The sequence below is a fragment of the Primulina eburnea genome, chromosome 7, assembly GCF_022965805.1.
Source record: "Primulina eburnea isolate SZY01 chromosome 7, ASM2296580v1, whole genome shotgun sequence".
Classification (NCBI taxonomy): domain Eukaryota; kingdom Viridiplantae; phylum Streptophyta; class Magnoliopsida; order Lamiales; family Gesneriaceae; genus Primulina; species Primulina eburnea.
The window spans coordinates 36,099,253-36,171,341 of record NC_133107.1 but is presented as its reverse complement, the minus strand read 5'-3'; the positions used below and the strand labels follow the sequence as shown (position 1 = coordinate 36,171,341).

The 72,089-nt window shown below is 33.5% G+C and overlaps 1 long non-coding RNA gene across 1 annotated transcript; it reads right to left on the bottom strand.

Moving 5' to 3' along the window:
* Nucleotides 1-11,579: 11,579 nt before the first annotated feature.
* On the bottom strand, nt 11,580-61,237 carry LOC140836222 (uncharacterized). Its single transcript, XR_012119035.1, has 3 exons — nt 60,678-61,237; nt 55,440-55,638; nt 11,580-11,594 (listed from the first exon to the last, which is right to left on the bottom strand). It is a non-coding gene; the product is annotated as an uncharacterized lncRNA (long non-coding RNA).
* Between the last annotated feature and the right edge of the window lie 10,852 nt (nt 61,238-72,089).

Below are 72,089 nucleotides of genomic sequence, written 5' to 3'. Positions count from 1 at the left end.
AATGGATAAAATAATACGATCTTTTAACAAGAATAAATCTTCAAGTAGTAATACTAAAAATAAAGAATTAATTATTTCTGAAAATTTCGAGAAAAATATTCAAAACTGGAAATTACCAGTATCTTCTAATACGAAGATATATAGATCTAAAGGATTTAATTTTAAATTTGACTATATTATAAAAACTATAGAAGAAGCTAGTCCCCTAAAAGGAGGATATGATTCTTTCAGTTTATTATCTCAAAATCTTATAAATATTCATATGAAATCTTATAAATTTATGCATCTGGGTATGATTCAAGTAGGTTTAAAACCTCTTACCAGATTAGGTTTAAATACTTCTGCCTTAATTTTAGTACGAGATCAAAGGCATAATAAATTTGAAGATTCCCTATTAGGAATAATAGAGTCCTCATTATGTGAAGGACCAATACATTTTAGTTGTTTTCCTAATTTCTCAATTTCTCTTTCTGATCCAAATATCATGAAAGCCCTCACATTAAATATAAAAACTGAAGGCTTTGATATGATAGATGGTACAGAAAATGTTGTTCTATTATATAGAATCTGTTATAAAGTTATGAATTCTACAATTTCTAATTTCAGAATTAATACTAATCAAATTAGTTCAAAAAGAGGTGAAACCACACTCTTTATAACTGATATTAATAAAAATAATATTATGATTCCAAAAACATTAAATTGGAATCAAGATAATTTACCAGAAATCTGGAAAATGGAGAATATTGCTCCTACTATCAAAGAAGAATCTAGAAAACTAGAAAGTATAGTTCAATATGTAGATGGTGATGTTGAATAAAATTCTCATCCCAAAGACATTTAAGAATTAAACTCCCAGAAGAAAGTAGAAATTCTACTTCTTCTATATCTGATTTTGAAAAAATCAGTATATCTGGTCTTCAAAAGACTAAAGATAATATATCTCAACCGGAATATAAGGTTGATCTTCCTGAATCTAGCACTTCTCGTTTTCAAAGAAGTTATTCTGTTAATAATAGAAAATCAGATTCTCCCACTTTTTCTGATATGGGTTATAATGTTATTGTTATTAATTATAATAATCATATTCAAAAAATTTTAGAAAAGGTTAAAAATTTAAATAAGAAAAAATGGTTTTTAAGTTGCTTAAACTCAAAACAACAAGATTTATATTCTTTAAGATATAAAGAATGGGTGGAAGAAACTAAATTAAATTTAGATTTTTTCAAATGGTTAGAAAATTTATATTTTCCAGAAAGAAATAAAATATTTCCCAATTTTACTAATGAGTCTTTTATAAATACTCTTGAATCAACATATAAATTATATGTTCATGAAACTGGAGAAGAATCTTGTGAGATTCATCCCCCTTTTACTACTTTACAAATTAAAAAGGGAAATAAAGAAATTTATGCTGCTCCCATAAAATCTGAAATAGACATGGTAATTTTGACCATATAATTCAGCAAAATAATTTTACTAATCTCTCTTTACATTCTTTAAGAAATCAAACCACCAGGATAGAAGAAATTCTTTCTAAACCTAAACAAGAAATGTCTAGAGGAGAAAGTTCTAAAGCCTTGATGATAAAACCTCCTCCTAATCTTAAGCAAGAAAAATTTCTTTTAAGCTCTAAAAAAGATGAAGATTTTATGGAAGGTCTAATAGACCGATTACAAAAAATTAATATTAAAGAAAAATGTTCTATTTCGGTAATTACCAAAGATGAACAACTTGAAAATTCTTCAAGTTCTTCTGAAGATGAAATGCAGATTAATAAAATGCATAAAGTATCAATTGTAAAACCTTTTTATAAAAAGGCAACACCTATAGATCTTCAAATTGAAGAAAATAAAGATTATGTTCAGTTTAATGGCGAGGCCATTACTGAATGGAATATAGATGGAAAGTCTGAATATCAGATTAAAACTCTTATTAAACAAATGTTAATATAATCTTCTGCCGCAAAAATAAAAGGTAATAATGATAGGCAGATTGCTCAAGCAATTATTACTGGTTTTACTGGCCAACTTCAAGGTTGGTGGGATTTCTATCTTTCAAAGGATGCAAAGAATAAAATTCTTAACTCTTCTATAATTGATTTAAATGGAAGAGAAGAGTTTGATGCGGTTAATACACTTATTTATACAATTCTATCTAATTTTATTGGAGCAAATGAACTTCAGTTAGATAGATCTCAAGAACAATTAATGAATTTAAGATGTCCAACACTATCTGAATTCAGATGGTATAAAGATGTATTTATGACCAAAGTTTTAACTAGAAAGATTGCAATGCAAATTTCTGTAAAGAAAAATTTATTTCTGGACTTCCAGTTCTTTTTGCTGAAAGAGTTAAAAATAGATTAAAATCTAAATCTTCAACAAACTCTATAGATTGGAGTATTCTTAATTATGGAGATTTATCTGCAGAAATAACTGCAGAAGGTATAACTCTTTGTAACGATATCAAGTTAAAAAGGCAGCTTGATATGCAAAAAGAAGAAAACCGAAATATTATTGGTGATTTTTGTGAGCAAATAGGCTTTCAACCAATTCAATATCCTAAAAGAGATAAGAAAAGAAAAAGATTTTCTTTTAAAAGGAAGAAACATTATCTAAAAGATAAAGAAAAATCTAAAAAATATTCTAAGAAAAGATTTAAAAAACCTATAAAAAATGATTATACTAAAGATTCAGTATGCTGGAAATGTGAAAAATTGGACATAAGGCTAATAAGTGTTATGTCAAGAAAAAGATTAATAATCTTAATATAAACAATGATTTAAAAGAATCTTTGATAAACATTTTTCTTAATAAAGAAGAAAATTTAAAACAAAAAGATTTTTATATCAATGTTATTGATAATAAATTCTCTGAATATTCTAATAGTAGTTCAGATAATGATTCTGAAATATCAGAAAACAAAATCTGTGATCCAGATTGTGATTGTGATACTTGTCTCATAAATTTTATGGGTTTAGAAATAAATGTTATATCAAATGAAGAAACTTTTATTTTAGATCTCATAGATCAAATAAAATACCATATAGAAAAAAGAAAAGCTATAGAACATTATTTAAATATGGCAAATCACAAGCCTACTAAACTTGTACAAAATACTGTACAAGAACATGAATTATATTCTTATAATAAAATATTAGAAAAGGCAAAACAAAAAGAAAGAGAGCCTACTATCTCTGAATTAAAAGGAGAGATAGATCAGATAAAATCTGAAATAAAATATTTAAAAGAAAGAGTAAATACTCTTAGTATTAATGATCATATTTGGGAAAAAGATTCTACTTCAGATGAAGAAGAAGAAGAAATTATTTTACCCAAAGATGATAATGAAATAAATCAAATGATATGGGTTAATAAAATTGATCAAATCATTTCTCAAAAATGGTACTCAAAAGTAACATTAATTATTAATAAAAAATTTAAAATTACTATTGAAGCACTTCTAGATACAGGAGCTGATGTAAATTGCATCGGTGAAGGAATTGTTCCTTCTAAATATTATAAAAAGACTACTCAATTTATAACAGCTGCTAATAAACAATCTCTTATAGTTAATTACAAATTGTCTGATGTAGCAATATGTAATTCTGGAGTTTGTTTAAATACTACTTTTATTCTCATTAAAAATATCTCTACTCCTGTGATTCTAGGAACCCCATTTTTTCAAATGTTGTTTCCTATTAATAAAATTAATGAAAAGGGTTTATATACCAATATTAAAGAAATAATTTATTTTTCCCATTTACCACTATACCTGTTTCAAAATCTATAAATATTTTACAAAAAATAGTACATAATAAAGAAAATTTTGTTACTTCATTAAAAGATGAAGTTCTTTTTAAACAATATTCAAGAGAAAATAAATTCTGAGAAAATTCAAGAAAAAATAAAAATTATTTCAGGAAATATATCTATAGAAATTTGTGCTGATGTTCCTAATGCCTTTTGGAATAGGAAGAAACATCAAGTTAGTCTACCTTATACGGATGATTTTATTGAGGATAAAATTCCTACTAAAGCTAGGCCTATAGCAATGGGACCTAGACTTTTAAATTATTGCAAAGAAGAAATTGATAGTCTTCTTAAAAAAGAATTGATAAGACCAAGTAATAGTCCTTGGAGTTGTCCAGCATTTTATGTAGAAAATGCAGCAGAAATAGAGAGAGGAGCTCCAAGACTTGTTATCAATTATAAACCGCTTAATAAAGCATTAAAATGGATAAAGCATCCATTACCGAATAAAAGAGATTTATTAAATAGATTATTTAAGGGAAAAATATTCTCTTCTTTTGATTTAAAATCAGGATTCTACCAGATTCTTCTAAAAGAGGAAGATAAATATAAAACAGCTTTTACTGTACCATTTGGCCATTACGAATGGAATGTAATGCCATTTGGATTAAAAAATGCTCCAATGGAATTCCAAAATATAATGAATGAAATTTATAATTCATATATAGATTATATTATCGTTTATATAGATGATGTTCTTATATATTCTGATAATATTGATCAGCATTTTAAACATCTGAATATATTTATTCAAGTTACTAAAAAAGCTGGATTGGCAGTAAATCAGAAAAAAGTAAAACTTTTTCAAACTAAGATAAAATTCTTAGGACATTATATTGAAAATGGAATAATAATTCCTATTGAAAGAGCAATTGTTTTTGTTGATAAATTTCCTGATAAAATTACTGATGTAAATCAATTACAAAGATTTCTTGGAAGTCTTAATTATATTGGAGATTTTTATAAAGATCTCGCTCAAGATTGTAAATTATTATTTCAAAGGTTGAAGAAAAATCCTCAATCATGGACTGATAGTCATACTTTAGCAATACAGAAAATAAAAGAAAGAGTTAAAGAACTCCCTTGTTTATCTATTGCTAATCCTGAAGCATTCAAAATAGTTGAAACAGACGCCTCTGATATTGGATATGGAGGAATACTTAAACAAAAATTAGATAATACATCTAAAGAAATTCTTGTGAGATATACTTCTGGAACTTGGAATAATACTCAAAAGAATTATTCTACAATAAAGAAAGAAATTCTCTCAATTGTTAAATGTATTACAAAATTTGAAAGTGATCTTTTAAATAAGAAATTTTTATTAAGGGTTGATTGCAAATCTGCTAAAGATATTCTTTTAAAAGATGTTAAAGTAATAGCATCTAAACAAATATTTGCTAGATGGCAAGCTATATTAGCATGTTTTGATTTTGATATTGAACATATCTCTGGAAAATCTAATTCATTGCCAGATTTTCTAACCAGAGAATTTTTGCAGGGATCAACCTTGGAAGACGGTTCTAAAGAGACCAGCAACCGGAAAAAAGCCGATGAATAAACCACCCTTTAAAAGAGGGAATGCTGTTCCTCAGCCTAATATGGCTTCCACAGAAGAAGAAAAATTTGATCCAATTAAAGAATTTGCAGATGATGATACTGCTTATGAAATTCATTACTATTATAATGCAATATTTGCTTTAAAGGGTTCAAAAGAAGATTTAAAATATCCCTATTTAATATCAGGATGTCTTCATTGTTGTCCTGTTGATAAAGACCTTAAAGGTCTATCACCTATTCATATAGCTCAAAGCTATTTGATTAAAGATCTACAACCTATATTGGGTAGAAAAACCAGAGACTATTTTGAAACAATTTTAGTAGAAACTGGATCAGTTGAAATTCAACATATGGATCGCAATCGCGATTATGCATTTTCTAAAATGATAATAAAAAAGATTATCCCAGCCGCTAATTGGGGTTTACCTCTTAGCCAAGCCAGACAATTAAACACTTTTCAGGCAATGCCTAATATGTTTAATTATCATGATTATATCATGGCTTGGGATACCATTGTATTATATGAGAATTCTCAAAGAAAACACTCTTGGTGAATAAAATTCCAATTAGACGATATTCATCAATTCATACACACATGGTTCAAAACTTTTTTCTTTTCATGGGGGGTAATGCCCTCAATCCTTCCCAGAAATGTTAAGAACATATTGGTCAAATTCCAAAATGCCAATACCCAGTTTGATGGTTTAACAGCCATGATTCAATTTGCCATTAATTATAATGTTCCTTGGATTATTCGATGGGAATATGGACTGCAAGACCTGGCTAAAGAAAAATTTGATATTAAGTTTGCCCCTACTATATTAATTAGGAAAATTCTTATAAAATGGTGGGGAAAAGAAGACTTCTTTGCAGAAGGACAAAGTTTATGATCGACAGGGAGTAATAGCTCTTGGAGTTGCTAGAGAAACTATGAAGAATTTGAATCATGAAACTCCAACACAAACCACTTTGTTAAAAGAACTTTTTCAACATCTGGACAAGGACACCATTACTTCTATGTTTACAGAAGTTTTTGGTGAAAAATCAAATTTACCCACTCAAGAATCAACCTCCTCAAAAGGAAAGGAAAAAATAGAAGACGATACACAGATGACCGATCAAGATGCTCTACAAGATGCTCAGGACCCATATGATGGGGACGACATATTTGCATTATTGAATGCATGAAATAATGGATGTGTGAGCTGGAAGGCACGAGATGAGCTTTGGGAACTGATGTCTAGACTAAAAGTCATGCATTATTGTTGTGCATTATTAAAGTTTGTAATATGTGGCAAGTTTTTATTCGTAAGAGTACTGTAGATAGTAGTTGTATTGTTCTATTTAAGGAGTCGACTCCCTTTGTGATCGGGACAACAAAAAATTCTCTACTACTTTCTCAGAATAAAAGTTTCGAAGTTTTCTCCAGTTCTTGAGTTCCGAGTTTCGAGTTTCATCAAAAATTATGTAAGTTTATGTCATACGATTATATTTATGATCCTCCGTTTGATTATATTATGTCGTCTGAAAATTATTTGAAAATCTTAAAAAAGAAAATTAAATTAATCAATAATCAAATTAAAGAGCTTGAAGATCGTTTAAAAGATCCAGAGAAAATCCTGTTTATAAACATTGGTTTGTTTATCCACATTTGGAAAGATCCAAAATTACCTGAAAGGCATTTGAGAAGCAGAGCTCACAGCTTGCTGCTTAAAGCTGAAGATTTGAAGATTAAATCTTTACTTTGGTTTATTTGAGATGAAATCTCGTGTAATCTCTGTGTAAGTTAAATCTCGTGTAATCTCTTTGTAAGTGGTATCAGAGCCATTGTTCTTAAAGAACTTTTCAATAAAGTTTTATTCTTGTAATATATCATATTCTTTCATCTTATTAGAGAAGGTAGTAGCTCTACAAGTCAGGTACCATAAATCCTGTAAAGCCGAAGGGTAAGGTAGGGATAAATCCTTGACCGTATCTACTAATTTCTTAATGGATAAAATAATACGATCTTTTAACAAGAATAAATCTTCAAGTAGTAATACTAAAAATAAAGAATTAATTATTTCTGAAAATTTCGAGAAAAATATTCAAAACTGGAAATTACCAGTATCTTCTAATACGAAGATATATAGATCTAAAGGATTTAATTTTAAATCTGACTATATTATAAAAACTATAGAAGAAGCTATTCCCCTAAAAGGAGGATATGATTCTTTCAGTTTATTATCTCAAAATCTTATAAATATTCATATGAAATCTTATAAATTTATGCATCTGGGTATGATTCAAGTAGGTTTAAAACCTCTTACCAGATTAGGTTTAAATACTTCTGCCTTAATTTTAGTACCAGATCAAAGGCATAATAAATTTGAAGATTCCCTATTAGGAATAATAGAGTCCTCATTATGTGAAGAACCAATACATTTTAGTTGTTTTCCTAATTTCCCAATTTCTCTTTTTGATCCAAATATCATGAAAGCCCTCACATTAAATATAAAAACTGAAGGCTTTGATATGATAGATGGTACAGAAAATGTTGTTCTATTATATAGAATATGTTATAAAGTTATGAATTCTACAATTTCTAATTTCAGAATTAATACTAATCAAATTAGTTCAAAAAGAGGTGAAACCACACTCTTTATAACTGATATTAATAAAAGTAATATTATGATTCCAAAAACAATAAATTGGAATCAAGATAATTTACCAGAAATCTGGAAAATGGAGAATATTGCTCCTACTATCAAAGAAGAATCTAGAAAACTAGAAAGTATAGTTCAATATGTAGATGGTGATGTTGAAATAAAATTCTCATCCCAAAGACATTTAAGAATTAAACTCCCAGAAGAAAGTAGAAATTCTACTTCTTCTATATCTGATTTTGAAAAAATCAGTATATCTGGTCTTCAAAAGACTAAAGATAATATATCTCAACCGGAATATAAGGTTGATCTTCCTGAATCTAGCACTTCTCGTTTTCAAAGAAGTTATTCTGTTAATAATAGAAAATCAGATTCTCCCACTTTTTCTGATATGGGTTATAATGTTATGGTTATTAATTATAATAATCCTATTCAAAAAAGTTTAGAAAAGGCTAAAAATTTAAATAAGAAAAAATGGTTTTTAAGTTGCTTAAACTCAAAACAACAAGATTTATATTCTTTAAGATATAAAGAATGGGTGGAAGAAACTAAATTAAATTTAGATTTTTTCAAATGGTTAGAAAATTTATATTTTCCAGAAAGAAATAAAATATTTCCCAATTTTACTAATGAGTCTTTTATAAATACTCTTGAATCAACATATAAATTATATGTTCATGAAACTGGAGAAGAATCTTGTGAGATTCATCCCCCTTTTACTACTTTACAAATTAAAAAGGGAAATAAAGAAATTTATGCTACTCCCATAAAATCTGAAATAGGACATGGTAATTTTGACCATATAATTCAGCAAAATAATTTTACTAATCTCTCTTTACATTCTTTAAGAAATCAAACCATCAGGATAGAAGAAATTCTTTCTAAACCTAAACAAAAAATGTCTAGAGGAGAAAGTTCTAAAGCCTTGATGATAAAACTTCCTCCTAATCTTAAGCAAGAAAAATTTCTTTTAAGCTCTAAAAAAGATGAAGATTTTATGGAAGGTCTAATAGACCGATTACAAAAAATTAATATTAAAGAAAAAGGTTCTATTTCGGTAATTACCAAAGATGAACAACTTGAAAATTCTTCAAGTTCTTCTGAAGATGAAATGCAGATTAATAAAATGCATAAAGTATCAATTGTAAAACCTTTTTATAAAAAGGCAACACCTATAGATCTTCAAATTGAAGAAAAGAAAGATTATGTTCAGTTTAATGGCGAGGCCATTACTGAATGGAATATAGATGGAAAGTCTGAATATCAGATTAAAACTGTTATTAAACAAATGTTAATATACTCTTCTGCCGCAAAAATAAAAGGTAATAATGATAGGCAGATTACTCAAGCAATTATTACTGGTTTTACTGGCCAATTTCAAGGTTGGTGGGATTTCTATCTTTCAAAAGATGCAAAGAATAAAATTCTTAACTCTTCTATAATTGATTTAAATGGAAGAGAAGAGTTTGATGCGGTTAATACACTTATTTATACAATTCTATCTAATTTTATTGGAGCAAATGAACTTCAATTAGATAGATCTCAAGAACAATTAATGAATTTAAGATGTCCAACACTATCTGAATTCAGATGGTATAAAGATGTATTTATGACCAAAGTTTTAACTAGAAATGATTGCAATGCAAATTTCTGTAAAGAAAAATTTATTTCTGGACTTCCAGTTCTTTTTGCTGAAAGAGTTAAAAATAGATTAAAATCTAAATCTTCAACAAACTCTATAGATTGGAGTATTCTTACTTATGAAGATTTATCTGCAGAAATAACTGCAGAAGGTATAATTCTTTGTAACGATATCAAGTTAAAAAGGCAGCTTGATATGCAAAAAGAAGAAAACCGAAATATTATTGGTGATTTTTGTGAGCAAATATGCTTTCAACCAATTCAATATCCTAAAAGAGATAAGAAAAGAAAAAGATTTTCTTTTAAAAGGAAGAAACATTATCTAAAAGATAAAGAAAAATCTAAAAAATATTCTAAGAAAAGATTTAAAAAACCTATAAAAAATTATTCTATTAAAGTTCCAGTATGCTGGAAATGTGGAAAAATTGGACATAAGGCTAATAAGTGTTATGTCAAGAAAAAGATTAATAATCTTAATATAAACAATGATTTAAAAGAATCTTTGATAAACATTCTTCTTAACAAAGAAGAAAATTTAAAACAAAAAGATTTTTATATCAATGTTATTGATTATAAATTCTCTGAATATTCTAATAGTAATTCAGATAATGATTCTGAAATATCAGAAAACAAAATCTGTGATCCAGATTGTGATTGTGATACTTGTCTCATAAATTTTATGGGTTTAGAAATAAATGTTATATCAAATGAAGAAACTTTTATTTTAGATCTCATAGATCAAATAAAATACCCTATAGAAAAAAGAAAAGCTATAGAACATTATTTAAATATGGCAAATCACAAGCCTACTAAACTTGTACAAAATACTGTACAAGAACATGAATTATATTCTTATAATAAAATATTAGAAAAGGCAAAACAAAAAGAAAGAGAGCCTACTATCTCTGAATTAAAAGGAGAGATAGATCAGATAAAATCTGAAATAAAATATTTAAAAGAAAGAGTAAATACTCTTAGTATTAATGATCATATTTGGGAAAAAGATTCTACTTCAGATGAAGAAGAAGAAGAAGAAAATATTTTACCCAAAGATGATAATGAAATAAATCAAATGATATGGGTTAATAAAATTGATCAAATCATTTCTCAAAAATGGTACTCAAAAGTAACATTAATTATTAATAAAAAATTTAAAATTACTATTGAAGCACTTCTAGATACAGGAGCTGATGTAAATTGCATCAGTGAAGGAATTGTTTATTCTAAATATTATAAAAAGACTACTCAATTTATAACAGCTGCTAATAAACAACCTCTTATAGTTAATTAAAAATTGTCTGATGTAGCAATATGTAATTCTGGAGTTTGTTTAAATACTACTTTTATTCTCATTAAAAATATCTCTACTCCTGTGATTCTAGGAACCCCATTTTTTCAAATGTTGTTTCCTATTAATAAAATTAATGAAAAGGGTTTATATACCAATATTAAAGGAAATAATTTATTTTTCTCATTTACCACTATACCTGTTTCAAAATCTATAAATATTTTACAAAAAATAGTACATAATAAAGAAAATTTTGTTACTTCATTAAAAGATGAAGTTCTTTTTAAAAAATATTCAAGAGAAAATTAATTCTGAGAAAATTCAAGAAAAAATAAAAATTATTTCAGGAAATATATCTAAAGAAATTTGTGCTGATGTTCCTAATGCCTTTTGGAATAGGAAGAAACATAATATAATCAAACGGAGGATCATAAATATAATCGTATGACATAAACTTACATAATTTTTGATGAAACTCGAAACTCGGAACTCAAGAACTGGAGAAAACTTCGAAACTTTTATTCTGAGAAAATAGTAGAGAATTTTTTGGTGTCCCGATCACAAAGGGAGTCGACTCCTTAAATAGAACAATACAACTACTATCTACAGTACTCTTACGAATAAAAACTTGCCACATATTACAAACTTTAATAATGCACAAACTTTAATAATACACAACAATAATGCATGACTTTTAGTCTAGACACAGTTCCCAAAGCTCATCTCGTGCCTTCCAGCTCACACATCCATTATTTCATGCATTCAATAATGCAAATATGTCGTCCCCATCATATGGGTCCTGAGCATCTTGTAGATCATCTTGATCGGTCATCTGTGTATCGTCTTCTATTTTTTCCTTTCCTTTTGAGGAGGTTGATTCTTGAGTGGGTAAATTTGATTTTTCACCAAAAACTTCTGTAAACATAGAAGTAATGGTGTCCTTGTCCAGATGTTGAAAAAGTTCTTTTAACAAAGTGGTTTGTGTTGGAGTGTCATGATTCAAATTCTTCATAGTTTCTCTAGCAACTCCAAGAGCTATTACTCCCTGTCGATCATAAACTTTGCCTTCTGCAAAGAAGTCTTCTTTTCCCCACCATTTTATAAGAATTTTCCTAATTAATATAGTAGGGGCAAACTTAATATCAAATTTTTCTTTAGCCAGGTCTTGCAGTCCATATTCCCATCGAATAATCCAAGGAACATTATAATTAATGGCAAATTGAATCATGGCTGTTAAACCATCAAACTGGGTATTGGCATTTTGGAATTTGATCAATATGTTCTTAACATTTTTGGGAAGGATTGAGGGCATTACCCCCCATGAAAAGAAAAAAGTTTTGAACCATGTGGGTATGAATTGATGAATATCGTCTAATTGAAATTTTATCCACCAAGAGTGTTTTCTTTGAGAATTCTCATATAATACAATGGTATCCCAAGCCATGATATAATCATGATAATTAAACATATTAGGCATTGCCTGAAAAGTGTTTAATTGTCTGGCTTGGCTAAGAGGTAAACCCCAATTAGCGGCTGGGATAATCTTTTTTATTATCATTTTAGAAAATGCATAATCGCGATTGCGATCCATATGTTGAATTTCAACTGATCCAGTTTCTACTAAAATTGTTTCAAAATAGTCTCTGGTTTTTCTACCCAATATGGGTTGTAGATCTTTAATCAAATAGCTTTGAGCTATATGAATAGGTGATAGAACTTTAAGGTCTTTATCAACAGGACATCAATGAAGACATCCTGATATTAAATAGGGATATTTTAAATCTTCTTTTGAACCCTTTAAAGCAAATATTGCATTATGATAGTAATGAATTTCATAAGCAGTATCATCATCTGCAAATTCTTTAATTGGATCAAATTTTTCTTCTTCTGTGGAAGCCATATTAGGCTGAGGAACATCATTCCCTCTTTTAAAGGGTGGTTTATTAATCGGCTTTTTTCCGGTTGCTGGTCTCTTTAGAACCGTCTTCCAAGGTTGATCCTTGCAAAAATTCTCTGGTTAGAAAATCTGGTAATGAATTAGATTTTCCAGAGATATGTTCAATATCAAAATCAAAACATGCTAATATAGCTTGCCATCTAGCAAATATTTGTTTAGATGCTATTACTTTAACATCTTTTAAAAGAATATCTTTAGCAGATTTGCAATCAACCCTTAATAAAAATTTTCTTATTTAAAAGATCACTTTCAAATTTTGTAATACATTTAACAATTGAAAGAATTTCTTTCTTTATTGTAGAATAATTCTTTTGAGTATTATTCCAAGTTCCAGAAGTATATCTCACAAAAATTTCTTTAGATGTATTATCTAATTTTTGTTTAAGTATTCCTCCATATCCAACATCAGAGGCATCTGTTTCAACTATTTTGAATGCTTCAGGATTAGCAATAGATAAACAAGGGAGTTCTTTAACTCTTTCTTTTATTTTTTGTATTGCTAAAGTATGACTATCAGTCCATGGTTGAGGATTTTTCTTCAACCTTTGAAATAATAGTTTACAATCTTGAGCGAGATCTTTATAAAAATCTCCAATATAATTAAGACTTCCTAGAAATCTTTGTAATTTATTTACATCAGTAATTTTATCAGGAAATTTATCAGCAAAAACAATTGCTCTTTCAATAGGAATTATTATTCCATTTTCAATATAAGGTCCTAAGAATTTTATCTTAGTTTGAAAAAGTTTTACTTTTTTCTGATTTACTGCCAATCCAGCTTTTTTAGTAACTTGAATAAATATATTCAGATGTTTAAAATGCTGATCAATATTATCAGAATATATAAGAACATCATCTATATAAACGATAATATAATCTATATATGAATTATAAATTTCATTCATTATATTTTGGAATTCCATTGAAGCATTTTTTAATCCAAATGGCATTACATTCCATTCGTAATGGCCAAATGGTACAGTAAAAGCTGTTTTATATTTATCTTCCTCTTTTAGAAGAATCTGGTAGAATCCTGATTTTAAATCAAAAGAAGAGAATATTTTTCCCTTAAATAATCTATTTAATAAATCTCTTTTATTCGGTAATGGATGCTTAATCCATTTTAATGCTTTATTAAGCGGTTTATAATTGATAACAAGTCTTGGAGCTCCTCTCTCTATTTCTGCTGCATTTTCTACATAAAATGCTGGACAACTCCAAGGACTATTACTTGATCTTATCAATTCTTTTTTAAGAAGACTATCAATTTCTTCTTTGCAATAATTTAAAAGTCTAGGTCCCATTGCTATAGGCCTAGCTTTAGTAGGAATTTTATCCTCAATAAAATCATCCGTATAAGGTAGACTAACTTGATGTTTCTTCCTATTCCAAAAGGCATTAGGAACATCAGCACAAATTTCTTTAGATATATTTCCTGAAATAATTTTTATTTTTTCTTGAATTTTCTCAGAATTTATTTTCTCTTTAATATTTTTAAAAAGAACTTCATCTTTTAATGAAGTAACAAAATTTTCTTTATCATGTACTATTTTTTTTGTAAAATATTTATAGATTTTGAAACAGGTATAGTGGTAAATGGGAAAAATAAATTATTTCCTTTAATATTGGTATATAAACCCTTTTCATTAATTTTATTAATAGGAAACAGCATTTGAAAAAATAGGGTTCCTAGAATCACAGGAGTAGAGATATTTTTAATGAGAATAAAAGTAGTATTTAAACAAACTCCAGAATTACATATTGCTACATCAGACAATTTGTAATTAACTATAAGAGGTTGTTTATTAGCAGCTGTTATAAATTGAGTAGTCTTTTTATAATATTTAGAAGGAACAATTCCTTCACTGATGCAATTTACATCAGCTCCTGTATCTAGAAGTGTTTCAATAGTAATTTTAAATTTTTTATTAATAATTAATGTTACTTTTGAGTACCATTTTTGAGAAATGATTTGATCAATTTTATTAACTCATATCATTTGATTTATTTCATTATCATCTTTGGGTAAAATATTTTCTTCTTCTTCTTCTTCATCTGAAGTAGAATCTTTTTCCCAAATATGATCATTAATACTAAGAGTATTTACTCTTTATTTTAAATATTTTATTTCAGATTTTATCTGATCTATCTCTCCTTTTAATTCAGAGATAGTAGGCTCTCTTTCTTTTTGTTTTGCCTTTTCTAATATTTTATTATAAGAATATAATTCATGTTCTTGTACAGTATTTTGTACAAGTTTAGTAGGCTTGTGATTTGCCATATTTAAATAATGTTCTATAGCTTTTCTTTTTTCTATAGGATATTTTATTTGATCTATGAGATCTAAAATAAAAGTTTCTTCATTTGATATAACATTTATTTCTAAACCCATAAAATTTATGAGACAAGTATCACAATCACAATCTGGATCACAGATTTTGTTTTCTGATATTTCAGAATCATTATCTGAACTACTATTAGAATATTCAGAGAATTTATTATCAATAACATTGATATAAAAATCTTTTTGTTTTAAATTTTCTTCTTTATTAAGAAGAATGTTTATCAAAGATTCTTTTAAATCATTGTTTATATTAAGATTATTAATCTTTTTCTTGACATAACACTTATTAGCCTTATGTCCAATTTTTCCACATTTCCAGCATACTGGAACTTTAGTAGAATCATTTTTTATAGGTTTTTTAAATCTTTTCTTAGAATATTTTTTAGATTTTTCTTTATCTTTTAGATAATAGTTTCTTCCTTTTAAAAGGAAATCTTTTTCTTTTCTTTTCTCTTTTAGGATATTGAATTGGTTGAAAGCCTATTTGCTCACAAAAATCACCAATAATATTTTGGTTTTCTTCTTTTTGCATATCAAGCTGCCTTTTTAACTTGATATCGTTACAAAGAGTTATACCTTCTGCAGTTATTTCTGCAGATAAATCTCCATAAGTAAGAATACTCCAATCTATAGAGTTTGTTGAAGATTTAGATTTTAATCTATTTTTAACTCTTTCAGCAAAAAGAACTGGAAGTCCAGAAATAAATTTTTCTTTCCAGAAATTTGCATTGCAATCATTTCTAGTTAAAACTTTGGTCATAAATACATCTTTATACCATCTGAATTCAGATAGTGTTGGACATCTTAAATTCATTAATTGTTCTTGAGATCTATCTAATTGAAGTTAATTTGCTCCAATAAAATTAGATAGAATTGTATAAATAAGTGTATTAACCGCATCAAACTCTTCTCTTCCATTTAAATCAATTATAGAAGAGTTAAGAATTTTATTCTTTGCATATTTTGAAAGATAGAAATCCCACCAACCTTGAAGTTGGCCAGTAAAACCAGTAATAATTGCTTGAGCAATCTGCCTATCATTATTACCTTTTATTTTTGCGGCAGAAGAGTATATTAACATTTGTTTAATAACAGTTTTAATCTGATATTCAGACTTTCCATCTATATTCCATTCAGTAATGGCCTCGCCATTAAACTGAACATAATCTTTCTTTTCTTCAATCTGAAGATCTATAGTTGTTGCCTTTTTATAAAAAGGTTTTACAATTGATACTTTATGCATTTTATTAATCTGCATTTCATCTTCAGAAGAACTTGAAGAATTTTCAAGTTGTTCATCTTTGCTAATTACCGAAATATAACCTTTTTCTTTAATATTAATTTTTTGTAATCGGTCTATTAGACCTTCCATAAAATCTTCATCTTTTTTAGAGCTTAAAAGAAATTTTTCTTGCTTAAGATTAGGAGGAGGTTTTATCATCAAGGCTTTAGAACTTTCTCCTCTAGACATTTCTTGTTTAGGTTTAGAAAGAATTTCTTCTATCCTGGTGGTTTGATTTTTTAAAGAATGTAAAGAGAGATTAGTAAAATTATTTTACTGAATTATATGGTCAAAATTACCATGTACTATTTCAGATTTTATGGGAGTAGCATAAATTTTTTTATTTCCTTTTTAATTTGTAAAGTAGTAAAAGGGGATGAATCTCACAAGATTCTTCTCCAGTTTCATGAACATATAATTTATATGTTGATTCAAGAGTATTTATAAAAGACTCATTAGTAAAATTGGGAAATATTTTATTTCTTGCTGGAAAATATAAATTTTCTAACCATTTGAAAAAATCTAAATTTAATTTAGTTTCTTCCACCCATTCTTTATATCTTAAAGAATATAAATCTTGTTGTTTTGAGTTTAAGCAACTTAAAAACCATTTTTTCTTATTTAAATTTTTCACCTTTTATAAACTTTTTTGAATAGGATTATTATAATTAATAACCATAACATTATAACCCATATCAGAAAAAGTGGGAGAATATGATTTTCTATTATTAACAGAATAACTTCTTTGAAAACGAGAAGTGCTAGATTTAGGAAGATCAACCTTATATTCCGGTTGAGATATATTATCTTTAGTCTTTTGAAGACCAGATATACTGATTTTTTCAAAATCAGATATAGAAGAAGTAGAATTTCTACTTTCTTCTGGGAGTTTAATTCTTAAATGTCTTTGGGATGAGAATTTTATTTATAAGTTTTTTTAATTTGAGAATTTTATGCTAAGGTTTGGTTTAATTCGAGATTAAAACGCATTAATATGTTATATGTAAGGATTAATTTAAAAGTCATGGATTTATGCCAAATAAAAATATGAGAAAATTCATGTAATCTTAAATAATTATTTGAGACATGTTAGAGTAAATGGAATTAAGAAAAGATCAAAAACGTGAAATTTTACGTTTAGAGGTGAAACGATAATTTTTGGGTTTCTAAGGGCAAAAATGGACATTTGCACCCGATGTGAGTTTTTGGTCTTAGCAGCGCCCTGAGCACAAATCATGATATTTTTAAATGTTCATGCATCACGTTTATGATTTTTACGCTATTATAATAATTATGGTGCATGCTTGGTTTAAAGGAATTAAGAGAGAAAAAGTAAGAAAGTGAAGAGCACTCCGTCTCCGCCGCGCCGAGTCGTATTTCGTTTGTTTTCTGTCAAAACAAACCAAGACATATTTATATCTTCTTTCACTCTTCAATCAAGCCATATAGATATTTTTAATATCGCAAGTACATGATTTTAATGCAAGAAGATCGAAATTGTTCATATTTAATTATGTTGGTTAATTATATTACGTGCAAAATATTCATTTTGATATTATGCGATATTGCTTGTGGTCACTTTACTATCATGATTAAATCCGGTCGCCAGTTACCGGTCCGATCGTCAGTTACCGGTTATGGGAGCATTATTAAATCCGGTCGCCAGTTACCGGTCAGTTCGGTTGTTTCACTCAGTATACTGTGGCAGTAGTCTGATCAGACGTACATTAGTAAACCCGGTCGCCAGTTACCGGTCCGGTCGCCAGTTACCGGTCAGTTCAATTCAGTTCAGTTCAGGGGACACTTGCGTAGACCATAATCTCAACAGAAAATTTATGACATGCTATTTTATTACAGGGCTCCAAGAAGCAAACATTTTCACTATGATTTTCAGTTCAGTTATGCATGTATTATAATTGCTCATGACAAGTTATTTTCACTTCATGCCTCCTGACATGATATTTTTATCCCATGCAAATTTTACTATATTATTTACTCGTTATTTACGATATATGCATGCTGAGTCTTTAGGCTCACTAGACTTTATTGTTGTAGGTACTGATGATGTCGGGGCCGAGGGCGGGGACCAGTGAGCTAGCTTGGGTCGGCAGTAGTGGCACCCGAGGACCTCATTTACAGCACTTGCCATTTTTTTATGCTCAAACATTTTATCAGTGTTGGATTACTTTAAATAATTTCTTCCGCTGCAAATTTTGAACATTAAACTTGATTTATCCATTTAGTTCGTGAATGAGGCAATTTTAATTATTTTAAAAAAGAAAAATTTTTAATTTTTCCTCAAATTTTCAACCTTGAATTTTCGGGTCGTTATACTTATATTCATTATTATTCTGGAATTTAAATTCTTCCTTTTCTTAGCTCAGTATGAGTTGAAAATAGTATATAGACTGGAAACCAATAATCTCCATGTGTGCGAAAGCCACTAAGGAAAAATTTGGTAAAACAATGCCACGTATCAGATTCCTCTTTGATTCCAAGCCTCAGATGGTATCAGAGCCATGATAATAGTCTGGTTAATAATTTAGCAATTTTTATTCAAATGAATATTTTCAGTATGAAAGAAACTGTTCAAAACAGTTTAAATGAAGAATATGATTTACCTGAAAATTTGGATTTATTGAATAAATGGACTATTTCTAAGATAGAATCTAAAATGATCTATAAGTTAGGAACTTTTGAAAGAATTGATTTTAAACAAGTAGTTAAAACTACAGAATCATCAATACCTCTTCATAATAATGAGATGGATATTAGATTGTTAAACAATAAAGATATTATGCCTTATAGGAAAAATTACAAATTTATTCATATAGGTTTTATTCAAATTGCTTTTAGACCTTTAACTTTAGAAGGATTACCAGAAAGCTTCATAGCAGCTTTAGGAGATGGTAGAAATTTGAATTGGAAACAATCCCTTATGGGACTAACTCAATCTAGTCTAGCACATGGTCCAGTATATTTTGATGTTTATCCTAATTTATCTTTATCTTTGTCTGATATTAATATTTTAGACTCTTTAACATTAAATGTTAAAACTCATGGTTATAATTATACTCATGGAACAGAAGTAATATGTATATGTTATCGTATTTATTATAAACCATTATTTACACTGAATCCTATGTGTAAAAGAATAGATAAAAAATTAAATGAAACTATTCTCATAGAAAATAATTTTAATAGATCTAATTTTACAACTCGTAGAACTATAAAATGGGAAGAAATTGAATTTCCAGAAAACTGGATAACTGAACAAGCTGTTCCTAGAAATCCTATTATAAATAGGGATTTACAACAAGTTATACAAACTAATGAAGGATCTGTTCAAATACAGTTTAATAATGAACAAAGAAGATTATTACCATCTTCTATCTATGCTAGATCAAGATCTAGTCATTCTTTTATTTCACCTCTAGATTATATGGTAGATATACCACAAACTTCTTGTTGAGGATCGAAGTTGAGTTTAGAGGGGGGGTGAATAAACTCTACTCGTTTTTCCTTTCTTTTGATGAGGTACTAAAATCCTGTTAGAGATAGTAGTTTATCTTGTTGCGTATACCTTCACCTAGATTACAATTATAGGCGCGGAAACAATCTGATGAGGTAAGTGAAAGACAATAATAACAGTAGGCAGTAGTTGTTTATGGAAGTTCGAAGATGAAATCTTCTACGTCTCTCCTTCTCCTGTTTCCAGAAGGTATAACTAAAAGACTTGTGATATTACAGTACAACTCTTGTACACACCCACTTCAGAAGGACTTACACCTTTGCCTACTGAAACTCTTAGTTACTCGACTCAAAAAGAACGTGATACAAAAAGTTCTGAAAAGACTCTTTTCAGATTACAAGCTCTTCCTGGTAAAGTATAAGTGTTGTAAAAGATTGTGAAGAGTGTAAGAATCAGTAGCACAAGATGATCTTCAAAAGATCAGATATTTGCTATGAAGCGTGTGATACTTTTCTTTGTGTTGAACTCAAAGTTATCAAGGAATTTTGAGGTTGTCTCGTTGAGTGAAAATGGCGTTGATCCTTGAAAAGATATTATGCGTAGAGTTCTCTTTGTGTAAAGGTTTGTTCCATGTATATATAAGCGACTGAGTTCAACGTTTATGATCAGAAGATGTCTTCAGATTTCTGATAGAGTCAGCTTTATTACCAAAAAAGTTCCTGCAGAAAAACTATAAAACAATCAGTCCTGTTTTATACTAAACTCGGTAAAGTGAATTAAATGACTCCGTATAGTATTTAATGCTGCAATTAATATTAGTACTTGGTAACTTTAACGGTAACATTTAAAGTAGTCACGTTAGGCAACATCTTCTACTAATTCTGTTTTTCTATCCTTTCTACTGCTTTTGTTTTACTAGACCAGTAGCTTCTGATTTTCTTGTTGTCTACTGTTTTCTTAAAGAGTGCTGCTGGTCTGCTGGTTTTTATTTTCATCGCCACAATTAATTCATGTCTATCAATTTCCCTCTTTGTGGTGATGCCAAAACCTAAACAGTAGGAAAGCGTTAAATAACAGATAATCAGTTAGCAAAAGGATAATATCAATGAAATTAACACAGTAAATTGTCAATCAGTTCCAATGTCCCTGTAAATGACTTCTTCATCTTGAGGATCCCGAAATCTTCTATCTGAAGGTTCAGCTTCTGATTGCCTTATTTCTGCTTCAGATAGATCTCTTCGTTTTTCTTCCCCCTTTTTGGCATCAGCGGCAATCACATGGGCCATAAGATCATTCATTCTTCCAGACAAGTTTTGAATGACATTGGTTAACATCTCCAGATACGGAGCTTGAGTAGAGATACGATCATTGAGAGTCGTGAGAGATTGAGTTTGAGAATCAATCTTGGCATCCATTACTTCCATGGAGGTGGAAAATGATCGAATGAGATCATCATGCTCTGTGAGTCGATTTAGTATATCAGTTTGAGCAAGCACGATATGACTATAATTTCTCGATACAGCTTGTCTGAAAACAATGGTTTCAGCATACATTATCTCCATGGATTCCGCCGTTTTATATATTTCTTTGCTCATTCGTTCTCTGAAGAACTGAGCACCACTAAATTCTGATATGCTCTCACAGGACATCCGCTTGACTAAATCAGACAGGTTATTGAGTTCCCTTTGCAGAACGTCAATCTGAAACTCCAAATTGAATGTTTCTGATTCAGGTGAAGGGGTTCGCTCAAGCAAGCGTTGCCTCATTTCAGCAACGCGAGTGTTCGTGTGAGTTTGAATAGGATCAGTGACAATCAGCGCAGTAGAGACTTGATTGGTGTTGAGGGAAATGGTATCCATCAAAGCAGTAGAAGGACCAGGGTCAACAGAGCTTTCATCTGGAATAACAGAGATAGTTGGTTCGGCAGCAATTATTGTAGGAACAATCTCTTCATCAGGAGCAACCAAGTTGGAGACCAAGTTCTCTTCTGTTGGAACAATGGCAGTAGGTGAAGCTGATTGTTCTGCAGTTAAGGGTTCAGATTGCTGATCCAAAAGAACTTTCATTTCTGCTTGATGAGCAGCAAAAAAGTTCTCTAGATTTGACAAAAGAGATATAGCATCTGATTCTGCCATATGTTGTTCTGCGGTTGGAAAGGGTGATGGTGGCAATGAAGTAGCTGGAACTGCTTCCTGAGTAGTAGGGGACGTGGGAATAATTGACTCAATGACTTCTTCAACTGAAGCCAGTTCATGCACAGACAAAAGAGATGATGACTGAATAGGCCTTGTTGGTGATGCAGGAGTACTGAGAACAGAAGCTTTTGGTGAAGCTGTAGTCCGTTCCTCAACTGTCTGGATCTGTGGAAATTCTGGAACAAGGGCGACTTGATATTCAATTGGCTCGCTAAAGCCCTTTTCTTGATCAAGAAGTTGCTCACTCATCTGTTTCAATTTGTCAGTTAGAATCAAAATGACGTTTTGATCCTGAACAACAGTAGGAATTGTAGGATCAAAATTTGATTCAAGAATTTTCAGAACCGATTCCAACTTCTGACATTTCAGCTGTTCAAGAATGTAGCTTCTTCTACGCAAGGCCTCGATTACATTTTCTGTTTTGGCAAGCTGAAAGACCCTCTTCTCAGCGTTCATTATTTTCCCATAGGATCCTTTCTTCTTGAAGTAAGCAGAAGAATGAAATATTCGGACCTTGTGCCACTCGTCAAAGAAATTCATATCATCATTGGCAGAGCTTTCTATTTCTGCCAAATGAAGATCAACACCTGTGGTCACAGTTGTTCTGAGTCCAAAAAGTTGTGGTTCTTCGATCATCTTTCCTTTGCCTTTATCGGTTGAAGAAATAGGCAAAATGGGTCGAAATGCATAAGACCCCCTTGTTGGTTCTCGAATCAATATTCCAGACATTGGTCTGAGAGTAGAAGCAGTAGATGTTGCTGGAACAGATGAAGCAGCTTGCACTGTAGTAGGAGCAGTAGGTCGTACAGATGGAACCACTTCTGGAAACACCTGTCTGATTGGCACCTTCTCAATTTCAGAAACTGCTGCTGTCTTCTTGATTTTAAGAACAGTCCGTGCTTTCTTTTTTATTGGAGTTGGTAGGGATGGTTGAACATCAGCAGCAGACTCTTCTGATACTGTTTTATCAGAATCAGTAGAAACGATCACTCTTTTCCTTTTAATCTTTCGTTGAGGTTTCTGAGCCTCAGAAAGAGTCTCTCCAATCTCCTTTTTCAAGGCAACAAATTCAGCCACGGTTGGCTTGGGCCTTAAAGCGAGTACATTCTCAGCATCAATCATTGTGACCAAAACAGATCCTGTTCACTTGTAAAAGCGAAACCAGCATCCTTTAGCATTGTGCTGATCTGAACAGCAAATCCAGAACTTTTCTTGTTGACCATGTCTTTCATGATTCTGAATATGAAATGACTCCAATCCACTTTAGTTCCCTTAGTGATGGCAGTCATCACTTGAATTTTCTCCTTTGTTAACTTGTCGAACGTGTCAGCTTTGACTAATATAGCTTTCGCCACAATATCAGCCAGAATTTGATATTCCATTTTGAGTAACTTTTTGTGGCAAAAAGGAGACAATTCTTCTCCAGTGGCTGAGAAAGTGCTGAGAGCAATAAACATTTCTAGCTTGGAAATATCAGATAGTTCAGAAATACCTTAAAGTGGGAGGAGGAAGGTTGCTCCCAATAATGCGGCATCAATGGAGATGGATGCATCTCCTTGAGAGTGAACGATCTCTCCTTCATGCACAGTTGCCTTAGCGTAGAAATCCAGAAGAGCATTTTTGTATATCACAGCTGGTGCTTCCAAGAATTTTCGAAGTCCTGATTTCTCAAGGACTTGAAACATTTTAACAAGGTTCTTATCTTTGACATTGAGAACTCAAGCAAAGTTGACTTGATATGCATTAAGAGTGTATGCTCCGACCATTTCTGTACGATGAAAGGATCAGATAAAATTTGCAGTAGATAGAAAATGATTAAGAGAAAGCAGTAGCTGAGTAACAACAGTTTTGAAATGGTAAAAGTGAAAAGTGCGAAGGTGATATTTAAAATGAATGTACAGCCGTCAAGTAAACATAAGGACACGTGCCAGTATGTTTATGGCTGAATGTTTGAAAAGACTTGCAAAGTTTGTCAGAGACGCGAATGATTTTAAAAATTTGAAATAGGCGGGCTGTCCAGACGGTTACTAAGAATAATCAGAAGAAGATTTGTCGTTTTATGATAACGTCTGCTGGAAGTTTCAGAGTGCTGAAGTATTTGAGCACTTTGACAAAACCAGCAGACTTGTTGTTTTATCGAAAAGACAAATACTCTCTCTGTTTTCTGAAAAAGGTATAAAAATCTTAGTCTGACTAAGATACTGTTCCCCCTCGGTAAATGCAACTAATAAGTGGATATTAAACACCAAGCGACTCTTGGCAATCTCTCAATCTGAACCGTTGAAAATGAACAGTCGCAAGAGTCTTTGTTTCTTCCGAGGATTACTAGAAATGCCTGCACAACTTAAACGAAGTTAAACATTCATAATCTAAAATGAAAGCTCAAGTTAAAGAAGAGTTAGAGTCTGATCCAGGAGCCGAAGCAAAAATGTTCAGAAGGAAGTTTGAAGATGTCATTCTTTACGTAATGATCCTTGGATCAAACTCCTGGAGTTGTAATGTCAACAATCAAAAAGATTTGTTGCTTCCATTTAGTCTGAGATGTAGCATCGATCTTTTCCAGAGGCTTTCTAATGCAATAAGAGAGGGCTGGTTGATCGATGATACTGATGCCCTTTTGCTTCTGACACAAAATCACAGAAGATCAGAATAAAGTTCTCCCTAAGTTAGTGCAATATTTGGTAACCAAACCGATGAGAGCTTGATATGGGATGTTTCATATATCTACTGTAGTCAAGACTTTCTCGAGCTTTGGTCCCTGGTTTTCATCTATAAATATGATCATGGGGTAAACCAGATAATCATTTAAGAGAAATGGCAAGAGATAATAGTCCTGATTTGGCTGATGAGTTCATGAGGGAGGTGACCGCTGCAAAAAAGAAGACAATAGAGGACAAGGTGGTGAAGAAGACACTTGCTACTTGGACTAAAATCCAGGAGCTTAAGTCTTCCTTCGAGAGTGGGCGAACATCTTCCACCAAGGAGTTGATAATGATGTCGAAGTATTATCGACGTCTCCATAGTGCTGATAGTGCAGACGTTGTCTCTGATGATGGCGTTTACCTTCTCATGCTCTTAAAAGAGCTAAAGACTCTGAAAAAGATTGCTTTTTTAGATGAGTTTTTACGTACCTCTACTGGAGAGCTGGCCACTTGGTTGGCATCCTGGATAGTTTACGTTAAAACAGAAGTGAGAAATGTACTGCCCCGCTTCTATTATCTTTAATGAAATATTATTTCTACTGATTGTCTCTATCGTTCAGCTTTTAGTTTCTGCAAAATTAAAAAAACTGAATAATCACAGAGGAAAAGTTAAGCCAAAATATCAGATGATGATAAATAATCAAGTTATATCGATCAATCCAAGTGTATTTCGAAAGTAAGAAAACTTATCCTCAGGCAGAGGTTTTGAGAAAATTTCTGCTGCTTGCTGATCAGTAGGAATGTATTCCAGACGAATATTCTTCTTTTGCACATGATCTCTGATAAAATGATGTCTGATATCAGTTTGCTTTGTTCTGGAATGAAGTACTGGATTATGTGATATAGCAATTGCACTGGTATTTTCACAAAATATAGGTGATTCCGAGGCTTGAACTCCATAGTCTTTGAGTTGTTGTATCCAAAGTATTTGAGAACAGCAGCTTCCAGCAGCAAGATATTCAGCTTCTGCAGTAGACGTGGCTATGGAAGTCTGCTTTTTGCTAAACCATGAGATCAACCTATCACCAAGAAATTGACAAAAACCACTTGTGCTTTTCCTATCCAGTTTACATCCTGCATAATCAGCATCTGAGTATCCAATAAGATTAAACGACGAGTCATTGGGATACCAGAGGCCTACATTTTGAGTACCCTTAAGATATTTTAAAATCCTTTTACCAGCAATGTAATGTGATTGTTTAGGGTTTGATTGAAATCTAGCACAAATGCAAACAGCAAACATGATATCTGGTCTACTGGCAGGAATGTATAACAGTAAACCAATCAAACCACGATACTGAGTTACCTCTACTGGAATTCCCCCTTCATCTTTATCAAGTTTAGTAGATGAGCTCATAGGAGTGGAAGCAGCAGAGCATGTTTCCATCCCAAACTTTTTCAGTAGTTCCTTTGTATACTTAGTTTGGTTTATGAAGATTCCAGTATCAAGTTGCTTGATTTGAAGTCCTAAGAAAAATGTTAATTCTCCCATCATGCTCATCTCGAACTGGTCCTGCATTAACTTAGCAAACTTTGCACATAATTTGGGGTTAGTTGACCCAAATATGATATCATCAACATAAATCTGAACTAATAATATGTGTTTGTTTTTGGCTAAGGTAAACAAGGTTTTATCTACAGTACCAACAATGAAACCATGATTAATGAGAAATTGTAAGAGTGTATCGTACCAAGCCCTAGTTGCTTGTTTCAGACCATACAATGCTTTATATAATTTAAAAACATGATTTGGTAACAAATGATTAGAAAAACCTGGAGGCTGTTCAACATAGACTTCCTCTTGTAGTAGACCATTAAGAAACGCACTCTTTACGTCCATTTGATATACTTTGAAGTTTTTGAAAGCAGCAAAGGCTAAGAATATTCTGATAGCTTCAAGCCTAGCTACTGGTGCAAAGGTTTCATCATAGTCTATTCCTTCTTCTTGTCTAAATCCTTGTGCCACCAGTCTTGCTTTGTTTCTTACAACTGTTCCTTCCTCATTTAGTTTGTTTTTGAATACCCATCGAGTTCCAATGACAGCTTGGTGAGAAGGTATAGGTACTAGAAACCAAACTTTATTCCTCTCAAATTGATTCAGCTCTTCTTGCATAGCTTCTATCCAACTGGGATCCAAAAGAGCTTCTTCAATCTTCTTTGGTTCATCTTGAGAAATAAAAGCAGCATGTATGTATTCATTTATCATTTGCCTTCTGGTTCTCAATGGCGCTGCTGGATTACCAATAACCAATGATGGAGGATGAGATTTTCTCCAACTAAAATAATTTAAAAGGATATCTTCCTGATTTGATATGTTGAGATTGTTGTAAACGGAACCAGTAGTAGGTTCTTGAGTGTCTTCTGCTGGTATTGGCAGATCTAATGTCTGTACTTCTGGTTCCACTATCGGAATGTCCGGTTCTGGATTTTGAAGATCCTTGATTTTTGCTTCTACATCATCTTCACTGTCCAGTTCCAAGTGTATCATGTCTAACCTGTTACTTAAATCTGACGTGTTAGATATTTCAGGAGCACTGCTGTCTTCATCGAAGACAACATGAATCGACTCTTCAACATTAAGAGTTCTATTGTTGAAAATTCTAAAGGCTTTGCTTTCAGCAGAGTAACCAAGAAATAGTCCAGTATCTGATTTTGAGTCAAATGGAGTTAAGTGATTTTTGCCATTATTTAGTACAAAACATTTGCAACCAAACACATGAAAATAAGATACGTTGGGTTTATTCCCTTTCCATATTTCATAAGGAGTTTGATTGTGCCTTTTGTTGACCATAGTTCTGTTCTGCGTGTAACAAGCAGTGTTAATTGCTTCAGCCCAGAAGCGCTGAGAGATGTCTGCATCTGCTAGCATTGTTCAAACTGCTTCTTTTAGAGTTCTATTTCTCCTCTCAGCTACTCCGTTTTGTTGAGGTGTTCTGGCAGCTGAATATTCATGATGAATCCCCTGTTCATCCAAATATAACTCAAGATTTTTGTTAGTGAACTCAGTACCCCGATCACTTCTGATTTTAATGATGGAAGAAGATTTTTCATTTTGAATCCTTTTCAGAAGCTTGATCAGGAGGCTACTGGTTTGATCTTTTCCTGCGAGAAATATTACCCAAGTGAATCTAGAAAAATCATCAATAACAACAAGAGTATATTTCATTTCCCCTAAGCTCATGATAGGGATTGGACCAAATAGATCCATATGCAGTAATTCCAGACATCTTGAAGTTGATTTGCTATCTTTGTTCTTAAAACTAGATCTTATCTGTTTCCCAAGTTGACAAGCAGAACAAACATGATTTTTAACAAAATTAATATCAGGTAAGCCATCAACTATATTCTGATTTTTGAGATGATTGATTGACTTGAAATTCAGATGATTCAATTTCTTGTGCCATAACCAATGTTTATTACTAAGAGAGGAAACTAAGCATGTAGGAGTGTTGACATGATTTGAGTTCCAAGAGACTCTGTAGGTGTTGCATTCTCTCTTTCCAGTTAATACAGTAATTTCAGCAGAATCTCTAACTATACACGAGTGCTTCTGAAAGGCTACAGAATAACCATTATCACATATTTGACTAATGCTAATTAGATTGTAACAAAAGTTGTCAACTAATAACACATCATTAATGGTTATGTTACCATGGATAATCTTACCTTTACCCACGGTTTTACCTTTTGAGTTGTCTCCAAAAGTTATCTTTGGTCCAGTGCAACTCATTATCTCGGAAAGTAGGTTTTTCTGTCCAGTCATGTGTCTGAAACATCCACTGTCCAGATACCATGTAGAGTTACTGATTTCTGTTTTATTCTGTTGTTCCTGCAAACACAAATTTTAGTATCTTGTACCCAAATCTATTTGGGTTCAAGCCTTATCAGTCCTTTGGGGACCCATATTTGTAAAATTTTGTACTTCGGGTATCCATGGAGGTGTGTGCAACAAAGGGTCTGTTGTTTTTAACATTGTGCATCCTAGTATGTTGTTCTTCCCTTCTGTTTCTGTTGTCCAGCCTGTATCTCTTCTGAACAGGTTTAGAATTGTAGTAATGGTAGTTTTTAACCTTCATAAGAGGTTGTCTTCCTGAGTTGAATCCTCTTCTGATTCTAGAACTCTGGTCAACTTTTTCCTTAGGTTCAACATAACCCAGACCATAATACATTCTTCTGTTCATCTGATTTACATTCCTTTCTACTGAAGCAGTAGGTACTTCTGGTTTCTGTACCACGCTGGATTTCACAAAGTGAATATACTCCCCTTTGCACATATCCAGTTTTGGCTTAGTATTTGTTTCAAAGGTGCCTTCATTATTACAAAATCCGAGACCACTCCTGTCTCCAGATTGTTTTTGTAACTCTTGCATCTCTTCCAGTGAAATAGAAGACTTGTTCCAAGCATTTACCAGTAGTGATAACTTCTGGTTTTCAGAAAGCATCTTCTGGTAATCTGCTTTTGCTCTTTCATTCTCCGTTTTTAATTTACTCATCTCAACTTGTAAATCATTACAGCTGTCTACTTGCAAGCAAGTTAACTTACTGTTCTGATCCTTTAAGTTCTGATTTTCGATCTTAACTTCTTCTAATGATTGAGAAAGTCTAGAATAATTTTCTACCATGTCATGTAATGCATTAATCAGATCAGTTCGTGTGAATTCGTTAGAATCAAAATCAAATACCTCTCCAGATTCCGAGGTTGAATCAGTGTCTGCTATGAGACATTTAACTTCTTCTGCATCACTGTCACTAGAATGACTTTCTGAATCAGATGACTCAGAACTGGAGTCCGCCCATTTGGATTTGCTTTCTTCAGCAATCATTGCTTTTCGATCTCTTCTGGACTTTTTGTCATTCCTCTTGTGATCCTTTCTCTTCTGGTCATCCTTCTTTGGTTTAGGAGAATCAGCAATGAAGTGACCTATTTTTCCACAGTTAAAGCATCCCGTATCACCAGATGGTGAATCTTTCTTGAAGTTGCGATTGGGACCCTGATAAGTTCGATGGTTCTTTTTCATGAACCTGGAGAATTTCTTTACAAACAAGGACATAGAATCACTACTGATTTGTTCAACAGTTTTCTCCAATGTACTGTCAATGATCACAGTAGGTAATGCTTGAGGTACAACTGTAGCAGCAGTAGAGGAGGTAGTAGCAGTAGCAGTAGCAGCAAGAGCCTTGGTAGGTATACTTGAAGGCTCTTCTCCACTTCTTACCTCCAATTCGAACTCGTATGATTTCAGATCTGCAAACAAGTCGTGCAGTTCCAACTTGTTTAGATCTTTGGACACTCTCATAGCCATTGTTTTTACATCCCATTCTCTGGGTAAGGCTCTCATCACCTTGAGAACTATTTCTCTGTTGCTATGCTCTTTACCCAGAGCTGTTAGCTCATTTACCAAGCTACTGAATCTTTCATCGAACTCATTTAGAGTTTCACCAGCTCTCATTTTTAGATTTTCGAACTTCTGCATTGCTACAGACAGTTTGTTTTCTTTCGTTTGCTCATTTCCCTCACATATCTGGATGAGCTTTTCCCAAATATCTTTTGCAGTAGAACATATTTTAATCTTGCTAAAGGTGTTCTTGTCGAGAGTTTTATATAATATATCCTTTGCAACATTATCAAGGTTGGCCTTCTTCTTATCTTCGCTGGTCCATTCACTTCTTGATTTTTCAACCATCTGTGGTGCACCCTCAGTAACAGCAACAACTGTGTTAGGCTTTAATATTTTTAATGGACCATCTATGATGACATATCACATGTCATCATCTTGTGCTGCAAGATGAGCTTGCATTCTAATCTTCCAATCATAAAAATCATCCTTAGAGAACATAGTGATCTTGCTAAAGTGTGCCATCTGTTGTAGTTTTTCACGAACAAGAATAACCCGCTCTGATACCAATTGTTGAGGATCGAAGTTGAGTTTAGAGGGGGAGTGAATAAACTCTACTCGTTTTTCCTTTCTTTTGATGAGGTACTAAAATCCTGTTAGAGATAGTAGTTTATCTTGTTGCGTATACCTTCACCTAGATTACAATTATAGGTGCGGGAACAATCTGATGAAGTAAGTGAAAGACAATAATAACAGTAGGCAGTAGTTGTCTATGGAAGTTCGAAGATGAAATCTTCTACGTCTCCCCTTCTCCTGTTTCCAGAAGGTATACCTAAAAGACTTTGGATATTACAGTACAACTCTTGTACACACCCACTTCAGAAGGACTTACACCTTTGCCTACTGAAACTCTTAGTTATTCGACTCAAAAAGAACGTGATACAAAAAGTTCTGAAAAGACTCTTTTCAGATTACAAGCTCTTCCTGATAAAGTATAAGTGTTGTAAAAGATTGTGAAGAGTGTAAGAATCAGTAGCACAAGATGATCTTCAAAAGATCAGATATTTGCTATGTAGCGTGTGCTACTTTTCTTTGTGTTGAACTCAAAGTTATCAAGGAATTTTGAGGTTGTCTCGTTGAGTGAAAATGGCGTTGATCCTTGAAAAGATATTGTGCGTAGAGTTCTCTCTGTGTAAGGGTTTGTTCCATGTATATATAAGCGACTGAGTTCAACGTTTATGATCAGAAGATGTCTTCAGATTTCTGATAGAGTCAGCTTTATTACCAAAAAAGGTTCCTGCAGAAAAGCTATAAAACAATCAGTCCTGTTTTATACTAAACTCGGTAAAGTGAATTAAATGACTCCGTATAGTATTTAATGCTGCAATTAATACTAGTACTTGATAACTTTAACGGTAACATTTAAAGTAGTCACGTTAGGCAACATCTTCTACTGATTCTGTTTTTCTATCCTTTCTACTGCTTTTGTTTTACTAGACCAGTAGCTTCTGATTTTCTTGTTGTCTACTGTTTTCTTAAAGAGTGCTGCTGGTCTGCTGGTTTTTATTTTCATCGCCACAATTAATTCATGTCTATCACTTCTAGAGCATCTACTTCTCAATTTAGAGAATAATTAGAATCTACTAAAACAGTTGATGATTTGATTATAAATCAAAATAATATTGTTCATAAAAGTAACTTTCAAAAAGTTAGAGAAATTGATACTGTTTCAGAAATGAATTTTAGTATTTAATGGTTAGTAAATCAAAAATTGATTTTACTAAAGGATCTTCTACTAGAGAAAAGATCAATGCAGAATTTTATTTATCCAAATGGGAATCTTTCAGAGATTGGTATTTTAAAAGTTTCTCTGAAGAAGAGTTTGATTATATTGTTTCAACATTTTATAAATATTTTGAAAACAAGAATAAACTAATACATTTTGTTCCTTGGTTTTTTAAAACATTTATTATAGATTATATTTCTATTCTTGAAAGAAATTATAAACTTTCTTCTGGACAGATTCAAAAATCTGTTTATCCTCCTCAACAATATTTTATTATAGAAAAGAATAATAAAATTTTAAATTTTACTGCTTTTTCAAAATTATTTGAAAATGATATGTTACAAATTACTGTTAAACATATTAATCAGATAATTGAAAAAAAGAATTATACAAATTTATATCTTACAATAATAGGAGAAGAGATTAATTATCTTAAAGATCGTATTGATAAAATTATTTTAGCTATTAATAAAATTAAACCAGATGTTCATATAGAAGAACCAAAAAATAATATTGTTTCTGTTGCTACTTCATCTATACAATCCCCTCCTGATATAAAGGATTTTAAATTTAAATCTTCTGTTTCTGATATAGAAAAATTATTAGAAGAAAAATTTAGAAATCTTAATTTAAATACTCTTAATGAAGAGTTTGAAGAATTAGAAAAAATTAATAATCATTCTGATGAAGAAATTAATAAAATTAAATGGGCAGATAAACCTACTATCTGAGTCTTGGAATCAAAGAGGAATCTGATATGTGGCATTGTTTTACCAAATTTTTCCTTAGTGGCTTTCGCACACATGGAGATTATTGGTTTCCAGCCTATATACCATTTTCAACTCATACTGAGCTAAGAAAAAGAAGAATTTAAATTCCAGAATAATAATGAATATAAGATTCTTGTTTGGAATTTTTACAAAACACAAAGGATTTACAAAAGATGTACCAAAGAAATTAAACAACAGAGGATTTACCGAGGGCCCAAAGAATCATAAATTCATAAAAATCACCCATAAACGCCTTAAACGCCATTTCTCGGCTAAGCAGGCTGAAGGGCTACAACATGAATTTATTTTTCCCAGATAAACTCGAACCTTGTGTTAACCATTTCCTGGTTCATCTTCTACCTTATGTTCTAACCAAAGATTCTTATATTACATTAAATTCAAAAAATTAAATAAATCTTTTATTATCTCAATCTGATTCCAATTTACAAATACATATAGATCATGTCATAGTAAGGTAATAATTTAGCACGAATACTTTAGTCTGTCATTCAGGCTAATCTATGAAATATAAAAATTTAAAACAGTAAATAAAAAACAGAAAATAAAAACAGTAAACTTACAAAGTTGTTATCAGAACACTTGAAGCTTTTATTGATAATTCAGAAGGGTTTTTTACAAGAGAGAATAGAGGGGAGCAAACTCGACTGTGTCCTTCTAAGAACACAGAATAGACCTATAAATAGATAGAAGAGCCGGACATTAAACCCCGGATTCCATATCAAAATAAAAATAGTAAAATGCTTTATTAAAGCAAAAAACAACATGGTTACAAAATTTAAAAAGTAAATAGTGATATGACACCCACTTTTTGTCATGATATTCCATGATGTGTTATTCCACCAACTCTGAATAGTAAGATTCCACTATCAACGATTTTTAATCATCTTTGATATTGTCTTTTAGAGATTTCTTCAATTTTTCAAAGATATTATCTATTTGAAATAGTTGAGGAATATCATTCTCTGGATCCTGTGCATCCTGCATTTGCATTAGGTGTATGAATTAATTTTCGCTTGATTCAGACGCCAATAGATTTATCTGACTTGTGTAGAACCCGATTTCAGTACACGTATAACCCATGCATCTATTTAAATTATTAAAGCATTTAATTAATTTTAAAGGAGCTTTAGTCATGCATAATTTATGTAAATGCACTATTTTAAATTAAATTATGTTATGTGATGCACGTGGAAATGTCTTTCGAGTTTCATGTTTCAGGCGATTATTCGAAGCGGGATTGAGGAAAAGACCCGGGGACGATTTTGGCAATTTTAGAGATGGTATTTTATTTTAAGTTGAGTTTGGGGGTATTTTAAATAATTTAGTGAGTTTTAGCATTTTTGAGCCTAAATGTTTAGTTAGTGATTTTAAGAGTTTAAAACTTTTAAAATCTAGTATTTTATGAGATGTTAGTAGTTTGAATCCTAAATTTTATTATTTTGAGAGTCTATGATTTTAGAACTTTTAAAATCTAGTATGGTGTGTGCTATATTTTAATTAAAGAGTTTTATTTAAAGATGAGTAAGGATAGTATTTTAATTAAATTGTTATTTGAGTCAACATTTTAATTAGCATCTTGATTAGCATTGTTATTTATTAATTAGCAAATTTTACTCCTCCTAATTATCTAACACACGCACACACACACTCTACACACACTAGAAAACGTAAAACACACACTCACACAATACAATTCAAAATTTCATTATTTTTGGAGAGAAAAAGATTAGGGTTCTTTGCAAAACAGCAGCCGCCCCTTTTAGTCAATATTCCCGGCGATTTTCGTTGGTTATTTTCAAGGAAAAACGGTGCCACGTTCGTCCCGGATCAACCTCGCTCCTATCTCCGCTTCGGTGTCGTCTTTCGGTAACGTTTGATATCATAAGGCACGTATATTCTGTTCTTGCTGTGTCGATCAAGTCATATTATGCGTTGCGTGGATTTTTATGCGTAAAAGTTATGTATCATGTTAGTAGTTTGAGCGGGGTATAGATCGGATCAATTTCGAGGGCAAAATTTTAGATCTAAAACTCGTTTTTGCTGTCTTTTCAAAAACTGCGATTTTTCTGTTCACATTTTGGTAAAACTTTCAACGGCAAAAACGTAGAACTTTTCGATACCTTCGATTTGATATAAGGTACGAGATTTTTGGACGAAAAATGAGAGAGTTATGATATTTTTCGTGTGACTGCTCAAACTGCGATTTTCAGAAAATTTGTATTGATACGTTTCTTGAAGTTTTATGTTGCAGGCTTCGTTGGGGGCTCGACCGGTGATTGTTGCTGCGTGTAGGTACTTGCTTATGTTGTTGGGTCGATCACTAATGGTTCGCTTCGGGTCATTGGTCATCTAGTTGAATCAAATGTCGTAGGAATCAAGTTGATGTCAAAGACCGTATTTTGGTTCGTATGAGTTGTAGGGTGAACGTCGTCACGTTGGGGCAATTACACGAGTTTAGTTCACTGCTATGGTGTCCTAGGATAGTCTCGAGTTGTGGAATCTTGTGCCATTATGTGTTAATTAGGAGACTAAGTATTGTGTAAGTTTTTCCTCGCAGGTTCAGAAATACGTAGGCACACGGACCCTTACCCGGACCCCCGCACGGGGTCCGTGCCTTTGTTCCCTCAGCAATGTCTAGGACCCGAGTGTACACGGACCCCCACACGGACCCAAGCACGGGGTCCGTGCCTCTCCCCTTTCCGAGTACTCCTTTTACAGTATCTACACGGACCCTGACCCGGACCTTTAGACGGGGTCCGTGCCCTTGCTTTTCTACACACACCCCATATAGTATCTACACGGACCCAAGCCAGGACCCAGACACGGGGTCCGTGTCCTCCTATTTTCGGGGTACAATCTTTCATTCACTTAGGAATTGGGTTGAGGTTTTAAGTTAAGGTTTAATATGATGTTTTCATGATCGAATCATGGGAAATTTTAGAACGTCCCAAGTGTTGATTGAACTTAGGGGTAAGTATGATTTTACGTCTAAGTTATGCAAGTTAAGTATGCAATTCCATGTTAGTACGTCGCAGCAACGGCCCAGTCCAAGTCCAACGAATCCCTCAACGCCTAGTAAGTATGTTGACGTGCAAGAAAATGTTTAAGTTTGGAGGTATGCTAATTGTCTTGTGACCAAAGAAAGTTAAGGATTGGAAAGCGTTAAATCATGAACGGGGACCAATCCGCCCGTTAAATTATGAACGGGTTAGATCGTGGTTGTGAAGCATTAAATTATGAACGTGGATCAACTGGCCTGTTAAATCATGAACAGGGATCTTATGTATGCGACAGTGGATACGTCCCTGTCAGCCCAGTACTGTGGTGTGTCTGATCAGGCGTTTATCATGTTAAGGGTCACTTGCTTTGAAACATCCTCCACGTAAAATTATGCAGTTAAGTATGTTGAGGTATGATAGCATGTTTAAGAAAAGTTTATGTTCATGGCACGTCGTAGTATGTATGTTCAAGTTCAAGTTTATTTCAAGTTGAAGTTTATGCAAGTCAATTTAAAGTTATGTATGTCCTATTTTAAAGAAGCATGCGATTTTTATTATGTAGTACTCGTTACTTCCAGTTTATACGTGTTGAGTCTTTAGACTCACTAGACTTGATCGATGCAGGTGAGTACGATGAGCAGGAGACAGGAGGTGGCGACCAAGGGGCAGGCTTGGGCTGAGTGGCAGGCTAAACCCGAGGACCGCGAGTTTATGTTTATGCAAACTTTTAAACTACTCTGATGTTTTGATTTGAATGGGAGGCGTTTTGAGACAGCGTTGTTTTTAGCAAACTTTTATTTGACGATTAATTACTTTAAAGATATCTTTATGAATGTTGGGTGACGACCGTACGGATGTTTTATTTGAATAAAATTTTTAATTTTTCCGCAAAATTCAAGTAGTTAAGTACGGTACGTTACACTTTGAATCAGAACATCCAATATTCTGAAAAAGATCCTTTTTTCATTTCTTCAATATAAACCTCAATCATTTTTTCTTTTGAATAAATCTCTGAATATTTCTGAGTGAGAATCTTGAATGAACTTTTTCCTTTTCTTGTTCATTATGAAGTTCTTTTTGATATAATGAAATTGATTCCTCCATTTCATGAAGAGTGTAATAACCATAAGGCTTTCCAGTTTCTGGATCATCTCGTAGTAATTTGTCCCAAAATTTAGTGAGACTGACTTGCTATATGCAAGGGATTTATTCATCAATATATCCAAATTCTGGTTGTCATTTCCAGATCCAAGGAATTCCGAATTCCATGAAGAATAGACATAAAGTCTTGCCATCAATCCAATGTTCAGAAAATGATTTTTTAATACTTGGGGAAACATTTAGCCAAGTATTCATGGGCTTTATAAAAACCTCTGGCAAAATCTTTGCAGATGGACCAAATATCTTCCACCAAATGAAAAACCAATTTGGAATAGGATGATGAAAAATATTTTCACAAATCTTTAGAAACCATGTATGTTTCCTTTTTTCATTTTCGTAAAACAAAGTTTTATTAAAACTTTCAATATAATCCCAAAAATTGAATTTAAAACTCATTTTATGATTTTCAGAATAAAACTCTTTTTCCACCAATGGAGATATACCACATTCCTCAATAGATATTATCTTCTTAATGATAAACTTGGAGAAGTTATAACTTCCTCTTTCTGCTGAGTATTAATGAAAAAGTGAGTTATATCCACACTTTTTGTAGATAACAGAAGATTTTCATAAAATCCTCTTTGCTTGTAAGAACCATATACATATGATGTATTGGTTAAGTATCTTTCCATTATTCCATTTTCCAAAATAAAATCTTATAAGATATTCCTGTTTTGTTTGGGGATCTTTTTGTTTTAAAATTCCTCCAAAACCTATATCTGAGGCATCAGTTTCAACTATTTTATCCCATTGAGGATTAACAAGCATAAGACAAGTTAGATTTTTAACCTTATCCTTAATATTTTTAACAGCTATAGTATGTCTCTCAGACCAAGGTAAAGGATTTTTCTTTAACATATCATATAAGATAACATAATCTTTCGTAAGATCTTTAATATAAAGATAAATATAATTTAAACTTCGTAAAAATCTCTGTAACTGAGTTTTATCAGTTATAATATCTGGAAATTTCGATCCAAATTCTATACTTCTTTGTATAGGAATTATTTTTTCTTTCTCAATCATATGGCCAAGAAATCTAATATTAGTTTGAAATAAAATCATTTTAGATTTTGAAATAACTAATCCATTTTGTATAACAATATTTTTAAACATATCTAAATGTTTAAAATGTGTTTCAATATCATTAGAAAATAATAATATATCATCAATATAAACAATTATAAAATTGCTATAATTATAAAAAATTTCATTCATAATTTGTTAAAATTCTGAAGGGGCATTTTTAAGGCCAAATGGCATTACTGTCCATTCATAATGTCCTATTGGAACATTAAAAGCAGTTTTATATCTATCATATTCTTTAATTTGAATCTGCCAAAAATCTGATTTTAAATCAAATTTTGAAAATATGATTGCATGTACAAGTCTATCTAATAAATATTTTTTATTAGGAATAGTATGCCTAATCCATTTTAAAACCTTATTAAGAGGTTTATAATTTATAACTAATCTAAGAATTCCTCTTTCCTGCTCAGAATGTTTATTAACATAAGAAGCTGTATATGACCAATGAGATTGAGAAGGTTTTATTAAACCTTTATCTAGTAAAGAATGAATTTCATTTTTGCACAATTCTAAATATTCAGAATTCATTTGACAAGGACGAGCCTTGGTAGGAATATTCTTTTTATCAAAATTCTCTTCATATGGAAGAGATATAATATGCCTCTTTCTATTCCAAAAAGCATTTGGAAGATCATTACATATTTCTAAAGAGAATTTATTATAAATAATTTTAATTTTTTCCTGTTATTTAGGATTTTATAATTTATCATCTATAGTTAAAATATTAACTTCTTCTTTTAAAAAATTTATTTGAAAGGTTTTCCTATCAATCTTTTCTTGTAATCCATTAAGAATTCTATGAACATGTTTAGTTATAAGCTTAAAGGAAATAGGATTACCTTGAAAAGTTCCTATTATACCTGTTTCATCAACATATGTTAAAGGATAAATTTGGTAAATAAAAGGAAGTCCAAGTATTAATTGGCTAGAAATATCTTTTGCTAATAAAAAATTGGTTTGAATACAGTTTTTATCCTTGCAGATATAATCTTTCGGTAATTTATAATTTATTTCTAAAAGTTCTTCTCCTGCATGAGAAAGAGAATGAGTAGTTTTATGAAAATATTTTGTAGGAATTAATCCTTCCTGTATAACATTTAAATCTGCACCACTATCAATCATAGCAATAAAATTCTTTTTATAAGAATTTTCAATTAATAAAGTAATATTTGTATACCATCTTTGAGATATGATCATGCTTAAAACAGATAAATGTTTTTGATTTGGATCAGGAAAAGAAATATCTTGAAGATTATCAAAACATTCAAGAATTTAAATTATTATTATTTTCAATGGCTGAAATACGATAGTTTAAACTATTATTCTTATTTTGTAAAATTTTTACTTGTTCTTTAAGATTATCAATCTCTTTAACTAAATCATGTATAGTAACTGAATTTTGTTTACTATATTTCTGTTGTAGAAGATTTTTAACTTCTTTCATGGAATAAGCTTGTTCTTGTTTAACAAGAATATTATTATCATTATTACTTGTTGAAGCAGTATTCTCCATTTGATCTATAATTGTAGATTTTAAAACTAGATCTTTAATCATTTTAAGGAATTCTAAAATATTATTATTTGTTAATACATTAATATTTAGATCTTGAAATTGAGACATAAGTTTATAAAACTCATCATTTTTATCATGTATAGGATTACTAAAAGATTTTCCTAGTATACAGTTATTGCATTCTTCTAAATCTGAAATATCAAATTCATTATCTATAATATCTTCGGAATTATAAGATTCTGAAGAATTCTCAGTTTCACTGTCAGAGTTTTATTTGAATCCATTATTATTAGCCCAACATTGATTAGCATAATGTCCTGGTTTTTTACATTTTCTACAAATTATTAATTTATTTTTAGCTTTATCAGCTCTCCTATCAGCTTTCCATGATTCACGGATTTCTTTTCTTTTTTTTTTTCTATCTTTTTGTCTATCAGACAAATGTCTTTTCTTATAAATCTTATCAACTTTATCTTTAATTTTCTTCTTACCTTTATTAGGTAAATCCATACCAAATTGATCACAAAATTTACCTAGTTGTTTTTTCTCTAGTAAATTCTGTCTTTTAATTTGATTATTTAATTTTAATTCATTACAGAGAGCTAGACCCTCTTGAATACAAGTATTTATTAAATTACCATAAGTATAATTATCATAAGAAATATTTATATCATCTTTTCTTAATACTTTTCTAACCTTTTCAGCAAATAGGAAAGGTAGGCCATCTATAAATTTAGCTTTCCAAAGACTATTATTACAGTCTGGAATCTCATAAATACGAGATAAGAAAGTATCTTTATACCATATAAAATCAGTAAGTGTTTTACATTTTAGATTACTTAATAAAGTTCTAATTTGTTCACTATTATCAGTGAATTTTCCAGTAAAATGTTCAATCATAGTCATTATTAATGAATAAACAACATTTTCTGATTGAATATTATTCTCCATCTTTATGGAATTAAAGATTTCATCTTTTTGAGAATAATGTAAATAATTATCCCACCAACCTTTAAGTTGGCCAGTAAATCGTGCTGCTATCATTTTAGCAATATTTTTATCAGTATTGCCAGATTTTTTACAAACAGTTCTATACATAAGCATTCTGTGAGCAGTATTATAAATTTGTCTATCACTAAAACCATCAATATTCCATTCATAAATATTTTTTCCATTATAACTATTAGCAAAAATATATTCTTGTTCTTCAATAATAACATCCATGGGAGTAGGTTTATTATAATAATATTTGGTTGTGGTAGGTTTATCTGGCCATTTAATTTTATTAATTTCTTAATCAGAATGATTATTAATTTTTTCTAATTCTTCAAACTCTTCATTAAAGTATTTAAATTAAGATTTCTAAATTTTCTTCTAATAAATTTTCTATATTAGAAACATAAGATTTAAATTTAAAATCCTTTATATCAGGTGGGGATTGTATAGATGAAGTAGCAACAGAAACAATATTAGTTTCATGTTCTTCTATATGAACATCTAGTTTAATTTTATTAATAGCTAAAATAATTTTATCAATACGATCTTTAAGAGAATTAATTTCTTCTCCTATAATTGTAAGATATAAATTTGTATAATTTTGTTTTTCAATTATTTGATTAATATGTCTAACAGTAATTTGTAACATATCATTCTCAAATAATTTTGAAAAAGCAGTAAAATTTAAAATTTTATTATTCTTTTCTATAATAAAAGATTGTTGAGGAGGATAAACAGATTTTTGAATCTGTCCAGAAGAAAGTTTATAATTTCTTTCAAGAATAGAAATATAATCTATAATGAATGTTTTAAAAAATCAAGGAACAAAATGTATTAGTTTATTCTGGTTTTCACAATATTTATAAATTGTTGAAACAATATAATCAAACTCTTCTTCAGAAAAACTTTTAAAGTACCAATCTCTGAAAGATTCTCATTTGGGTAAATAAAATTCTGCATTGATCTTTGCTCTAGCAGAAGATCCTTTAGTAAAACCAATTTTTGATTTACTATCCATTAAATACTAAAATTCATTTCTGAAACAGTATCAGTTTCTCTAACTTTTTGAAAGTTACTTTTATGAACAATATTATTTTGATTTTATAATCAAATCATCAATTGTATTAGTAGATTCTAATTCTTCTCTAACTTGAGAGGTAGATGCTCTAGAAGTTAGTGGTATATCTACCATATAATCTAGAGTTGAAATAAAAGAATGACTAGATCTTGATCTAGCATAGATAGAAGATGGTAATAATCTTTTTTGTTCATTATTAAACTGTATTTGAACAGATCCTTCATTAGTTTGTATAACTTGTTGTAAATCCCTATTTATAATAGGATTTCTAGGAACAGCTTGTTCAATTATCCAGTTTTCTGGAAATTCAATTTCTTCCCATTTTATAGATCTACGAGTTGTAATATTAGATCTATTAAAATTAGTTTCTATGAGAATAGTTTCAATTAATTTTTTATCTATTCTTTTACACATAGGATTCAGTGTAAATAATGGTTTATAATAAATACGATAACAGATACATATTACTTTTGTTCAAGGAGTATAATTATAACCACGAGTTTTAACATTTAATGTTACAGAGTCTAAAATATTAATATCAGACAAAGATAAAGATAAATTAGGATAAAATCTAATATGTGGCATTGTTTTACCAAAATTTTCCTTAGTGGCTTTCGCACATATATAGATTATTGGTTTCCAGCCTATATACCATTTTCAACTCATACTGAGCTAAGAAAAAGGAAGAATTTAAATTCCAGAATAATAATTAATGTAAGATTCTTGTTTGGAATTTTTACAAAACACAAAGGATTTACAAAATAAATACCAAAGAAATTAAACAACAGAGGATTTACCGAGGGCCCAAAGAATCATAAATTCATAAAAATCACCCATAAACACCTTAAACGCCATTTCTCGGCTAAGCAGGCTGAAGGGCTACAACATGAATTTATTTTTCCCGGATAAATTCGAACCTTTTGTTAACCATTTCTTGGTTCATCTTCTACCTTATGTTCTAACCAAAGATTCTTATATTACATTAAATTCAAAAATTTAAATAAATCTTTTATTATCTCAATCTGATTCCAAGTTACAAATACATATAGATCATACCATAGTAAGGTAATAATTTAGCACGAATACTTTAGCCTGTCATTCAGGCTAATCTATGAAATATAAAAATATAAAACAGTAAATAAAAAACAGAAAAAAAAACAGTAAACTTACAAAGTTGTTATCAGAACACTTGAAGCTTTTATTGATAATTCAGAAGGGTTTTTTACAAGAGAGAATAGAGGGGAGCAAACTCGACCGTGTCCTTCTAAGAACACAGAATAGACCTATAAATAACTAAAAGAGCCGGACATTAAACCCCGGATTCCATATCAAAATAAAAATAGTAAAATGCTTTATTAAAGCAAAAAGCAACATGGTTACAAAACTAAAAAAAGTAAATAGTGATATGCCACCCACTTTTTGTCATGATATTCCATGATGTGTTATTCCACCAACTCTGAATAGTAAGATTCCACTATCAACGATTTTTAATCATCTTTGATATTGTCTTTTAGAGATTTCTTCAAATTTTCAAAGATATTATCTATTTGAGATAGTTGAGGAATATCATTCTCTGGATCCTGTGCATCCTGCATTTGCATTAGATGTATGAATTGATTTTCGCTTGATTCAGACGCCATAGATTTATCTGACTTTGAATCAGAACATCCAATATTCTGAAAAAGATCCTTTTTCATTTCTTCAATATAAACCTCAATCATTTTTTATTTTGAATAAATCTCATAATATTTCTGAGTGAGAATCTTGAATGAACGTTTTCCTTTTCTTGTTCATTATGAAGTTCTTTCTGATATAATGAAATTAATTCCTCCATTTGATGAAGAGTGTCATAACCATAAGGCTTTCCAGTTTCTGGATCATCTCGTAGTAATTTGTCCCAAAATTTAGTGAGACTGACTCGCCATATGCAAGGGATTCCTTCATCAGTATATCCAAATTCTGGTTGCCATTTCCAGATCCAAGGAGTTCCGAATTCCATGAAGAATAGACATAAAGTCTTGCCATCAATCCAATGTTCAGAAAATGATTTTTTAATACTTGGGGAAACATTTAGCCAAGTATTCATGGGCTTTATAAAAACCTCTGGCAAAATCTTTGCAGATGGACCAAATATCTTCCACCAAATGAAAAACCAATTTGGAATAGGATGATGAAAAACATTTTCACAAATCTTTAGAAACCATGTATGTTTCCTTTTTTCATTTTCGTAAGACAAAGTTTTAGTAAAACTTTCAATATAATCCCAATAATTGAATTTAAAACTCATTTTATGATTTTCAGAATAAAACTCTTTTTCCACCAATGGAGATATACCCCATTCCTCAATAGATATTATCTTCTTAATGATAAACTTGGAGAAGTTATAACTTTCTTTCTGCTGAGTATTACTGAAAAAGTGAGTTATATCCACACTTTTTGTAGATAACAGAAGATTTTCATAAAATCCTCTTTGCTTGTAAGAACCATATACATATGATGTATTGGTTAAGTATCTTTCCATGATAGTCCATGGAGTCTTTTCCCATTGGGTATCTTTTTTTTCTATAAGAAGATGTAATGCCCAGGAATTATGGAATTGATAAACCAAGATTATTAATCTTCATTGACGTAAGACTCGGAAGATATGAGAATGCATGACATGCAATGAGGGAAGGAAAGACTTGAGAAACCAGGTGTGGCATGATCAAAAAACTAAAATTTAGAAGTTAGCACGACCGCACCCGCGGTGCTAGCACGACCGCACCCGCGGTGCATGGGCAGCAAGTTGGTAAGAAATTCCGTAGCATCACCGCACCTGCGGTATTAGATGGAGCGCACCCGCGCTGATGACACCGCACCCGCGGTCTTGCAAGAAGCGCACCCGCGGTCTGAGCTGCCGAGAGAATGGCTAGGATCACCGCTTGAGCGCACCCGCGCTCCTTACACTCACCGCACCCGCGGTCATGCGTGTTGCATGAGAAATGATGCCACGTTTCCCAGCCTTGCATGCAGTATATATATTAGGATTGCACGTGGTTTCTCTCCAAATTTCAGAAAAAGGGTCGAAGGTTTGAAAGGAAAATCCTTACGCCTTTTCGATTGGTGATTTCGAAGAATCCAGGTATCAAAATTCGAATCCGAACGCAGCAGCATGTTCCTCTCGACTCAAGCTATACCAGGACGTAAGTTTTATTACGTTTTGAGATGTTTTGGAAATATGATGATGTCAGAACTGAATATGATTCAGATATGTTGTTTCTGCTACCGTAGACATTGTATAATCGAAGTCAGATTAACGAACAGACTGTTTATACAATTGTTATGAATTTCAGAAGATATTGACTGAGATGAAACACTAGAATGGTATCGTTCTTGATTCAAGAATAAAGAGATGATTATTCTTATGTGTTTGGATAGATTATTCAGCATGTTTGTGGAATTAGATCAAAGAAATGATGCGGTATGTTTGTGTTATGAATTTCAACAGATCGTGAGTCGAATTCCATAAATATTGACATACTAGAATTAGAAGAATGATGATATGGTATTGATTATGCCTTTAGATTTGATATTTAGAATGTTGAGGTTGACGGGGTTACAAGACTGTATTATTGTACTGTTACAACATCAGTTGATTCAGATTGATCAGATTCAGTTATGATTTAGATTTCATCGTGATATTCGTTGATATGAATCAGATTGTATCTTGTTCAGATTTTTGGTCAGATTATGTACTGAGTTAAGTATTGATCAGAACAGATTGTGAATTGAGTTATTCATTGATACAGTGTATTTGATATTGTCATTTCAGATTTGATATGGACAGATTTGAATACAGGTCATCGTCTTCCTCCGACCGGGACGACAAAGGTATAAATCATGTGGTCACGGGATTGCACAACTCGATTCAGATTTGATACGAGTTTCTCTAAATCACATACTAAACTGTTATTACATTTGATTTTGTAATATATTGTTTACTGATTTGTATTCGAGTCCTGAGATAGGAGAGATTGGCAGATCGGCCAAAACTAGACGTTCGGTGTATCGTTACATAGGAGCAGACACCCTCCGATTGTAGATTATTCGATACAGATATGACCGAAGTCTAGGAATAAGACGTACGTTACCCCGATTGGGAGAGTAGGTAACAGACAGTGACGTCTTATTCACACCGGGATCCCTAGAGTTAGAATTGAGTCGAGTCTAGACATGATTTGACCAGAATTGCATGTGTTTATAGATGTGGTTTCATAGACTATGAAACCCATGTTTATTGCTTTCAGTTATGATAGCATGTTATATGATTTGATTTAAATTGCATGTTTATCTGGATTGAATTGCATGCTTATTTGGATTTGATTTCATAGATTATGAAATCCAGTATCCTTGAATATGTTTATGATAGCATGTGTTACGATTTAGATTGTTTCTGTACATGCTTACCATGTTTTATACTGGGATTTATTCTCACCGGAGTTATCCGGCTGTTGTCTTGTTTTGTATGTGTGCATGACAACAAGGTGGGGCTGGATCAGGGTCAAGATGAGAAAGAGGCTGGACTAGATAGCGTGGTGATTCCGGACTTACTGTAGACTCGTTTTATTACTTGAACTTAGTAACTAAACCTTAGACTGAGGTTGTACAGTATTGTACTTTTCTACTGACTTGTAGTTGTTATACAGAGATGTATATTAATTAGATTCCATTACTTTCCGCATTTATATTTTAAAAAGAAATTTTTTTTTTGACCCTGTTTATCAGAACTGATAATTAAATCCCAACGATGATTAAGAAGATGATTAGCGTCCGGGTCCCCACAACAGGTGGTATCAGAGCGATAGATCCCTTAGATTGAGATAGTCAGAACTGATAGATCTTTCAGACTGAGATAGAAGAGAATGAGCGGGGTAGATTGAATTTTCTTTCCTTGCATGTGATTGCTAGCATGTGATTTATTCTGATGTTGATTTACATGATGTGTGCTAGCATGAATTACTGTTTTCCCTATTACATGTTGGTTGTATCTGAGTTGATTGCAGCATGTAATTGTTAAGCCTGAATCAGAATCGAGTCTGAATCAGAGGTGTATGATCAGAGGAGGGCTGAGACAGATTGTATAGATTGGGTACTAATCTGTTTGATATTCAGATATAGCGCCTCGGAGAATTCCAGAAAGGGGTAGTACTTCGACAGAACAGATAGGTACGTCAGAAAAGCAGATGGAAACGCAGTTGAACAGGTTTCAGTCGTTTCAACCGCCGTTCTTGAAGGGAACTGAGACGCCCGCAGACTGTGAGAATTGGCTTGAGGAGATAGAAATGGTGTTTGAATTCCTTGATTTCACAGATGAGTGTAGGGTTAACCTAATTGAGAACCAGTTGCAAGAAAATGCAAGAAGATGGTGGTTACTAACCAAAGGAGCTTTAGAACAGAATCGTTCAGCGATTTCGTGGAAGATCTTTAGATTTGAATTTTATCAAAGATTCTTCCCAATATCCTATAGACAGGACAGAAGTGCAGAGTTTACAAACCTGAAACAGGGACAGATGAGTATTGAGGAGTACTTGGCGCAGTTCTTCACCTTATTACGTTTTGCCCCTCTTGTGGCTAGAAATGATGATGCTATTTCTAGTCAGTTTATTCAGGGATTGATTCCTGAAATACGTACATTGGTGAATGTGAAGCAATCGAGTAGTTTTGCTGATACCCTGAATAGAGCCAAAAGAGCAGAAACCGTTCTGATAGGACAACAGGGAGCATCGTATGATTTTCCAGTACCGAGTCTACAGCAACTGCCTTCCAGAGTTGAGATTGGCAGTAGCAGTGGTGAAAAGACAGAACAACTGAAGATTCGTAAGAAACAGTTTAAGAATTTGGGAAATGAACCGAGTGGTTCATCGGTATCCAGTGTGTCCAGTCCGAGTTATACTGGTGTATATTGCAGAAATTGTGGAGGAAGACATCCCACAGAACACTGCCAGGGAGTACTTGGTAGATGTAACGTTTGTAAACAGCCGGGACACCTTGCGAAAGTTTGTCCCTAGAAGCGTTCCCGACGATTGTAGGAAATAGAGTTCAATTGAAAACACAGATCCAGAATTCACAACAGGTACTATTCCTTTATGATTATAATGCATATGTATCGATATGTACTAATGCATTCTTCATGAGTATCTGTGATGGGGCTGCATGAAGATATGCTGTATCTGTTGGATCTGTTTATACTGTAGTATAGATTCCTTGCTTGTTGGATAAATGTTGATATTAGAGATTTCTGTAACATGTTATATACTACAGTAAGATGAAAAACGAGATCGAGTTAGATTATGATGTACTTGGGTTTTTTTTGATTTGATCGCAGTACTGATATGTATATGCTGAACAAGTACAGACATATTGTAGTATTTTGCCAGAAATAGTAAGAATCAGACCAGAAATGACTGATCAGTGGAGATACCACGATAAGGATTCTAGATTTAGAACTCCTTTAGTATCTGTGTTGTATATGACTCGATTAATACAGAAAGGAACAGATGGTATCCTTATGTATTCAGTAGATTTACTGAAATCGAGCCTAACATTGACAGATATGTCATGATGTATGAATTGACTGATGTGGTCAGATAAGATTTTAGATTTGTGATAGCAGAAAGATAGAGATCAGGATTGAATTCAGATCAGATATTGATTGTTATTTTAGCATTCAGTACAGAATGATATTGAATATACAGAATGGAACAGAATGAGAATTGAAAGATCAGTAGAAGAGTATCGACACATTTGATTTAGTGTTGCTCTTGGCGTGTTTCAGTATATTCAGAGATGTTCTGATGACTCTATGCTTGTTATATCTATGAGATTTTGATATATTTGCAGCTTATGATGGAGTGAATAGAATCTCTGAAGATGTATTGAATATTCTGAGAACTGTAATTGGTGTATACAGAAATTGTTCAGATAAGAATTGTGCTTGAAACAGATTGTGTTCAGAATATGCGATATCTGAAATAAGTATACAGATTGATTTTGATCCAGTTGAGAATAGAATCAGTGACAGGGCATGATATTGAGGTCAGAAAGATCAGAAATTTCAGAAATGCCAGAAGGTCAGACATTTATTTTATCTGTTTGAGTATTATTGCTTCTAGATCAGTATGTAATACAGATGGTATTGCTGGGGAGTATATTTTATTTACAGATGAAATATAGCAGTGCTCAGAATGACATGAAGATATTGACCAGAAATCAGTGTTTTATGAGTTCATTGAACTCACTAGATTTGTATAGGTTACTGATATTTCGTAGCTGGTTTGATATTACTGTGGTTTTGAATCCGTTTGTGATACAGATTGTTATGAACCGTTGAGATTATATATATATATATATACAGTTCAATTGTATCAGAGTTAAGTTCATGAGTTACTGCAATTCAGAAATGAGGTCAGAATATGTCAGAATTGTATAACAGAATCGACATTGAGAGTCAGAACCGAATACCAGGTAGGTACTTCTTCTTTAATTTATATTATTAACTGATTGTTTATGCCGAATAGTTCGAATCAGATATCACAGATAGTGTCAGACATGCACAGTGATGGATTCAGTTTTCATTCGGATAACAGACAGTGTTGGTATAGATAGATTAGAGCAGTTATTGCAGAATTTATGCTGAAATGTTGGCAGAAATCATACTGATAGGTCTGAATCGCTAACAAAATAAGCAGAAAGATAGAAATCAGAAGATTTATTACAGAATTGTATATTTCTGAATAGAAATGGGAGTACATTTCTATGGTTTTTTTTTTATATATAACATTACTGCCATTTTCTACAGATTGTGATATGATATGATTAAGATTGACAGATTGTTCAATCTATATCTATTAGTTTGTACCAGATAACGTACAAACAGAACCAGATGACACAGATTGATGTCAGAGGAATGATCAGAATCAACAGAATGTTGAGATAGAATATATCAGAACGTGATTTCTGGTTGATTTGGTACTTGTGACAGAGTATATCATAAGTTGCTCCTTAGATTATTTGCAGATTGACAGACTGTCAGAATGTACTAGCCAGATATTGGAAGATTTAGGTACAGCTTTGGTGCTGGATGTTAGCACTAGTTGTTATGACTTATTATCACTGTATGAATTCATGTTTGATGATAGTTATAAAGATAGTTCAGAATGGAAAGAGGTAAGAAACCAACATCGGATAATGACGATTGGTATCTGAAGCCGAAGGTGGTATATGTCCTTGTTTGGGATAGACAGATTTGATAACAGCTGATGGTACTGATATGTGATGAGCTGTAGATTGGTTTATACGGATGTTGTATACCAACATGGCACGATTGATTTTGTCAGAGTTAATTTGAGAAGTATTATGATAATATACTTCATGAATTCTCATTCCAGATTTGAAATCAGAGGTTGATACAAGAAAGAGATTTCAGAATGGGTTTATTAGGATGAGTTTTGATTTAAACTCTATTATACACTTCTCCTGTTATATCTGAACCGATTGTTTATGAGTTCGAGGACGAACTCAGATCTAAGAAGGGGAGAAATGTAATGCCCAGGAATTATGGAATTGATAAACCAAGATTATTAATCTTCATTGACGTAAGACTCGGAAGATATGAGAATGCATGACATGCAATGAGGGAAGGAAAGACTTGAGAAACCAGGTGTGGCATGATCAAAAAACTAAAATTTAGAAGTTAGCACGACCGCACCCGCGGTGCTAGCACGACCGCACCCGCGGTGCATGGGCAGCAAGTTGGTAAGAAATTCCGTAGCATCACCGCACCTGCGGTATTAGATGGAGCGCACCCGCGCTGATGACACCGCACCCGCGGTCTTGCAAGAAGCGCACCCGCGGTCTGAGCTGCCGAGAGAATGGCTAGGATCACCGCTTGAGCGCACCCGCGCTCCTTACACTCACCGCACCCGCGGTCATGCGTGTTGCATGAGAAATGATGCCACGTTTCCCAGCCTTGCATGCAGTATATATATTAGGATTGCACGTGGTTTCTCTCCAAATTTCAGAAAAAGGGTCGAAGGTTTGAAAGGAAAATCCTTACGCCTTTTCGATTGGTGATTTCGAAGAATCCAGGTATCAAAATTCGAATCCGAACGCAGCAGCGTGTTCCTCTCGACTCAAGCTATACCAGGACGTAAGTTTTATTACGTTTTGAGATGTTTTGGAAATATGATGTTGTCAGAACTGAATATGATTCAGATATGTTGTTTCTGCTACCGTAGACATTGTATAATCGAAGTCAGATTAACGAACAGACTGTTTATACAATTGTTATGAATTTCAGAAGATATTGACTGAGATGAAACACTAGAATGGTATCGTTCTTGATTCAAGAATAAAGAGATGATTATTCTTATGTGTTTGGATAGATTATTCAGCATGTTTGTGGAATTAGATCAAAGAAATGATGCGGTATGTTTGTGTTATGAATTTCAACAGATCGTGAGTCGAATTCCATAAATATTGACATACTAGAATTAGAAGAATGATGATATGGTATTGATTATGCCTTTAGATTTGATATTTAGAATGTTGAGGTTGACGGGGTTACAAGACTGTATTATTGTACTGTTACAACATCAGTTGATTCAGATTGATCAGATTCAGTTATGATTTAGATTTCATCGTGATATTCGTTGATATGAATCAGATTGTATCTTGTTCAGATTTTTGGTCAGATTATGTACTGAGTTAAGTATTGATCAGAACAGATTGTGAATTGAGTTATTCATTGATACAGTGTATTTGATATTGTCATTTCAGATTTGATATGGACAGATTTGAATACAGGTCATCGTCTTCCTCCGACCGGGACGACAAAGGTATAAATCATGTGGTCACGGGATTGCACAACTCGATTCAGATTTGATACGAGTTTCCCTAAATCACATACTAAACTGTTATTACATTTGATTTTGTAATATATTGTTTACTGATTTGTATTCGAGTCCTGAGATAGGAGAGATTGGCAGATCGGCCAAAACTAGACGTTCGGTGTATCGTTACATAGGAGCAGACACCCTCCGATTGTAGATTATTCGATACAGATATGACCGAAGTCTAGGAATAAGACGTACGTTACCCCGATTGGGAGAGTAGGTAACAGACAGTGACGTCTTATTCACACCGGGATCCCTAGAGTTAGAATTGAGTCGAGTCTAGACATGATTTGACCAGAATTGCATGTGTTTATAGATGTGGTTTCATAGACTATGAAACCCATGTTTATTGCTTTCAGTTATGATAGCATGTTATATGATTTGATTTAAATTGCATGTTTATCTGGATTGAATTGCATGCTTATTTGGATTTGATTTCATAGATTATGAAATCCAGTATCCTTGAATATGTTTATGATAGCATGTGTTACGATTTAGATTGTTTCTGTACATGCTTACCATGTTTTATACTGGGATTTATTCTCACCGGAGTTATCCGGCTGTTGTCTTGTTTTGTATGTGTGCATGACAACAGGTGGGGCTGGATCAGGGTCAAGATGAGAAAGAGGCTGGACTAGATAGCGTGGTGATTCCGGACTTACTGTAGACTCGTTTTATTACTTGAACTTAGTAACTAAACCTTAGACTGAGGTTGTACAGTATTGTACTTTTCTACTGACTTGTAGTTGTTATACAGAGATGTATATTAATTAGATTCCATTACTTTCCGCATTTATATTTTGAAAAGAAATTTTTTTTTTTTGACCCTGTTTATCAGAACTGATAATTAAATCCCAACGATGATTAAGAAGATGATTAGCGTCCGGGTCCCCACAACAGGTGGTATCAGAGCGATAGATCCCTTAGATTGAGATAGTCAGAACTGATAGATCTTTCAGACTGAGATAGAAGAGAATGAGCGGGGTAGATTGAATTTTCTTTCCTTGCATGTGATTGCTAGCATGTGATTTATTCTGATGTTGGTTTACATGATGTGTGCTAGCATGAATTACTGTTTTCCCTATTACATGTTGGTTGTATCTGAGTTGATTGCAGCATGTAATTGTTAAGCCTGAATCAGAATCGAGTCTGAATCAGAGGTGTATGATCAGAGGAGGGCTGAGACAGATTGTATAGATTGTGTACTAATCTGTTTGATATTCAGATATAGCGCCTCGGAGAATTCCAGAAAGGGGTAGTACTTCGACAGAACAGATAGGTACGTCAGAAAAGCAGATGGAAACGCAGTTGAACAGGTTTCAGTCGTTTCAACCGCCGTTCTTGAAGGGAACTGAGACGCCCGCAGACTGTGAGAATTGGCTTGAGGAGATAGAAATGGTGTTTGAATTCCTTGATTTCACAGATGAGTGTAGGGTTAACCTAATTGAGAACCAGTTGCAAGAAAATGCAAGAAGATGGTGGTTACTAACCAAAGGAGCTTTAGAACAGAATCGTTCAGCGATTTCGTGGAAGATCTTTAGATTTGAATTTTATCAAAGATTCTTCCCAATATCCTATAGACAGGACAGAAGTGCAGAGTTTACAAACCTGAAACAGGGACAGATGAGTATTGAGGAGTACTTGGCGCAGTTCTTCACCTTATTACGTTTTGCCCCTCTTGTGGCTAGAAATGACGATGCTATTTCTAGTCAGTTTATTCAGGGATTGATTCCTGAAATACGTATATTGGTGAATGTGAAGCAATCGAGTAGTTTTGCTGATACCCTGAATAGAGCCAAAAGAGCAGAAACCGTTCTGATAGGACAACAGGGAGCATCGTATGATTTTCCAGTACCGAGTCTACAGCAACTGCCTTCCAGAGTTGAGATTGGCAGTAGCAGTGGTGAAAAGACAGAACAACTGAAGATTCGTAAGAAACAGTTTAAGAATTTGGGAAATGAACCGAGTGGTTCATCGGTATCCAGTGTGTCCAGTCCGAGTTATACTGGTGTATATTGCAGAAATTGTGGAGGAAGACATCCCACAGAACACTGCCAGGGAGTACTTGGTAGATGTAACGTTTGTAAACAGCCGGGACACCTGGCGAAAGTTTGTCCCTAGAAGCGTTCCCGACGATTGTAGGAAATAGAGTTCAAATGTTGAATTTATAATGTATTTAATTTATTAAGCTCAAAAGTGGAGTTAATTAATTAATAAATTAAATATGGTAGGCATTATGTTTAATGGGCATGTAGGGGTACAAGTCCAACATAATAATTAATTAAAGTGATAATGGGCCTTGATTAAATTAGTTGGACTAGCCCAATTAATTTAATCAAGCCCATTAATGTTAATTATGTAATTAGGCTATGACTTAATTATAAATAGGTGATGCAAGTCAAAAAACCTAGCCTACCAAGACAGAATTTTCGAAAAAAACTCTCCCTCAAACCCTAAGAATTTCGGCCACCTTGATTCACTTTCCAAGGTTGAGCCGCCTCTCGTTTTAGTCTCCAACGTAAAATCTCTTCCAAATTTTGTAGTGCAATTTGGAAGAGGAACATACCATCTAGTCATGGACTTGATAGGAGGATCAAACAAGGACTCCCTTGAAGAAAGTTCGTAAAGAATCAACAAGAGCTAATCTGTTTATACCGGATTAGTTGGAGCCTCGTGATTAATTCACAAAGGTATAATTTCTGACATCCTATGTATGTTAATTCGTTAAAATCATACGAACGTCCAAAGAAAATCAAATTTTGATTGTTAAAATAATTTTAAATATTTTTTAAAACTTCTGCAGCGTATTGGGCGTGTAGAAAACCAGATCCAACAGTGGTATCAGAGCCAGATTTTTTTAATCGTATGATTTTAAATTATATTGAATAATTTATTTCTAACCACACAAGAAAATTTTCAGAAAAATTGATGCACATAAAATTTTTTTTTGGATTTTCGAAACAAAAAAAAAAATCGCGATCTGCCCGGAACTGTTCCGGGCAGACCGAGAGCAGGGCTGCGCGTGCAGTGCGCAGCGCCCTGCGCGAAGACGCGTGCAGAGCGGCGCAGCGTGCGGAACGTCCGCACGCAGGGCGGCGCACAACGCGGCGCAGCGTGCGGATGCTTGCGGCGTTGCGCGCACATGTTGCTGCCACTGCCCGAAACGTTCGAGCAGCGGGCGGGCAGCGGGGGCGACTGCCCTGGATCATCTCGGGAAGCGTGATGATTGGTGGGCTTGAATTGTTTGGGCCCATGGTGCAATTTTCTGATTTTTCAAAATTTTGGGTAAAATTGATATTTTTGAAAATTGGTTCAATTTTTATTTTGGAAAATTAATAATTTTCTTGTAAAATAAATAATTAGAATATGATTTTAATTATTTACGGTAAAAATGAGTTTTTATAAGAAATCAATTATTATTGATTTAATTGGAAATTAAATAAATGAGTTTATTTAATTTATTAAATTCTTTAATAATTGTGGTGGTTAGTGATATAATTATTAGATATATGATTTATCAATTAATTAAATTGTTTAATTAAATTGATGTTAATATTTGATATTAAATGAATGAAAGATGATCGAGAGCCTTGATCAATGTGTTAGGTATATGTTAGGATATTTTACTGTTTTATTTATTTTTTTTAATATTTGATATTATTAAAGTTGGCCTGGTTTATGGCCCGTTCCCACCCCATGAGATGTATCCCTTATGTGCCATGACTATTTAAATGTAATATTAGAAATAGTGGGAGATCAAGACTGGAAGATGGTGGGCCCGAAGAACGAGATGAAGACATGTAAAATATTGGAACGCTGTGTTTGGGCGTTTAAAAAGCAGATCCAACAATTACAACGACCTACTCGTGGTGTGTCAAGAGAGGGATTTCTTCGATGAAGAAAAATGGGATAGCCCTACTGAAGCTACCCGCTATCAACAGAAAATTGAAAGAAATCGTATATTTTCCTTCTTAGCCGGCCTCAACTCCGATCTGGAGGAAGTTCGCGGCCGTCTTCTTGGTCGCCACCCCCTGCCCTGTCTTCACAAAGTATTTTCTGAGGTACATGTTGGCAGAGGAATAATGTTCAAAGAAAGTATTTATTGCATGTCAGGGGAATTGGTTGAAATTAGCTGAATAATTTCGTGGGTCAACAAAGTTGGATGGAATTGCGTGATGAAATTGTGCGGCAATTTCATTGTTCACACATGGCCAAGAACCTATAAATATGTACCCATTTTGCAATTCATAAGCATCCCATTCACAAATTTCTTCTTGTGATTTCTTATTTCTCTTATTAGTTCTATAATATTTGTGAGGTGTTAGTTCTCCTGTATTAAGAGAGTGTGTGTTCTCTTTGGAAACACAGTGAGTGAGTTGTACACTACAAAATATTATAGTGGAATTCTTTTCATCTTGCCCGTGGTTTTTACCATAATAATTTTTAGGGGTTTTCTACGTAAATCTCGGTGTCCAGTTTATTCTTTATTTTCGGGTTTTATTATCTCAAATTCCGCACGTGGGACTAACAAGTGGTATCAGAGCCTTGGTTTAAAATTTCTTAAAATTCTGAGTATGCTATGTGGTTGCAGCCTAGACTGATCTTCCACATCAGAAAAGATTTTTCGAGATTTTTTATTTAAGGCGGGATTATTTTGTCCAGTCTATAAAATTGTTGTAGACATAATGGCGGGAAGGTACGAGATATTAAAGTTCAATGGAAGCAATTTTATGCTGTGGAAAATAAAGATACAAGCAATTTTAAGAAAGGAAAACTGCTTGGCGGCTATTAAAGATAGACCGGTGGAGATTACAGATGATGGAAAGTGGAATGAGATGAATGATAATGCCGTTGCAATTTACACTTGGCAATAGCAGACGAAGTTTTGTCAAGTATCTCTGAGATAAAAACAGCCAAAGTTATCTGGGATACTCTGACAAAGATGTACGAGGTCAAGTCGCTACACAACATGATTTTCCTAAAGAGAAGGCTTTATACTCTTCGGATGGCTGAATCTTCATCGATGACCGACCATATCAACACACTAAATACTCTATTTGCCCAACTCACTTCCATGGGGCATAAAATATGGAAAAGGAACGTGCGGAGCTTCTACTTCAAAGTCTACCAGATTCATATGATCAACTTATCATCAACATTACCAACAATATTCTTATGAGCTTTCTAAGATTCGATGATGTCTTAACTGTTGTTCTTGGAGAAGAAAGCCGGCGCAAGAATAAGGAAGACATGTTGGTAACTTCGAAGTAGGCAGAGGCTTTGCCGATGATAATAGGAAGATTCATGGACCGTGACTCCAGTGGGAGCCAAAGACGAGGTAGATCAAAGTCAAGAAGTAAGAAGAAAAATATTTACTGCTTTAAATGTGGCGGTAAAGGGCACTTCAAGAAAGAGTGTACGAGTATTGATAAAAGTTTTCAAGGAAATGTGGCCAGTACTTCAGGCAGTGGTGAAATATTATTCAGCGAAGCAGCAACTGTTGCAGAAGGCATGCACAAATTTTGTGACACATGGATTATGGATTCAGGAGCGACGTGGCACATGACATCTCGAAGAGATCGATCATTATGAACCAGTCTCAGGAGGATCTGTATTCATGGGAAATGATCATGCCTTGGAAATCGCTGGGGTCGGTACTATCAAAATAAAAATGTTTGATGGAACCATTCGCACCATACAGGAGGTATGACATGTGAAAGGACTGATGAAAAATATTTTGTCCTTGGGGCAATTGGATGACATCGGGTGCAAAACTCGTATCGAGAACGGGATCATGAAAATTGTGAAGGGTGCGCTTGTGGTTATGAAGGCGGAAAAAGTAGCGGCAAATCTGTATGTACTTTTGGGAGAAACACAAAAGGAGGCAGAACTAGCTGTCGCATCAATTGGTTCAGGAGAAGAATTAACAGTGTTATGGCATAGAAAGCTCGGGCATATGTCAGAACGAGGGTTGAAAATTATCTCAGAACAGAAGCTGCTGCCGGGACTTACAAAAGCGTCACTACCATTTAGTGAGAACTGTGTTACCAGTAAACAACACAGATTAAAGTTTGGCACTTCTACTGCCAGGAGCAAAAGCATATTGGAGCTGATTCATTCGGATGTTTGGCAAGCACGGTTGTATCCCTAGGAGGAGCGAGATACTTTTTCTCGTTCATTGATGATTTCTCTATGAGATGTTGGGTGTATCCGATCAAGAAGAAATCAGATGTTTACCAGATCTTCAAAAATTTCAAAGCGCGGGTTGAACTTGATTCAGAAAAGAAAATCAAGTGTCTGAGGACTCACAATGGAGGAAAATATACCAGTGATGAATTTGATGCATATTGTCAACATGAGGGCATCAAAATACAATTCACGACGGCTTACACACCTCAACAGAATGGAGTGGCAGAGCAGATAAACAGGACCTTGTTGGACAGAACAAGAGCTATGTTGAGGACTGCGGGTCTAGAAAAGTCATTTTGGGCGGAAGCAGTCAAAACTGCTTGTTATATTATCAATCGTTCTCCTTCAGTGGCGATTGATCTGAAGACTCCGATGGAGATGTGGACTGGAAAGCCGACAGATTATTCTCATTTGCATACATTTGGAAGTCCGGTGTACGTTCTGTACAATGAGCAAGAAAGATCAAAGTTGGATTCGAAATCCAGAAAATGTATCTTCTTGGGATATGCTGATGGAGTAAAGGGGTTTCGCTTGTGGGATTCTACTGTTCACAAGCTTGTCATCAGCAGGGATGTTATCTTCGAGGAAGATAAAGTAAAGGGAGACAAAGGCACACTGAATTCAGAAACTACTATTTTTCAGGTGGAAAATAAGACAGATGAAGGTCAAGTTTCTTGTGACCAGAGCACGAAGAACAAGAACAAGATCATGTTGAGTCTGAGGTTTCCAATGTGAGGCAGTCAACTCGAGACAGAAGACCACCAGGTTGGCTTTCAGATTATGTCACTGAAAGCAACATTGCATATTGTCTATTATCAGAGGATGGTGAGCCATCGAGTTTCCACGAGGCTACTCAAACCTCGGATTTATCCTTGTGGATGATAGCAATGCAAGAAGAGTTGGAGTCATTAGACAGAAATAAAACTTGGGATCTTGTTACACTACCACGAGGGAGGAAAGCCATTGGAAACAGATGGGTCTATAAGATCAAGTGTGATGACAATAACCAAGTGGAGCGGTATCGTGCTAAATTGGTCGTAAAAAGTTATGCTCAGAAAGAAGGCATTGACTTCAATGAGATATTTTCTAATGTGGTTCGACTTACAACAGTCAGAGTAGTGTTGGAATTGTGTGCGGTGTTTGACCTACATCTAGATGTGAAAACAGCATTTCTTCATGGAGATCTTGAAGAAGAAATATATATGCTCCAGCCAGAAGGTTTTGCGGAAAAAGACAAAGAGAACTTGGTTTGCAGGTTGAACAAATCTCTGTACAGTCTCAAACAGGCGCCGAGGTATTGATACAAAAGATTTGATTCCTATATGATGAGCCTTGGATACAACAGACTGACTGCAAACCCTTGTACATATTTCAAGAGGTCTGGTGATGATTATATCATTTTGCTGTTGTATGCGGACGATATGTTGGTAGCAGGCCCCAACAAAGATCATGTCCAAGGATTGAAGGCACAGTTGGCTAGGGAATTTGATATGAAGGACTTGGGACCAGCAAACAAGATTCTAGGGATGCAAGTTCACCGAGACAGATGTAACAGAAAGATTTGGCTTTCCCAATTATTTGAAAAAAGTCTTGCAACGCTTCAACATGCAAGATAGTAAGCCAATTTCGACCCCTCTTCCTGTTAACTTCAAGTTATCTTCTGAGATGTGTCCTAGCAGTGAAGCAGAGAGGATGGAGATGTCTCGAGTTCCGTATGCATCAGCAGTGGGAAGTTTGATGTTCGCTATGATCTGTACAAGACCGGACATTGCTCAAGCAGTGGGAGCAGTTAGTCGGTATATGGCGAATCCTGGAAGAGAGCATTTGATCACTGTTAAGAGGATCCTTAGATACATTAAGGGTACTTCGAATGCTGCATTATGTTATGGAGGATCAGATTTTACACTCAGGGGACTATGTCGATTCAGATTATGCATGTGATCCTGATAAAAGGAAATCTAGTACTGGTTATGTGTTTACACTTGCAGGGGGAGCAGTAAGCTAGGTTTCAAAACTGTAGACAGTTGTGGCGTTATCTACAACGGAAGAAGAATATATGGCAGCTACTCAAGCTTGCAAGGAGGCAAAATGGATCAAAAGGTTATTGGAAGAGATCGAGCACAAACAAGAAAATGTTTCTTTGTTTTGTGACAGTCAGAGTGCCTTGCACATCGCAAGGAATCCGGCCTTTCATTCCAGGACTAAACACATTGGAGTTCAATTTCATTTTGTGCGGAAAGTAGTAGAAGAAGGAAGTGTGGATATGCAGAAAATCCATACAAAGGATAACATAGCTGATTTTTTGACCAAGCCAGTGAACAATGCAAAGTTTGAGTGGTGTAGATCCTTAAGTGGCCTAGCGGAAACGTAACTAGCAGGGAATGGAAAGATTGAAAGGATGTGTGGAGATGTGTTTGATTCTCAATCAAAACTCCAAGTGGGAGAAATGTTGGCAGAGGAATAATGGTCAAAGAAAGTATTTATTGCATGTCGGGGGAATTGGTTGAAATTAGCTGAATAATTTCGTGGGTCAACAAAGTTGGATGGAATTGCGTGATGAAATTGTGCGGCAATTTCACTGTTCACACATGGCCAAGCACCTATAAATATGTACCTATTTTGCAATTCATAAGCATCCCATTCACAAGTTTCTTCTTGTGATTTCTTATTTCTCTTATTAGTTCTATAATATTTGTGAGGTGTTTGTTCTCCTGTATTAAGAAAGTGTGTGTTCTCTTTGGAAACACAGTGAGTGATTTGTACACTATAAAATATTATAGTGGAATTCTTTTCATCTTGCCCGTGGTTTTTACCCTAATAATTTTTAGGGGTTTTCTACGTAAATCTCGGTGTCCAGTTTATTCTTTATTTTTGGGTTTTATTATCTCAAATTCCGCACGTGAGACCAACAGTACGGAGTGAAGAATCTCGTCAATAGTCATGATGAAACCTCTCGCAGAACCTAAACTTGAACCTAGTGCAGAAATTTTGCTGTGCAACACGATGAAGGTGAAAAAGAAGACCCAAGCCAGAGCTTTGGTGCGATGTTTTTCATAAAGCCACAAACCATCGCGATACTTGCTAGAAAATATGTGGAAAGCCTTCGAATTGGAAGAAACAAGGTGGGTGTGATGTAAAGGTTAGAGGAGATCTACGGACTCTTCACGGTAGCCCTTCTGACCATGGCCAAGCCCAACTTCACAACAAGAAAAGTTGACTTTCACAAAGGAACAACTTGAGCTTTTAAACATTACGTTTAAATCAGGTACAACTACTCAATCAAGTACAACTACTTCCGCTTCACTTTCGTGCTTCTGCTCGAGAGTCGAGCATCTCATGCATTTTAAATTCCGGGGATCTTACTGATCATATGACTGGTTCCTTTGGTTTTTTCGTCATATGTCCCTTGTGCAGGAAATTAGAAAGTTAAAATTGTGGATTGATCTTTTGTTTCAGTTGCAGTTGCAGGGAAAAAAACTGTCGAGATGATTGTAGATGCTAGTCAGGATGGTGGTCTCTATCTTTTACACCATGGATCTGAATTTGACAGCCAAGCCAGGCCGACTTGCTTCAGCCCAGTCTCTATTTCTCCTAATCGTGATATTTTCTATTGGCAATATATATTAGGGCATCCTAATTTTTATTATTTTAAAAAATTGTTTCCCAAGTTATTTGAAAATAAAAATCCATCACTGAGAGTTTTGTCAAATTTGCGAAGCATCATCGTGCCATATACATTGTGAAAAGTACAAGCGCAAAAGGCATCAGACAAGCACTTCTCTTGCAAGTGGCAACAGAGATAATATTGCTTACAACTATGTAGTCTCAAAAGCAGGAGGGGAGGGGCTTGTCAGTAAAGAAAATGAAACTATAAACTAGAGCCCAAGAATCAATTATTTCTTATAAAAAGTTGCTAACAACCATTAATCACTTCAATTTTGAAGGCTTACATAGCCAAATCGACAATACCAGTAACCTAAACATTGAAATGTAACTACAAAAATCTAATAGTCCTCAAGACAAAGTAAAACCCCCCAATCTTCCAGATATTTCTATACTTAAGACATGTAATCTCATTTTATGTTCGGATAACCAACTTTAGCAAAAAACAGGTGAGGAAAAACAGATAAATCCCTATTTCCTGCATGGTCGATGCGCTGTATGAATCACCCTAGAATTATAAATCTATCTTGCACAAAGATTCATAGCAGTAGTTCCAATCAAGAAACTCATGCCAATTGCCCATGCAAGAGGGAAGCTTCCAACTTTCCTTGCATTTACGAGGATAGATCGATCCAACATCATACTAGTTGCATCTATGATTACAACTAGTAACTTTCAAAGATCAAACTTCACCCAAAAAGATATATGCTGATGGAAAGCTTTATGATTTATGATTTATTTACGCTTACAAATTTATGCTAGATATTTTAAATAAAAGTATGATTTTTAATTCATGTGCATGAATATGTATTATTTGTTACGTATGGTTAGAGCGTGCTGAGTCATTTGACTCATTAATTTTGGATGGCTGCATGTGAGGATATTTTGAGGGAAACATTGACGCTTTAGTGGATCGAGTACAACCGTATGCTCCCTAAGGACATTTATTTCTGCATTTACTTAGTATTTAAAGTCCTTACGCAAAGATTTTAAGGATTATTTATTGAGAGACTTTATGCTTTATTTTGAAGTCTAATTTTGGATTATTTTAAAATTTGACGTATGATTTTGGTGGTTGAGGATTTATGGATTTTTATGCATTAAGACTTTTAAATATTAAGTTATTTCAAATTGAATGTTTCAAAATTTAAAAAAAAAAATAGTTGGATTTTAAGGTTAAAAAGTAAGGACGTTTCATTAGGGTAACATAAATGTTCTAACAAATTCATAACAATTAAAGTACATGTCAAAAAATTACCATACTTTACTGGAAGGACTAAACATAGTGCAGAAATGAACGGAAATCGGAAACAACATAATTGTGGGGACCCGGACGCTAATCCATTCCTTAATCATCTTTAGGAATATTTAATCATTCATAATAAACAGGGTCTAATTTTTTTTTTTTTTTTTCTAAAATACACAGCGGAAACATAATGTAATTAAATTCAAATTACATAACATACATAATATACAATTATTGTAGGATCTACCATAATTCAACTAGGTTCAACTACATATCAGTACTGAATCCTAAGTTGCTTCTGAAGCCCGGATCTCCACGCTATCTAGTCCAGCCTCATTCTCTTCACGACCCTGATTCTAGCCCACCTGTTGCCATGCACACATACAAACAAGACAACAGCCGGATAACTCCGGTGAGATATAAATATCCCAGTATAAATCATGTATACATGCAATCATATAAATCATATAAGAGCATATAACAAAAATCATATCCTATCTCAACATCATGATATAAATCAATAACAAGAATAAATCATATTCTAAACATGTACCCTAATCAGGAACATAATTCAATATCTAGAATAAATCCTATTCTCGGCATGTACCAATATCAGGAACATAAATCAATATCAAGAATAATTCCTATTCTAAACATGTACCAATATCAGGAACATAATCAATCTCAAGAATAACTTCTATTCTAAATATGTACCAATATCAGGAACATAAAAGGACATGAACCATATTCAGGAACATAATCAACATCAATCAATATCAATCAATATAACTGTCACTCAAGCTCGTGACTCTACGTTTTAGACTAGACTCAATCCTAGTCTAGGGATCCCGGTTTCCAGAAGTGGTATTCCTATATCGAATTCCGTAAGGGATGGAACCATAATCTCTATTACTCGATATAACCAGTGCCCTGGTATTCCTATATCGAATTCCGTAATAGAAGAATTCCAATACCCTTTACTCGATATAACCAAATATGGTGTTCCTATATCGAATTCCGTAATAGATTCCATTACTCGATATAACCAAACATCCAGTGTCCTGACCTAACCGTCAAGGACTGTAGCTCTATCGCTAATATCCTATCTTGAGACATCGTGCAATGTGCCGTGGCGATACCACCACTATCCGGCACTTCTGTCACAAGATAACTCGTCTAATACCTGTCATCTAATAGCAAGAGAACAAGTACATCAATCAACTTAATACAAATATCAATGCAATAAGGTAAAGTATGTGATTTAGGGAAACTCGAGTCAAACCTCCCTCGAGTTGTGCAATCCCAACTCCACATTAATTTATACCTTTATCTTCTCGGTCTGACGAAGAAGAAGAAGAAATCCCGACTCTATCTCGGTCCATTCCCAATCTGGTAATAACAGTTGAATAGGTATAATATCAATACACAATTCAATTCAATACCTGTTCTGATTAATACTCAAATCAAAACACATAATCTGATTAATGTCAATCGACATACGGTATCACAATCCAATCTAAATCAATACCGAATCTGATCAATATCAACCAACTGATGTTTCGACGGCATAACAATACTGTCTGGATAACCCCGTCAGTCCAAACATCACAGATATAATATCAGAACTCATAATCAATATCGATACCAGTCATAATCTCAATAACAATACATATCTGATATGAATTCTCAGTCACATCGACTCCGAAAATCATAACAATTACATAACCAGTCCGTTCTTTAATCTGACTTCAATTCTATGATGTCTAACATGACAAGAACATCATATATGAATCCTATTCAATTCTGACAATAGTCTAATTTCAAAACATGTCAAAACGTAGCAAAACTTACGTCCAGGCGTAGCCTACGTTGATAGGAACTCGGTACTGAAGTCGGATTTAAAATCAGACGGACGTATTTCTCACAAAAGGCGTAAGGATTTTCCACTCCTTTCCCAAACCCTTTCCTCGATTTCTTCTGTTCCTTTCCTTCTGATTATTACGTTTGTATGTATATATATATATATACACGTCGCACGATGAGGCCAAATGGCACCACCCCGTTTTTCATGCCGGCGCATATGCGCGCATTGTCTCGGCGCATATGCGCCCAAGGTTCTGGTATCGCCGCGCATATGCGCGTTACTCTCCCGCGCATATGCGCCCGAGCCACTGTACGTGCGCGAAGGGTTCGGTCTTGCTCGCGCACAGCTCGCGCACCTTCACGCGCATGTGCGCCCTTCTTTCTTTGCACACACACTCTACACCTTTCTCATGTGTTTTGGTCCGATCCGTTCCGTCTATATTTACCGTAATTAATTAATAAATCATTTCCAGATTACTTCCAAATTACGGTAATCATACCCAAAATCATTTCAGATTACGGTACTCAAATTCTCGGGCCTTACATTTCTCCCCCTCTAAGATATGATTTCGTCCTCGAAATCACAAGCAATCTACTCGTGTAATCCAGATAATCATATCATGTCTCCCATCAGATATACGAAGGAGATATACAGACACTAAAATACTCGCATATTAACGAAATTACTCGTGATAGAATCAATTGCAAAATACGGGCTATACAACCTCTGTATACCAATTGCCAGTGCAATAGTTTCATGACAATTCAATGTCATCATCTGTTACTCAATCTGTTAATTCCAGTCAAAGATATATTCAACCTTCAGCTTCAATACCAACAGTCATCGTCCGACGTTGGCTTATTTAGTCTATGCATTCTGAGCTATCCTCATTTCCTCTGATTCAGTCTCCTTTTCCTTATCAGATTTCTGATCTTAACAAATCTGCCCTCAAGCATTACTGCAACATCATTCCCATACGAAGGAAAATAGCAGTTCTCACGGTACAATACTTCAACTAAAGCCATTTCGATACTCATCTAATAGCTATTATCATACAATATATCAAAAGTGACAATGAATCATGTCAACTAGTGCTATAATCCAGCACCACAATTCCTGGATATCCTCCAGTATCAGGATAGTTCAGTCCGACTATCTGTCAATCTATAAATCATAGATAAAAATCATACTGTACACTCAGCCAAAAGTACAAAATCAAACGAAAATCACAGTCTGATAAAATCAACTTTGGCATTCCATACAATCTGACCTCCGTTTCTGACATACCTCTCAGTCGTCTGGTCATATCAATACGTCATCCTGTACCATATGACATAGGCAGATTTGAACAATCGTTCAATCATAACCACCTACTGGTACACTGTTGGCAAAATTTTGGTGATTCCATCACCAGATCTATAGAAATGTACTCCCATTTCTATTTGAAAATCAATAATCGATATAACCAATCTCCTGGTTTCTATCTTCCTGTCTTCATCAGTCAGCGATTTAGACCTTTCATACAAATTCTGACATCACTGATTTTATCTGTTTATATCACAACTGTCTATTCGAATTATCACACATTTCCTGTTACCAGAATAGTACTGAATCTACTACTGTGTGCATTTGACAATACATGTCATTCAAATTCGAATATCTGACACAAATAAATCAGCTAATCATATAAAATAAAATATTACCTACCTGGTATTCGGCTCTGACACACTGTTCTAACTACCAAAATCAAGTTCTGGACAGTCTGATCAAACTTCTGAACTGCTTTAAATCCTCAAAATCAGTTCTGACTCGACTGAACTGTATATAATCTCAACGGTTCATAACAATCGATATCAAACACAGACTCAGAGTGATAATAATATCGGATCAGATTCAGAATATCAATACACAATACTGATCTACTGACTGCATAAGACGCAATTTCTGATATTTCTGATATCTCTGACATTCTGCCATATCAATGTAATTCTCAGTCACTGATCCCTGTCTCAACAGTACTATAATCCAGTCAGTATACTATCTTCAGATATCATAGACTCTGAGCAAAATCTGTTACAATCGAGATTCATATCTGAACAATTCTGTATACCACAATCTCAGTTCCCAGAATATTCAATTTAATCATACGCTACGAATATATCAAAATGTCATAGATAAAACGAGCATAATGTCTTCAGAATATTGCGGAACACAGGATTCATCAACCCATAATCGGAACTGAAATACTTTCCAGAGAAACATATATTCAAATGTAACTCTAACTCTTAGACAATAATTCTTTCAACTGATATCTCAATTCTTTCAGTTCAATCAGTATCAGTCTATACAAATTATAAAATGAAACCAATACCTGGTATCAAATCAAGGCTGAAATCATTCTTCCTAATCCAGGACAACCATGCAATCTCATCTGAAAGACTATAGCAAACCTCTTGCTATTAGTAAATCAAGTCATGATAGGCTCAGCTTCAGTCATCAACTGAATACATAAGGAATTACTCCATTCCTTTCGATAATCATCGAATCATACCTAATACGGATATCAAGGAATTCAAGATCTAAATCCCTTACCGTATATCATTCATTCCATGGCCATTTCAGGTCCGAATCTTACCATCTCCTGGCAAGATTCTATACTTGCTCTGTACTTGTTCGATATATCAATCATGCAGTCATCATCCGACAATACAAGTACAAATTATCCTAATTCGATCCCATTCTCAACTTACTGCAGTATATAATATCTCACAGAATATCACTGATATCAAATTCTTTTCCCAAAAAGGTAAAGGACCAATACCACAGTAGATACAGAACCAACAGGTAAAGCATATATCAGTTCCACCCAACCAAGGATAATCATACCGATTGCATTAGTATATATCAATACATATGCACCATAATCATAAAGGAACAATACCTGCCACTATATCATCAAGTGTGTCCTGGGTCTGTTCCTTGATCACCATATCCAGATGATCTAGCTCCCTGAAATCCTCGGGAACCTCTCAGTTCTAGTACTCCTTTGGTTGTAATCCACCAACTTCTGACAGCTTCTCGTAACTGAGGAAATACCAGTGTAATTCTCTGTTCATCGGTACAATTAAGTAAATCGAACAGTATTTCTATGTCATCAAACCAGTTCTCATACTCTTCAGACGTCCCGATACCACTCAGAATCGGCGGCTGAAATAATTGAAACTCTTTCAATTTTAATTCCATCGGAGTCTCTGATACATCTATCTGATCAGACGAAGTACTACCCCTTTCTAAAAATCTTCTACGAGGTATATCTGATGATCACAGGAATCAGTAATCACAAGAGATAATCAATCCCAATCCCTTTCTGATCAGCTTACCTTCTGATCAAGAATTGGTTCTGATTCATTTTCAAATCAGATATATTACCATATCAATTCAGATATTCAGGTAACGTACATTTAAACGCAATAAAACATGCTGGCATGCTAGCATACTCAATGTAAATCAACATAATACTATATCACATGCTAGCAATCAAAAGCAGGAAAGAAAACACATTCTACCCCGCTCACTTTTTTCTATCTCAGTGCTAAGGAACCTACAATTCAAGGACCTACAGCTCTGATACCACCTGTTGTGGGGACCCGGACGCTAATCCATTCCTTAATCATCTTTAGGAATATTTAATCATTCATAATAAACAGGGTCTAATTTATTTATTTTTTTTTTTTCTAAAATACACAGCGGAAACATAATGTAATTAAATTCAAATTACATAACATACATAATATACAATTATTGTAGGATCTACCATAATTCAACTAGGTTCAACTACATATCAGTACTGAATCCTAAGTTGCTTCTGAAGCCCGGATCTCCACGCTATCTAGTCCAGCCTCATTCTCTTCACGACCCTGATTCTAGCCCACCTGTTGCCATGCACACATAGAAACAAGACAACAGCCGGATAACTCCGGTGAGATATAAATATCCCAGTATAAATCATGTATACATGCAATCATATAAATCATATAAGAGCATATAACAAAAATCATATCCTATCTCAACATCATGATATAAATCAATAACAAGAATAAATCATATTCTAAACATGTACCCTAATCAGGAACATAATTCAATATCTAGAATAAATCCTATTCTCGGCATGTACCAATATCAGGAACATAAATCAATATCAAGAATAATTCCTATTCTAAACATGTACCAATATCAGGAACATAATCAATCTCAAGAATAACTTCTATTCTAAATATGTACCAATATCAGGAACATAAAAGGACATGAACCATATTCAGGAACATAATCAACATCAATCAATATCAATCAATATAACTGTCACTCAAGCTCGTGACTCTACGTTTTAGACTAGACGCAATCCTAGTCTAGGGATCCCGGTTTCCAGAAGTGGTATTCCTATATCGAATTCCGTAAGGGATGGAACCATAATCTCTATTACTCGATATAACCAGTGCCCTGGTATTCCTATATCGAATTCCGTAATAGAAGAATTCCAATACCCTTTACTCGATATAACCAAATATGGTGTTCCTATATCGAATTCCGTAATAGATTCCATTACTCGATATAACCAAACATCCAGTGTCCTGACCTAACCGTCAAGGACTGTAGCTCTATCGCTAATATCCTATCTTGAGACATCGTGCAATGTGCCGTGGCGATACCACCACTATCCGGCACTTCTGTCACAAGATAACTCGTCTAATACCTGTCATCTAATAGCAAGAGAACAAGTACATCGATCAACTTAATACAAATATCAATGCAATAAGGTAAAGTATGTGATTTAGGGAAACTCGAGTCAAACCTCCCTCGAGTTGTGCAATCCCAACTCCACATTAATTTATACCTTTATCTTCTCGGTCTGACGAAGAAGAAGAAGAAATCCCGACTCTATCTCGGTCCATTCCCAATATGGTAATAACAGTTGAATAGGTATAATATCAATACACAATTCAATTCAATACCTGTTCTGATTAATACTCAAATCAAAACACATAATCTGATTAATGTCAATCGACATACGGTATCACAATCCAATCTAAATCAATACCGAATCTGATCAATATCAACCAACTGATGTTTCGACGGCATAACAATACTGTCTGGATAACCCCGTCAGTCCAAACATCACAGATATAAAATCAGAACTCATAATCAATATCGATACCAGTCATAATCTCAATAACAATACATATCTGATATGAATTCTCAGTCACATCGACTCCGAAAATCATAACAATTACATAACCAGTCCGTTCTTTAATCTGACTTCAATTCTATGATGTCTAACATGACAAGAACATCATATATGAATCCTATTCAATTCTGACAATAGTCTAATTTCAAAACATGTCAAAACGTAGCAAAACTTACGTCCAGGCGTAGCCTACGTTGATAGGAACTCGGTACTGAAGTCGGATTTAAAATCAGACGGACGTATTTCTCACAAAAGGCGTAAGGATTTTCCACTCCTTTCCCAAACCCTTTCCTCGATTTCTTCTGTTCCTTTCCTTCTGATTATTACGTTTGTATGTATATATATATATATACACGTCGCACGATGAGGCCAAATGGCACCACCCCGTTTTTCATGCCGGCGCATATGCGCGCATTGTCTCGGCGCATATGCGCCCAAGGTTCTGGTATCGCCGCGCATATGCGCGTTACTCTCCCGCGCATATGCGCCCGAGCCACTGTACGTGCGCGAAGGGTTCGGTCTTGCTCGCGCACAGCTCGCGCACCTTCACGCGCATGTGCGCCCTTCTTTCTTTGCACACACACTCTACACCTTTCTCATGTGTTTTGGTCCGATCCGTTCCGTCTATATTTACCGTAATTAATTAATAAATCATTTCCAGATTACTTCCAAATTACGGTAATCATACCCAAAATCATTTCAGATTACGGTACTCAAATTCTCGGGCCTTACATTTCTCCCCCTCTAAGATATGATTTCGTCCTCGAAATCACAAGCAATCTACTCGTGTAATCCAGATAATCATATCATGTCTCCCATCAGATATACGAAGGAGATATACAGACACTAAAATACTCGCATATTAACGAAATTACTCGTGATAGAATCAATTGCAAAATACGGGCTATACAACCTCTGTATACCAATTGCCAGTGCAATAGTTTCATGACAATTCAATGTCATCATCTGTTACTCAATCTGTTAATTCCAGTCAAAGATATATTCAACCTTCAGCTTCAATACCAACAGTCATCGTCCGACGTTGGCTTATTTAGTCTATGCATTCTGAGCTATCCTCATTTCCTCTGATTCAGTCTCCTTTTCCTTATCAGATTTCTGATCTTAACAAATCTGCCCTCAAGCATTACTGCAACATCATTCCCATACGAAGGAAAATAGCAGTTCTCACGGTACAATACTTCAACTAAAGCCATTTCGATACTCATCTAATAGCTATTATCATACAATATATCAAAAGTGACAATGAATCATGTCAACTAGTGCTATAATCCAGCACCACAATTCCTGGATATCCTCCAGTATCAGGATAGTTCAGTCCGACTATCTGTCAATCTATAAATCATAGATAAAAATCATACTGTACACTCAGCCAAAAGTACAAAATCAAACGAAAATCACAGTCTGATAAAATCAACTTTGGCATTCCATACAATCTGACCTCCGTTTCTGACATACCTCTCAGTCGTCTGGTCATATCAATACGTCATCCTGTACCATATGACATAGGCAGATTTGAACAATCGTTCAATCATAACCACCTACTGGTACACTGTTGGCAAAATTTTGGTGATTCCATCACCAGATCTATAGAAATGTACTCCCATTTCTATTTGAAAATCAATAATCGATATAACCAATCTCCTGGTTTCTATCTTCCTGTCTTCATCAGTCAGCGATTTAGACCTTTCATACAAATTCTGACATCACTGATTTTATCTGTTTATATCACAACTGTCTATTCGAATTATCACACATTTCCTGTTACCAGAATAGTACTGAATCTACTACTGTGTGCATTTGACAATACATGTCATTCAAATTCGAATATCTGACACAAATAAATCAGCTAATCATATAAAATAAAATATTACCTACCTGGTATTCGGCTCTGACACACTGTTCTAACTACCAAAATCAAGTTCTGGACAGTCTGATCAAACTTCTGAACTGCTTTAAATCCTCAAAATCAGTTCTGACTCGACTGAACTGTATATAATCTCAACGGTTCATAACAATCGATATCAAACACAGACTCAGAGTGATAATAATATCGGATCAGATTCAGAATATCAATACACAATACTGATCTACTGACTGCATAAGACGCAATTTCTGATATTTCTGATATCTCTGACATTCTGCCATATCAATGTAATTCTCAGTCACTGATCCCTGTCTCAACAGTACTATAATCCAGTCAGTATACTATCTTCAGATATCATAGACTCTGAGCAAAATCTGTTACAATCGAGATTCATATCTGAACAATTCTGTATACCACA